General features: G+C 38.0%; 4 protein-coding genes across 4 annotated transcripts; all 4 read left to right on the forward strand.

Moving 5' to 3' along the window:
• The first annotated feature begins 21,348 nt into the window (after positions 1 to 21,348).
• On the forward strand, positions 21,349 to 22,267 carry OR8S1 (olfactory receptor family 8 subfamily S member 1). The gene is given in 2 exon segments (XM_030835001.1): positions 21,349 to 21,576; positions 21,578 to 22,267. Coding segments are annotated over 2 exon segments (918 nt in total).
• A 10,723-nt stretch (positions 22,268 to 32,990) lies between these two features.
• On the forward strand, positions 32,991 to 33,926 carry LOC115841276 (olfactory receptor 8S1-like). Its single transcript, XM_030835013.2, is given in 1 exon segment — positions 32,991 to 33,926. A coding segment is annotated over 1 exon segment (936 nt).
• Positions 33,927 to 34,983: 1,057 nt separating this feature from the next.
• On the forward strand, positions 34,984 to 49,513 carry LOC115841278 (olfactory receptor 8S1-like). The gene is given in 3 exon segments (XM_030835014.2): positions 34,984 to 35,045; positions 48,567 to 48,641; positions 48,643 to 49,513. Coding segments are annotated over 3 exon segments (1,008 nt in total).
• A 15,770-nt stretch (positions 49,514 to 65,283) lies between these two features.
• LOC115841279 (olfactory receptor 8S1-like) lies at positions 65,284 to 67,455 on the forward strand. The gene is made up of 2 exons (XM_030835015.2): positions 65,284 to 65,352; positions 66,649 to 67,455. The coding sequence occupies exons 1-2, from the start codon at positions 65,284 to 65,286 to the stop codon at positions 67,453 to 67,455; spliced, it is 876 nt and encodes a 291-aa protein (XP_030690875.2).
• Positions 67,456 to 72,089: the final 4,634 nt, after the last annotated feature.

The following is a 72,089-nucleotide window of genomic DNA, read 5'->3' on the forward strand; positions in this document are numbered from 1 at the left end:
GCTGATCTCCCTGTGCTATGCGGCTGCTTCCCAGTAGCTATCTGTTTTACATTTGGTAGTGTATATATGTCCATGCCACTCTCTCACTTTGTCTCAGCTTACCCTTCCCCCTCCCCATATCCTCAAGTCCATTCTCTACATCTGCGTCTTTATTCCTGTCATGCCCCTAGGTTCTTCAGAACCATTTTATTTTTTTAGATTCCATATATATACGGTATTTGTTTTTCTCTTTCTGAATTACTTCACTCTGTATAACAGACTCAAGGTCCATCCACCTCACTACAAATAACTCAGTTTCGTTTCTTTTTATGGTTGAGTAATATTCCATTGTATATATGTGCCACATCTTTTTTTTTTTTAACATCTTTATTGGAGTATAATTGCTTTACAATGGTGTGTTAGTTTCTGCTTTATAACAAAGTGAATCAGTTATACATATACATATGTTCCCATATCTCTTCCCACTTGCGTCTCCCTCCCTCCCACCCTCCCTATCCCACCCCTCTAGGTGGTCACAAAGCACCGAGCTGATCTCCCTGTGCCATGCGGCTGCTTCCCACTAGCTATCTATTTTACGTTTGGTAGTGTATATATGTCCATGCCACTCTCTCACTTTGTCACAGCTTACCCTTCCCCCTCCCCATATCCTCAAGTCCATTCTCTAGTAGGTCCGTGTCTTTATTCCCGTCTTACCCCTAGGTTCTTCATGACCTTTTTTCCCCTTAGATTCCATATATATGTGTTAGCATACGGTATTTGTTTTTCTCTTTCTGACTTACTTCACTCTGTATGACAGACTCTAGGTCCATCCACCTCACTACAAATATCTCAATTTCATTTCTTTTTATGGCTGAGTAATATTGCATTGTATATATGTGCCACATCTTCTTTATCCATTCATCCGATGATGGACACTTAGGTTGCTTCCATGTCCTGGTTATTGTAAATAGAGCTGCAATGAACATTTTGGTACATGACTCTTTTTGAATTATGGTTTTCTCAGGGTATATGCCCAGCAGTGGGATTGCTGGGTCGTATGGTAGTTCTATTTGTAGTTTTTTAAGGAACCTCCATACTGTTCTCCATAGTGGCTGTATCAATTTATATTCCCACCAACAGTGCAAGAGTGTTCCCTTTTCTCCACACCCTCTCCAGCATTTATTGTTTCTAGATTTTTTTGATGATGGCCATTCTGACCGGTGTAAGATGATATCTCATTGTAGTTTTGATTTGCATTTCTCTAATGATTAATGATGTTGAGCATTCTTTCGTGTGTTTGTTGGCAGTCTGTATATCTTCTTTGGAGAAATGTCTATTTAGGATTTCTGCCCATTTGTGGATTGGGTTGTTTGTTTTTTTGTTGTTGAGCTGCATGAGCTGCTTATAAATTTTGGAGATTAATCCTTTGTCAGTTACTTCATTTGCAAATATTTTCTCCCATTCTGAGGATTGTCTTTTGGTCTTGTTTATGGTTTCCTTTGCTGTGCAAAAGCTTTTACGTTTCATTAGGTCCCATTTGTTTATTTTTGTTTTTATTTCCATTTCCTTTTCTCTAGGAGGTGGGTCAAAAAGGATCTAAGGATCTAAGAGTTTGATAGTATCTGGCCTTACATTTAGGTCTTTAATCCATTTTGAGTTTATTTTTGTGTATGGTGTTAGGGAGTGTTCTAATTTCATACTTTTAAATATACCTGTCCAGTTTTCCCAGCACCACTTATTGAAGAGGCTGTGTTTTCTCCACTGTATATTCTTGCCTCCTTTATCAAAGATAAGGTGACCATATGTGCGTGGGTTTATCTTTGGGCTTTCTATCCTGTTCCATTGATGTATATTTCTGTTTTTGTGCCAGTAGCATACTGTCTTGATTACTGTAGCTTTGTAGTATAGTCTGCAGTCAGGGAGCCTGATTCCTCCAGCTCCATTTTTCATTCTCAAGATTGCTTTGGCTATTCGGGGTCTTTTGTGTTTCCATACAAATTGTGAAATTTTTTGTTCTAGTTCTGTGAAATATGCCAGTGGTAGTTTGATAGGGATTGCATTGAATCTGTAGATTGCTTTGGGTAGTAGAGTCATTTTCACAATGTTCATTCTTCCAATCCAAGAACATGGTATATCTCTCCATCTGTTTGTATCATCTTTAATTTCTTTCATCAGTGTCTTATAATTTTCTGCATACAGGTCTTTTGTCTCCTTAGGTAGGTTTATTCCTAGATATTTTATTCTTTTTGTTGCAATGGTAAATGGGAGTGTTTTCTTAATTTCACTTTCAGATTTTTCATCATTAGTGTATAGGAATGCAAGAGATTTCTGTGCATTAATTTTGTATTCTGCTACTTTACCAAATTCATAGATTAGCTCTAGTAGTTTCCTGGTAGCATCTTTAGGATTCTCTATGTAGAGTATCATGTCATCTGCAAACAGTGACAGCTTTACTTCTTCTTTTCTGATTTGGATTCCTTTTATTTCTTTTTCTTCTCTGAATGCTGTGGCTAAAACTTCCAAAACTATGTTGAATAATAGTTGTGAGAGTGGGCAACCTTGTCTCGTTCCTGATCTTAGTTGAAATGGTTTCAGTTTTTCATCATTGAGGACGATGTTGGCTGTGGGTTTGTCATATATGGCCTTTATTATGTTGAGGAAAGTTGCCTCTATGCCTACTTTCTGCAGGGTTTTTATCATAAATAGGTGTTAAATTTTGTCGAAAGCTTTCTCTGCATCTATTGAGATGATCATATGGTTTTTCTCCTTCAGTTTGTTAATATGGTGTATCACGTTGATTGATTTGTATATATTGAAGAATACTTGCATTCCTGGAATAAACCCCACTTGATCATGGTGTATGATCCTTTTAATGTGTTTCTGGATTCTGTTTGCTAGTATTTTGTTGAGGATTTTTGCATCCATATTCATCAGTGATATCGGCCTGTAGTTTTCTTTCTTTGTGACACCTTTGTCTGGTTTTGGTATCAGGGTGATGGTGTCCTCGTAGAATGAGTTTGGGAGTGTTCCTCTCTCTGCTATATTTTGGAAGAGTTTGAGAAGGATAGGTGTTAGCTCTTCTCTAAATGTTTGATAGAATTCGCCTGTGAAGCCATCTGGTCCTGGGCTTTGTTTGTTGGAAGATTTTTTTTTTTTTTTTTTTTTTTTTTTTTGCGTTACGCGGGCCTCTCACTGTTGTGGCCTCTCCCGCTGCAGAGCACAGGCTCCGGACGCGCAGGCCCAGCGGCCATGGCTCACGGGCCCAGCCGCTCTGCGGCACGTGGAATCCTCCTGGACCGGGGCACGAACCCGCGTCCCCTGCATTGGCAGGCGGACTCCCAACCACTGCGCCACCAGGGAAGACCTGTTGGAAGATTTTTAATCACAGTTTCAATTTCAGTGCTTGTGATTGGTCTGTTCATATTTTGTATTTCTTCCTGTTTCAGTCTTGGCACGTTGTGCTTTTCTAAGAATTTGTCCATTTCTTCCAGGTTGTCCATTTTATTGGCATAGAGTTGCTTGTAGTAATCTCTCATGATCCTTTGTATTTCTGCATTGTCAGTTGTTACTTCTCCTTTTTCATTTCTAATTCAATTGATTTGAGTCTTCTCCCTTTTTTTCTTGATGAGTCTGGCTAATGGTGTATCAATTTTGTTTATCTTCTCAAAGAAACAGCTTTTAGTTTTTTTTTTTCCTGCGGTACGCGGGCCTCTCACTGTCGTGGCCTTTCACTTTGTGGAGCACAGGCTCCGGACGCGCAGGCTCAGCAGCCATGGCTCACGGGCCCAGCCGCTCTGCGGCATGTGGGATCTTTCTGGACCGGGGCACGAACCCGTGTCCCCTGCATCGGCAGGCGGACACTCAACCACTGCGCCACCAGGGAAGCCCTCAGCTTTTAGTTTTATTGATCTTTGCTATCATTTCCTTCATTTCTTTTTCATTTCTTTCTGATCTGATCTTTATGATTTCTTTCTTTCTGCTAACTTTGGGATTTTTTTGTTCTTCTTTCTCTAATTGCTTTAGGTGCAAGGTTAGGTTGTTTATTTGAGATGTTTCCTGTTTCTTAAGGTAGGATTGTATTGCTATCAACTTCCCTCTTAGAACTGCTTTTGTTGCATCCCATAGGTTTTGGGTCGTCATGTCTCCATTGTCATTTGTTTCTGGGTATTTTTTGATTTCCTCTTTGATTTCTTTAGTGATCACTTGATTATTAAGTAGTGTACTGTTTAACCTCCATGTGTTTGTATTTTTTACAGATCTTTTCCTGTAATTGATATCTAGTCTTATAGCGTTGTGGTCAGAAAAGATACTTGATATGATTTCAATTTTCTTAAATTTACCAAGGCTTGATTTGTGACCCAGGATATGATCTATCCTGGAGAGTGTTCCATGAGCACTTGAGAAAAATGTGTATTCTGTTGTTTTTGGATGGAATGTCCTGTAATATTAATTAAGTCCATCTTGTTTAATGTATCATTTAAGCAAGATGTGTTGTGTTTCCTTATTTATTTTCATTTTGGATGATCTGTCCATTGGTGAAAGTGGGATGTTAAAGTTCCCTACTATGATTGTGTTACTGTCAGTTTCCCCTTTTATGGCTGTTAGTATTTGCCTTATGTATTGATGTGCTCCTATGTTGGGTGCATAAAAATTTACAATTGTTATATCTTCTTCTTGGATCGATCCCTTGATCATTATGTAGTGTCCTTCTTTGTCTCTTCTAATAGTCTTTATTTTAAAGTCTATTTTGACTGATATGAGAATTGCTACTCCAGCTTTCTTTTGATTTCCATTTGTATGGAATATCTTTTTCCATCCCCTCACTTTCAGTCTGTATGTGTCCATAGGTCTGAATTGGGTCTCTTGTAGACACCATATATATGGGTCTTGTTTTTGTATCCATTCAGCCAGTCTGTGTCTTTTGGTGGGGGTATTTAATCCATTTACATTTAAGGTAATTATCGGTATGTATGTTCCTATTCCCATTTTCTTAATTGTTTTGGGTTCGTTATTGTAGGTCTTTTCCTTCTCTTGTGTTTCTTGCCTAGAGAAGTTCCTTTAGCATTTGTTGTAAAGCTGGTTTGGTGGTGCTGAACTCTCTCAGCTTTTGCTTGTCTGTAAAGGTTTCAGTTTCTCCATCAAATCTGAATGAGATCCTTGCTGGGTAGAGTAATCTTGGTTGTAGGTTTTTCTCCTTCATCACTTTAAATATGTCCTGCTACTGCCTTCTGGCTTGCAGAGTTTCTGCTGAAATATTAGCTGGTAGCCTAATGGGGATTCCCTTGTGTGTTATTTGTTGTTTTTCCCTTGCTGCTTTTAATATGTGTTCTTTATATTTAATTTTTGATAGTTTGATTAATATGTGTCTTGGCGTGTTTCTCCTTGTATTTATCCTGTATGGGACTCTCTGTGCTTCCTAGACTTGATTAACTATTTCCTTTCCCATATTAGGGAAGTTTTCAACTATAATCTCTTCAAATATTTTCTCAGTCCCTTTCTTTTTCTCTTCTTCTTCTGGAACCCCTATAATTCGAATGTTGGTGTGTTTAATGTTGTCCCAGAGGTCTCTGAGACTGTCCTCAGTTCTTTTCATTCTTTTTTCTTTATTCTGCTCTGTAGTAGTGATTTCCACTATTTTACCTTCGAGGTCACTTATCCGTTCTTCTGCCTCAGTTATTCTGCTATTGATCCCTTCTAGAGTATTTTTAATTTCATTTATTGTGTTGTTGATCGTTGCTTGTTTCCTCTTTAGTTCTTCTAAGTCCTTGTTAAATGTTTCTTGCATTTTCTCTATTCTATTTCCAAGATTTTGGATCTTTACTATCATTATTCTGAATTCTTTTTCAGGTAGACTGCCTATTTCCTCTTCATTTGTTAGGTCTGGTGGGTTTTTATCTTTCTCCTTCATCTTCTGTGTGTTTTTCTCTCTTCTCATTTTGCTTATCTTACTGTGTTTGGGGTCTCCTTTTTGCAGGCTGCAGGTTCGTAGTTCCCATTGTTTTTGGTGTCTGTCCCCAGTGGCTAAGGTTGGTTCAATGGGTTGTGTAGGCTTCCTGGTGGAGGGGACTAGTGCCTGTGTTCTGGTGGATGAGGCTGGATCTTGTCTTTCTGGTGGGCAGGTCCACATCTGGTGGTGTGTTTTGAGGTGTCTGTGGACTTATTATGATTTTAGGCAGCCTCTCTGCTAATGGGTGGGGTTGTGTTCCTGTCTTGCTATTTGGCATAGGGTGTCCAGCACTGTAGCTTGTTGGTCGTTGAGTGAAGCTGGGTCTTGGTGTTGAGATGGAGATCTCTGGGAGATTTTCACCGTTTGATATTATGTGGAGCTGGGAGGTCTCTTGTGGACCAGTGTCCTGAAGTTGGCTCTCCCACCTCAGAGGCACAGCACTGACTCCTGGCTGGAGCACCAAGAGCCTCTCATCCACACGGCTCAGAATAAAAGGGAGAAAACATAGAAAGAAGAAAGAAAGAAAGAGGATAAAATAAAATAAAGATAAAGATAAAATAAAATAAAGTTATTAAAATAAAAAATAAATAATAATTATTAAGAAAAATAATTTTTAAAAGTAAAAAAAGAACCAAAAACAAAACGGACGGATAGAACCCTAGGACAAATGGTAAAAGCAAAGCTATACAGACAAAATCTCACACAGAAGCATACACATACACACTCACAAAAAGAGGAAAAGGGGAAAAAATAATAAATCTTGCTCTCAAAGTCCACCTCCTGAATTTGGGATGATTCGTTGTCTATTCATGTATTCCACAGATGCAGGGTACATCAAGTTGATTGTGGAGATTTAATCCGCTGCTCCTGAGGCTGCTGGGAAAGATTTCCCTTTCTCTTTGTTCGCACAGCTCCCGGGGTTCAGCTTTGGATTTGGCCCCGCCTCTGTGTGTAGGTCTTCGGAGGGCATCTGTTCTTCTCTCAGACAGGACGGGGTTAAAGGAGCCGCTGATTCGGGGGCTCCGGCTCACTCAGGCCGTGGGGAGGGAGGGGTTCAGAGTGTGGGGCAAACCTGTGGCGGCAGAGGCCAGTGGGACGTTGCACCAGCCTGAGGCGTGCCGTGCGTTCTCCCGGGGAAGTTGTCCCTGGGTCACGGGACCCTGGCAGTGGCAGGCTGCACAGGCTCCCCAGAAGGGAGATGTGGAGAGTGACCTGTGCTTGCACACAGGCTTCTTGGTGGCGGTAGCAGCAGCCTTAGTGTCTCATGCCTGTCTCTGGGGTCTGCGCTGTTAGCCGCGGGTCGCGCCCATCTCTGGAGCTCCTTTAAGCAGCGCTCTTAAACCCCTCTCCTCGCGCACCAGGAAACAAAGAGGGAAGAAAAAGTCTCTTGCCTCTTCGGCAGGTCCAGACTTTTTCCCGGACTCCCTCCCGGCTAGCCGTCGTGCACTAACCCCTTCAGGCTATGTTCACGCCGCCAGTCCTCTCCCTGCGCTCCAACCGAAGCCCGATCCTCAGCTCCCAGTCCCGCCCGCTCCCGCGGGTGAGCAGAGAAGCCTCTCGGGCTGGTAAGTGCTGGTTGGCACGGATCCTCTGTGCGGAAATCTCTCCGCTTTGCCCTCTGCACCCCTGTTGCTGTGCTCTCCTCCACGGCCTCGAAGCTCCCCCTCTCCGCCACCCGCTGTCTCTGCCCGCGAAGGGGCTTCTGGTGTGTGGAAACCTTTCCTCCTTCACGGCTCCCTCCCACTGGTGCAGGTCCCGTCCCTATTCTTTTGTCTCTTTTTATTCTTTTTTCTTTTGCCCTACCCAGGTACGTGGGGAGCTTCTTGCCTTTTGGGAGGTCTGAGGTCTTCTGCCAGCATTCAGTAGGTGTTCTGTAGGAGTTGTTCCACGTGTAGATGTATTTCTGATGTATCTGTGTGGAGGAAGGTGATCTCTGCGTCTTACTCTTCCGCCATCTTCCCCCTCTCCCCCCGGAAGCTCAGTATAATCCTTTTTATATATTGTTGAATTTGGTTTGGTGATATTTTGTTGAGGATTTTTGCATATATATTCATTAGGAATATTGGCTTGTAATTTTCTTTTTATATAGTGTCTTTGTCTACTTTTGGTATCAGAGTTATGGTGACCTCATAGAATGAAATTGGAAGTGTTCCCTCCTCTTTAATTTTTTGGAATAGTTTGAAAAGTATAGGTATTAACTCTTCTTTATATGTTAGGTACAGTCCCCCTGTGAAGTCATGTGGGCTTGGTCTTTCGTTTGTTGGAATATTTTGGTTAGTGATTCAATTTCAGTACTAGTGATTGTTCTGTTCTCATTATCTATTAATTCAGTCTTGGAAGATTGTATGTTTCTAGTAGTTTGGCCATTTCTTCTAGGTTGTCCAATTTGTTGGCATATAGTTCATAGTTTCTCTTATGATTGTTTGTGTCTCTGTGATATCAGTTGTTATTTCTCCTCTTTCATGTTCTGTTTTGTTTATTTTGATTCTCTCTCTTTATTTCTTAATGAGCCTGGGTAAAGACTTATCAATTCTGTTTATCTTTTCAAAAAACCAGCTCTTGGTTTCATTGATCTTTTCTGTTGATTTGGGGGTCTCTATTTTATTTATTGCCTCTAATCTTTATAATTTCCCTCCTTCTTCTGACTTTGTTATTCTTTTCTAATTCCTTGAGATGATAAATTAGGTTGTTTGAGAATTTTCTTGTTTCTTGAGGTACACCTGTGTCACTATAAACTTCCCTCTTAAACCTGCTTTTGCAACATCCGATAGATTTGGGAAAGTTGTGTTTTTATTTTCATTTGTCTCAAAGTATTTTACGATATTTTATTTGATTTCTTCATTGACCAAAATTTTTTTTTTTTTTACTAGTATGTTGTTTAGTCTCCACGTGTTTGTGTTTTTCCCATTTTTCTTCCTGTATTTGACTGTATTATAGTATCATACCTTGTGGTCGGAAAAGATGCTTGATATAATTTCTGTCCTCTTAAATTTGTTGAGACTTGTTTTGTGGCCTAGCATGTGCTCTCTTCTGGAGAACATTCAATGTGTAATTGAAGAGAATGTGTATTCTGCTGTTTTTGGATGTAATGTTGAATAGATATATTAAGTGCACCTGGTCTACTGTGTCATTTAATTCCAGCGTTTCCTTATTGATTTTCTGTCTGAATGATATGTCCATTGATGTAAGTGGGGTGTTAAGTCTCCTAGTATTATTATATTAATGTTAATTTCTCTTAAAACTTCTCCATGTTGGAGACCACCATCACAGGAACACATGTCCCTGTGCACCCCATCCCTTTACGTCTGTTAATATTTGCTTTATATATTTAGGTGCTCTGATATTAGGTGCATATATGTTTACAAGTGTTATATCCTGTTTTTGGATTGACCTGTTTATTATTATGTAATGCCTTCTTTGTATTCAATTATAGACTGTTTTAAAGTCCAATTTGTCTGATATAAGTATTGCTACCCCAGTTTTCTTGTTGTTTCCATTTGCATGAAATATCTTTTTCCATCCCCTCACTTTCAGTCTGTGTCTTTAGCTCTAAAGTGAGTCTCTTGTAAGAAGTATATAGATGGATCTTTTTTTTTAATCCAATTAGCCACCCTGTGTCTTTCAATTGGAGTATTTTAGCCACCCTGTGTCTTTCAATTGGAGTATTTAGTCCATTCACGTTTAAAGTGATTATTAATTGATATGTACTTCTTACAATTTTGTTACTTGTTTTCTGTTTGTTTTTGTAGTTCTCCTCTGTTCCTATTTTCTTCTTTTAATTTTTTCTCTTATGCTTTGATGATTTTCTTTAGTGATATTCTTATACTCCTTTCTCTCTGTTTTTTGTGTAACTGTTGTAGGTTTTTGATTTGTGGTTACTATGGGGTTCATATATGTTGACCTATAACTATATGTGCTTGTTTTAAACTGATTATCATTTAAGTTCAAACACATTCTAACAACTCTACATTTTTTACTCTCCCTATCACATTTTGTGTTTTTGATGTCATGTTTTATATCTTCATATCTACCCCTCAACTATGTATTGTAGCTATAGCTGATTTTACAATTTTTGTCTTTGAACCCTTGTACTAGCTTATTTAAGTAGTTGATCCACAGCCTTTACTATATAGTTGCCTTTACCTGTGGAATTTTTCCCTTCCTATAATTTCTTATTTCTTATTGTAACCTTTTATTTTTCACTTAAAGAAGACCCTTTAACACTTCTTGTAAGGTCCATTTAGAATTGATGAACTCTTTTAGTTTTTTCATGTCTAAGAAGCTCTTTATCTGTCCTTCAGTTTTGAATGTTAACCTTGTGGCGGAGTATCCTACGTTCCAGGTTTTTACCTTTCAACACTTTAAATATATCATGCCACTCCCTTCTGTTCTTCAAAGTTTCTGGAAAAAATCAGCTGATAGCCTTATGAGGGTTCCCTTGTACGTGATTCTTTCTTTTTCTCCTCCTGCCTTTAGAATTCTCTCTTTATCTTTTAACTTTTGCCATTTTAATTATGATATGTCTTGGTGTGGGTCTGTTTGGGTTCATCTTGTTTGAGACCCTCTGTAATTCCCGTACCTGGATATTTGTTTCCTTCTTCAGGTTCAGTAAGTGTTCAGTCATAATTTCATCAAATACATTTTCTACCTTTTTATCTCTTCTCCTTTGGGACCCCTATAACTTGAATATTAGTATACTTGATGTTGTCCCAGAGATCCCTTCAACTATTCTTATTTTTAAAAATTTTTCTTTTTGCTCTTCTGATCCAGTGATTTTCATTATTCCGTCTTTCAGATTGCTATGTGTTCTTCTGTATCACCTAATCTGCTAATTCCCGCTAGTGTATTTTTTATTTCAGGTATTGAGTTCTTCAGCTCTAACTGGGTCTTTTTTTTATATTTTCCAGTTCTTTATTAAAATTCTCACTGTGTTCACCTGTTCTTTTACCCAGTTCAGTTAGCATTCTTTTTACTATTGCTCTGAACTGTTTATCAGGTAAATTATCTGTTTCATTAGGTTTTTTTCTGGAGTTTTTTCTTGTTCATTTGAAACATATTCCTCTTTTTTCTCATTTTGTCTAACTTTCTCTGTCTCTATGAAGTTAGGTGAAACGGTTACTTATCCTGGTCTTGAGGGTGTGTCCTTGTGTTAGACCGTCCTTATACAGTCTGCATGTGCCCGGTAGCTTTGGTGGGAGTGCTGGATCTGAAATCAGCACATTTCATATCTTCCCGTGGGTGGCTGAGAGCCACCTGCTTAGTGGGAGGTAGGGCTTGAGTTGGAGGGACCAGAGCCAGGTGCAAGATAGGGCTTCTCCTGTGTTCAGTGACTGTCACCGCCCTATCAGGGGTAAAGGCAGGGCCCAAGGGGCTGGAGCAGACACTCTGAGGTAGTTGGGTTTTTCCTGGGTGTAATGGCAGTCTCTAAATATGTTTGGGGCATGGCCAGTGCCTGAGAGCTTGGGGCTGGTTTCTGTACTGGTTTCACTACCTACCCCCTTGCCCCAGTGTGCACACATTAGTTAGAGGCTGGATAGGAGCTGGAGGGGGTGATGCCACAACACTGAGCTGGGCCTGACCTCTCCCAAGTATGCACAGGGACATGTGTTCCTGTGATGGTGGTCTCCAACATGGAGCTAGCTTCACTCCTTCCATATTGTGTGCAAGGATGCACGAGCTGGTGATGGTTGCCTCTGTCCTGGTCAGACGCAGGGCCATGGTCTGGGCTGGCTCTGTTCCCTCCCAGTGTGCACAGCCTTGTTGGCAATAGCAGGCTCCCCTTGAGTGGGGAGTAGTGCCGGAGCAAGAGTGGCTGGAGTAGTAGCCCAGTGTGGGCTGGGGTGCATGCTGGGTGGTCTTGGCAAGCTGGCCAGAGCCCCAGGCAGTTTTCAATTTGCTGCCTCCATGCTGTGACCAGAAATAAACACTCTTAAAGAGTGTGTGCACTCTTTAAGAGCAGAGTCTTGGTTTCTTACAGCCCTCTGGTAAACCCCATTGGTTTTCAAAACAGCTAAGGGGGCTTGTCTTCCTGGTCAGACCCCAGGGCTGGGGTGTCTGATATGTGGCTCAAACCCCTCTCTTCCCAGGGAGGATCTCCTAGCCTGTGATATCCCCCTTCTCTTTTTGTCCCCCATGGTGGTTGTGGTTCCTGACCAGATCACTTCTCTTTTCTTCTTACTAGACTCCATGTGGAAATTTCTTTACAGCCCTTGTTTTAGAAGAGCTGTTTTGCTAGTTCCCAAGTTTATTTTAGTGAGAGTTGCTCTATATGGAGTTGTAGTTTTGGTTTGTTCATGAGGGGAGGTGAGCCCAGTCCTTATATGCCACCATCTTGATCCCCTCCCAACTCCACATTTTCATGTTACTCAAGTCTTTTCTTCAACCTCTGCCCCTATACCTGGGAGTCCTGAAAGAAAAATCTGGTTATTTCTCTGTTTGTGTGCCTGTCCCAAATTTCTATTCTTCTCATGTCTCTCTGAGATCTGTAACAACTCTCTTTTTATCCCAGGCCATGGCTTCTGTGACATTTATTGTCAAACCTGTGACTTGAAAAATAAACTTCCAATAATCAGAACTTGTCATTTTGGAATTTTACCACAAGGAGGCAGTGGTGTCCTAGCCATTAGGTCTGAACCAGCTGGCATATTTACTGTTATGCCGCCCCAGATTTATAACCTTGAGTTTTGTATATTTCATTTATATATATAAAAAAGTAAATCTCTGTTACAATGGTTACTCAAACACTATTTTAAAAATATGATATTTAGAATCAATGTTAAAAAGCAGTAATTTAAATGATTAAAAAGGCAGTATTTTTCTCTTAACTTATTCTAGCATCATATGTTATCTCAATAGTGCCGAAAGGCACTCGATAAAATTCAGCACTTGTTCATTATAAAGGTCTTTGCAAACGGGGAATAGTAGGGATCTTTCTTAATGTGATACAGTAATTACAAAGCCTACAGTAAACTTTTGCTTAAACAATACATTTTAGAAATTTGTCTTCAATTAAGATAAGACAAGGATGGCCACTATCACTTATAAAATTTAATATTGTATTGAAATTCCCAATATAAGGAAATGAAAGAAATTAAAATTTAAGAATTGGAAAGAAAAAAAAAGGTTAGTTATTTGAAGATGATGTGCTTTTCTACATAGAAAATACTATAGAATCTACAGATAAACCCAAACATATCCAGATTCATCACATGTGCTCTAATCTTCTGAAAAATAAATAGAATGTGGTATACCTATACATTAGAACACTATCTAGCAATTAAATGAATGAACTATCTCTACATATCAACCTGGATGAATTTCTAAAACATGCTGACAAAATAAAAACTAATTTCAAAATGTTTCATGTAGTAGGAGACATTTATGTAGAGTTTAAAAAACGGACACGTGTAATAAAAAAATATAAAAGCATGCATGAAGAAGTGTATTAGTTTCCTATTGCTGTTGTGAAAAATTACCAAAAATTTAGCAAGTTAAAGCAATGCCTATTTATTATCTCAAGGTTCTGTAGCTCAGAAGTCCAAGTACAGCATGCTCAACTGGGTCCTCTGCTTAGAGTCTCAGCAGGTGGAAATCAAGGTGTCAGCAGGGCTACATTCTGGAGCCCTGGAGATTCCGGTGATGAATCCACTTCCAGGCTCAGATTGATGGCTGAATTCAGTTTCTTGACATTGTAGGACTAATAAGGTCCCTGTTTCTTTGCTGGCTCTCAGCTGGGGGCTTGGCTCTTCTTCTAGAGGCTGGTTGCATTACTTCTCATGCTTTCTATGTATCCCTCCCCAAGAGGTGATGAGCCAGGTCTTCTCATGCTTCCACTCCTCTTTGACTTCCATTTCTACCTCAGCTTTCTCATGCCAGTGAGAGAAAGTTCTCTGCTTTTAAGGGCTCGTATTATTAGATTGGGCTCACCTGGATAATCCAAGATAATCTCCTTATTTTAAAGTCTGTACAAAGTCCCTTTTGCCATGTAAGGTAACACATTCACAGGTTCCAGAGATTAGAGAATGAACATCCTTGGGGGGCTGTCCTGTCTACCACAGGAGGCTACTTTCTGACTTTAGGATGGTGGTTATCTATGGGTAGGGAGGAAGGGATTGGGAAATGGTATACAAAGAAGACTTCAGATCTATAGTGTCCTATTTTTGAAAAATAATCTGAAGTAAATATGGTAAAAGTTAAGATTTGTTAAGTATGCGTGGTGTGTACTGGATGTTATTTATGTTTCTCTAGTCATTATGTATATTTGAAATGTTACCTGATAAAAACACTTTTTAAAATAAATGAAAACAAAAAACATTAAAAATATTGAAAATGGTGTTTTATGCATCTCGGTGTTTTAGAACAAATTCATTCTTGTGTCGGAGATCATAAATAAACCATAGAGAAGCTTTAGAAGAGTGGTTGGTGCAGAAATGGTTGCCAGGTAATATCGTTATTACTTCAGTACATTTGGGTGTGAGAAAATGCAAGAATTAAGTCAGATGCTGTAAGGGTATGTGGGACTAGGAAAGTAGTTTTAGAAAATAATATGTGCTATGAAAACACACACAAATAGAGAAGATCGTTTGAATGTGCTAACTGCTAAATGTAAAAGACAAATGGAGAGGAAAAGTTGAATACCAACTAGAAAAATAGCAAGTTTGAGGGAGCTTGGTCCCAGAGGAAGCAGAATGGAAAAATATCTAAAGCATAGGTGGAGGCATTTGTCTTGGATTGAGAAGGACATCTCCTCTGCTGTATTAACTCAGTACATATTTTTCATAGCAAAATGCCATAGTCTGAGTGGTGGAGATTGAGAGAGAGCAAGCTCTCCTGTGTCTTTTCTTGTAAGGACACTAATTCCATGATGAGGGTCCCACCCTAATGACCTCATCTAAACCTAATTATCTCCTGAAGGCCACATCTCCAAATATCATCACATTGGGGCTAAGGACTGCACCATGTGAATTTTGTGGGACACCATTCAGACCATAGCATCTATCAAATTGAAGGAGGGAGTAAAAATAGTTCTATACAGAAGTATGTAGTCACAGATAGGAAGATAGGTAAACATGTTCTTACATATTGGATAGCAAAAAATGCATTCAATGAAGTATCCAAGCTCTTAATCTATAACAAAAAAGGAAAGACAAATAGAAAGGTAAGGGTATCAGTGAGAATTCTAGCATACTACAGTAAAGATGTTCAGAATTAGGAAGGAAAGAAACATGCCATTTGGGAGGGGACACCATGGCTTGCCTATTTTATTATTTTGCTTTTTTACTTACTATCATCTCTCATTTTATTTAGATACCCAATAGTAGGGGGTACTTTGTTATTGTCTAAACCATTCATGAAATTCCACTCTCCTTTCCCAGATAATCAGCTTCCCAGTCTTCCTTGCAGCTAAGGGTATTCATGTGACACAGTATTAGCCAATGAGTCTGAGGGGCACCCTCTAGAGGAATAATCTTTGCACTCCTCTCTGACTTGAGGACACGGGGAGGGAGAAGGGTAAGCTGGGATGAAGTGAGAGAGTGGCGTGGACATATGTGCACTACCCAACATAAAACAGATAGTTAGTGGGAAGCAGCCACATAGCACAGGGAGATCAGCTCGGTGCTTTGTGACCACCTAGAAGGGTGGGATAGGGAGGGTGGGAGGGAGACGCAAGAGGGAGGGGATATGGGGATATATGTATATGTATAGCTGATTCACTTTGTTATAAAGCAGAAACTAACACACTATTGTAAAGGAATTGTACTCCAATAAAGATGTTAAAAAAAAAAACTTATACCGTTAAAAAAAAAAAAAAGAATGTGATGCTAGGAGCTACAGAACCTGTAGTGAGACTATGAGAGAAAGGGAAAAATATCATAGTCACATTGAAGCAATAACTTTACTTATCATGGAAATGCTGAATAAAACCCCAAATCTCATTACCGCCCCCCCATTCCCAGATTTCTCAAGTAAAAATAAACATCTTATGGATTAGACTATGGCTATTTAAGTTTTCTCTTATTTTCATCCAAATGCATCCTAACTGATATGCAATGCTAAGATAGAGGAAGAAACCCATCTTGGGAAAAAAATAAACTAAGAAGCTTCAAATTCTTTGCATATACTTCTTTTGATAGAAATATGTAATAAGAACCTCCATTGCTTTTAAAAAGGTAGGGGAGCAAAGAAAGAATGATAAAAATTGAGACTAGAGAAAAAGCCGACAGAAGAGTAAAGTATTATAAAATATGTAAATTAGCAATAGCAAATAATAATAATAGAATAGGAATGGACTAAAATGATCAGGGACTTCCACTTCGGGTAACTACTCACTAGATCACTTGGACCAACACACATTTAAAAAATTTTTAAAAAGCTGAACAGCATGTTTTTAAGATCTGCTCTAAAGATATTTGAAAGCTAAGGAGGCAGTGAGTAATTATGGAGCTGTCATCCCAAAGAAGAAGAAAACCCAGAGAAGCAAGCTTTGCACTTAGGGGTCTCTTTTTCCTGTAAGGGCATCTTGAAGAGGTGGTTGAAAATGTGAAAAGTTATTTTGACAGTTTCCTAAAGTTAGTGGGGAAAATGGAATTCAGGGACCACAAGGGTGGGTTGGAACCTTAAAGGGCGATACCCTGAAGTAAAGGTGGATTGGAAGCAGAGAAGCTTTGTGTGGGTTGGAGCCCAGCTTCATTTCAGTCCCCAAATTACATGAGGGTCATCCAGTATTGCTGATGCCCATGGTTGTCTGACAGAAGCAAGTAAAAATTTTCTCTGGAGGAAGAGAATATAATTCAGAGCCTTAAGTTATCTCCATAATTTTTCATAATAATACCCTATTCTCAATAGAAAAAATTTAACAAGAATATGGGGAGACAAACTAGAGACAGTGGAAGCAGATCCAGATGCTTAACTTTAAAATAAATATTTATAGAGATTAAAGAAAAGGTTGAGAATTTTGGCATAATATTTCTGGAAACTATAAATAATCTTAGTGAAAATCTTGAGAAAGAAAAACTCAATGGCTGAATAAGATCTTAATGGATAAGTTTAAAGGAACTTAGTGTTGAGGAGTATACTAATAACTTATAGGATAGGCAAGAAGAAAATATATACAGTAAGGCACAGAAAGAATAAAGAAAAGAGTATGAGATACATAATGCATAGATACAGAAGGATAACATACATTTACATGGAGTTCTAAAGAAGAGGGAGAATTAGGCGATACCTAAGAAAATAGGGCAATATGTAAGACAACGAACGAAAATACTCCAAACTGAAAAATTATATCAACTATAAATGCTAGGAATTCTATAAATATACCCCAAGTATGATAAATTAAAAGAAAGTCACACTTTGTCCCATCATAATAAAATTACTGAAAATCAAAACAAAATATTAAGAGTGGCAAGAGGGAAAGGAAAGACAAATTAACTCCAAAGAAGTACAATTAGACCAACAACTGACTTCTCAAGAGAAACATTAGACTAACAAGAAGACAGAAGACAATGAGGTAGTATCCTAAAAGTACTGGATTAAAAAAAAAACAGCCCTCCCCCATTAGGATTCTGTGCCCAGTAAAACATCCTTTAAGAATGAAGGTGAAATAAATACATCACCTAGAAGACTTGCACTAAAGGGAAAATTAAAAGGAGTTCTTCAAGGAGAAGGAAAATGCCCACAGATGGAAGTTCTTATTTTCTTCTGGCTTATCTTCTGAGTCACCTCTTCAGCTTTGTCTAATTTGTGTTAAACTTATCCATTGAAATCTATTTTCAGGTATTGAACTTTCAATTCTAGGTATAGAAAAAATTGAGCAAAAAAAAAAGGTCAAACATGTAGGTAAATTTAAATGACCATTGATCATATAGTAGTGATAATGTCATGTATAATGATTATGTCTTTAATGTGTATCATGATAAAACACTTGACAACATTAGCAAAACTATCTAAAGGTAAGCTATGAGTCACTTAGCTTCAATGGTAATTCCCAGAGGGATCATCCAGTAACTGTTTTTAGCTAATAAGTCCAAAGTGTACTTCAGGCTGAGCTTTCCAGCAATCAGGAAGGACCTAGATGCCGCCTGGGCTTTCAGGTTACACCTTGCCATCCCATTGGCCACCTTAACACACAGGGCCTTCTGGTAGACCTGAGCCTCCTTTGTTAGGATGCTGCTCGTAGCAGTGTATCAACGGTAATAGAGATATGTAAAGAAATGATTGTGCAGTTATGCTAGGGGAAGTATGAAAGAGGTTGCTTTATTCCTTGTTAGGAATTTGAAGTTCTCAGTTTTCCTTTTCTTTGTCATTTTATGGAGTCATAAAGGATAAGACCAAAATGCTACCAAAGTTCAGAAGAGTTTTCTGAAGTCTGTATTTGCAGGGGCTTTTAAGGACTGAGCTTATACATTTGTCTTTATGCGCAAAATGTCTAATAGAAAAATCAATGTCAGTTTACACGATGGGACAGTTGTGGTGCATTTTCTATCTTGTGAATTTCTCCTGCACTCAGAGGCATGCCCACCAGTTAGAAAACCAGGATGTATTCTGCACCAGGAACAGAGAAACTTGGTAATGTTTTCCTTCTGTTTTCTGATGTTGTTTTCCTGTTCTTGTGCTCCCCATTTCCCCTCAGTTCCCGCCACTTCTTACCCTTCCCTCATCAGGCCCCTCCTTTCTCCTGCAGTTCTATCATCTTACCTTTGTTCCCCTGGGCTGAGGTAGTGCCCCCCTCAAGTCTCTCTGACATGGTATTCATTTCTGTTACCTAGACTGTTGGTCTGTTCCTCAAAATTACTTCTTGTCCTCCTTTTGGGAAAATTAAACACTTGGGTTAGAGGTGAAGAAAAGAGAATCTAATGATTCTTCAGCACCTCAATTGTCTTCAGCACCACTCTTCAGTTAGTAAGTTAAGTCCTCACAACATTCCAAGCTAATTATTTTTAGCTTTCATTTCACATATGGGACAATTAAGACAGGAGTTTCCCTATGTCTTACTATACTCCTTGTTTCTAATGGTGAAAGCCCACATTATACCAGAAACCTGGAAGCTTGGGGAGGCTAATACCTGAGAACTGTCTATAAGAGGGGGGAGGAGATCAGGAAAATGATAGACTTTGGGCAACTCATGACTCAAAAATAACCCTCTCCAAGCCCTCCAAACATATAGGGTCCAGAAACTAATTGTACCTTTAATTATAGGTATTCCCTATAATTAGATACTCATAGGTATGTGGAAGTTGAGGGCACGAGACACTGCATTGGGGCAAACCTCTCCTGTTGGCAGAATTTTTCTCCTGTGCCCTTCCCACAACTGGTTTCATGAAAGCTCAGGATGTCTAAATCCGTTACTGGTTCCTAATCAGATCTGTTCTCTACTAGTAGTAAAGCTCTAGACTATTCTCTTTCTGAGTTTTCTCCATTCACTTACTCATTCACTCATTTGTGCATTTATTTTAATTGTTAAGTAACATTTTGGAGCAACTCCTTGGGCCAGTCACAATGCTAGGTACTTTTGTATGTCCCATTCTAAAATGGACTCCTCTCAGGCCGTCTTTCTTTGGAAGTGATCTAGTCGGCTAACTCCACCTAATTATGATAACAACTGAAAACTTATAGTGGTAGCATTCTCAGAGCTGTTTCCATTCTCAATTTGGAATCTGAAGCATCGATTCTGAATAAATGAAGTATCAAGGACAGTGAAATTGCAGCACCAGGCAAAAAAAAATAAGTGATTTTATTTATTTCTTTGACTGCTTCAAGTAACTCCAACACAGTACACCTCTACCTGTGAGGAAGTATGGTTCCTGATAGTGTACAGTTTCTAGGTTTGTCCTTCATGAAAATGCCCTGTGCAAGATTTTCACTCTTTGGCTTTTATTTATAGGAGAATAAGTTTCCCCAAAGTTTAAGGAATTTCTAGTGCTAGTTAGTAGGGCTCCATTTAGAGATGAGTAAAATGGAGGGGACCTTTCTTTTTGTTGCCCTCCAAAATTACAATGGGTGCTTCTCTGTATTTCATGACTTGATTTTCCCGTGTCTTCTGCCAATGATGTGATATTCTCAGGATGAATCCAGGTTGCTGTAGCTAGAGCTACAGTGGTGAGTAAAAGAAAAAAAAGTAATAATAATAAAAAATTATTATAATCCCCACATGAGAGGAAGAATTGAGGTTTTTAGAAATAATATACACAACTTACCCTTTTATTTTCCTCCTTTAGAAATCAAGGAAGAGGTCTATATCCAACAGGAATTTTCAAACTCCATCTTAACTCTGAATTCTCACACTGACGTTCAAATTTAGTCATCTTCTGGATCACTGGATTTGAAAAAGTTTTTGTTTAATTCTGTGCTAGATATTGTTCAACTAGGTGAGAAATACAGGTAGTGTGAACTTGATTTCTAAGACAGCTCTAATTCTGGGTGTCGTTTGGATATACATGGGAGAGAAAGCATATTGGGTGGTGGGTCTCGCAGTGTGAGCACAAAAGATAGAGCAGGTCAGGAAGGGTCGAGATGGTGGAGTCAGTAGTGTTGAAGCGTTATCCTGAATCTTTGGATGTAATTTGGATTGTCAGTTTAGAGTAGAGAAAAAGAAGGCCAAACTTTAGAAAGTTAGTGGGTAGTCTATCCTTAAATGGCATGAAGGCACAGACAAGAGCTGAATCTGAATAGATTACCCAAGCTGGGCATGGAGAGTATGAGCAGAGTGTGTTCTCATATGGGTCAGCAGTTTCTTGTGATCAATTATATAACATCTAGGATATCTCTTCTACTTTCTCTCTAATTAATTCCCTTTCTCCTCACTCTGCAAATCTCCAGCCACTACCCCTCTTCACTTTCCATTAATGACCCTATTTAAATATTTAGTGAAAAAATAGAAGCCATTAGCTGAGAAATGCTTCCTTCCTAACATCAGATCTATGGACTTCATGCATGTTTGATGAAGTAAACCCTCTCCTGCCTTTGGCCATGCTCTGCTTCTACTCTGAGACCCAACTGCTCTCAGAGACACCATTTCTGCAATTTTCTCTTAAATTTCCTCCTGCAATTTCTCCCTCTCTACTAGTTTATTATCAACAGTTTATAAATATCCTCCAGTCACTTTAATAATAAAACAACAAAAAATAAACTCTAAGACATCAAAGAAAGAACAGTAAAGGTGGAGAGGGAGTTGATCTAGTGTTGGGATCCCACAGAAAAGATTATTGCAGGTTTCGGTAAATCTAGAGACTTAGGGAAGTTTATCATTTCAGAACGTACATTTTTTTTAACAACTTTATTGGAGTATAATTGCTGAACGTACATTTTTGAGTAGGCATGAAACTTCGTGAATGGAGCGGGTTAAAACACTTGGGTATTTGTCAGGCATCAGAAGAGACTTCACCTGATTTTTTTCTTGCATTCCAAAGAAAGTACTGAAGGCAATGAGAAACCACAGTGTTGTCTCTGAGTTCATCCTCCTCGGGCTGTCTGCTGACCCCCAAATCCAGGCTCTGCTCTTTGTGCTGTTCTTTGTTATTTATATCCTGACCCTTATGGGGAACCTGATGCTGCTGCTGGTGATAAGGGTGGATTCCCAGCTCCACAACCCCATGTACTTTTTCCTGGGACAATTGTCCTTCCTGGATCTCTGCCACTCTTCTGTCACTGTGCCCCAAGCTGTTGGAGAACCTCCTGTCTGAGAAGAAAACCATCTCATTCGAGGGCTGCATGGCTCAGGTCTTCTTTGTGTTTGCCACTGGAGGCACTGAATCCTGCCTACTTGCTGTCATGGCCTATGACCGCTATGTTGCCATCAGTTCTCCTCTGCTGTACGGCCAGATGATGAACAGAAAGCTGTGTATGGGGCTGGTGTGGGGCTCATGGGGCTTGGCTTTCACGGATGCTCTCATCAATATCCTTGTAGCTCTCAATTTAGACTTCTGTGAGGCTCAAAATATTCACCACTTCAGCTGTGAGCTGCCCTCTCTCTACCCTTTGTCTTGTTCCGATGTGTCTGCAAGCTTTACTGCCTTGCTCTGCTCCAGCCTCCTGCATTTCTTTGGAAATTTCCTCTTGATATTTTTCTCCTATGTTTGCATTTTGTTCACCATCCTGAGCATCAGCTCAACTGAAGGCAGAAGCAAGGCCTTCTCCACCTGTTCCTCCCACCTCACTGCAGTGAGCTTCTTTTATGGCTCAGGTTTACTCCGCTATCTCATGCCAAATTCAGGATCCACTCAAGAGTTCATCTGCTCCTTGCAGTATAGTGTGATCACCCCCCTGCTGAATCCTCTCTTCTACAGCCTGAAGAACAAGGAGGTGAAGGCAGCTGTGAGAAAAATGTTGAGGAAATGTTCCTAGTGTTTCAAATCATAGATTAAAAAATCAGAATGATGAGGAAATTGGGTAGAATTGCAATAAATAGTGCCTGCATATTAAGGAGAATTCTCTGATATAAGGATCTGCACGATGCTGTACCTCTTTTCTTGAAAATACTTAAGAAAAGTTGAAGTTAGTTTCTGGAATGATACCAGTTCAGTCCTAATCAGAGGAAGGTGGATAGATAAACATTTTGTCTAGCAATTTTTCTTGCAAAAATATTTAATTTATTACACACAATATGGTAGACATTGTCTGCTTAGGCTATCTTTACCATTCTTCCAGTAACTAAACTCCGTGTGTTCAATGTGGTCCCAGAGAGACTGTTAATCACAGTGTCCCCAAATCCTCCCCCCTCCCCTTCTCATTATTCACTCATTCTTCCTGGCACAGTGGCTGATACAGGAGTGAGCACAGGGTCAATGCTGGACCATTCACTCTCTTAGGATATTTGAAATTGTTTATTTGACCTACACGTGTCCAATAGAGACTACAGATAAAACATTTGTTTATCATGCTTCAAACCATTTACATAGTGACCCACCATCTCCAGCTGTGAGGGGCCCCCATAACAAGAGAAGATTCCTTGGCTTGTACACACTGCTGGACAAATAGCTCTGCCACTGAGCTCTAGTGGTGCTGCAGAAAAGGCAGAATGTGAGCAAATCAACAACAGAGCAAGTACTGTACAGGGCCTTTGATAAACACCAGGAAGAAACCAAAGGACTTTTCAACAAAGGCCCTTTAGATCATGAAACACAATTAGAGCACTAGTGAGAAGGAGACTTAGGTGAGGTATATGGATTAAAATGATCATGGTCAAAAGTTAATTATTATTTCTTTCTGAACTTACCTTTTAGTTTTTACTTACTTACCAACTGTCAACTGTCCTCCTCCCCTTCACTTTGCACTCCGCAGGAGCAGAGAATATAAACTCAAAGAGAGCAACGACATTTTCTGGCATCTTCACTACTTTTTCAAGAATATTAAAATAGTTTCAAACATGCTTGTTGCACAATGAATGTATTTTGAATGTATGAATCATGAGCAAGACACAGAGAATATATGTAGGATGAATTCTCACCAGAGGGCCACCAAAGCAGTTTGAAATAATTCTGTGAGTAGAATAGCCTATTATGTGAGTGCCAGTCTTTTCCTTCCTGGTGAGCCTAGTTCTGGTCCATGGATTCACAAAGAGTGTGGCCATGGCTGGGCAAGGTGGTGGTTATGCAAAGGTTCAACAACATTTTCATTCACCAAGGCCGATCTGCTGTTGCCACTGGTGAAAATTATTTTGCTAAAGGTCACACACAAATTTTGTTAGATATATTGTTAGATATATCAGATACCTTCCACTGTTTGTTTCTATTGTGAATTAACAATCCAATTACATTTACTACTTGGTTATTTCTAGGAATGCTGTGGTATTTTGTATACAGATCTTGTATCTTGTTGAACTTGTATCTTGTCGAACTATCTTCCTAGTTCTAATGGCTTGTTTATATATACTGTTGGATTTTTAAAATTACATTTAAATTATTTTATCTTACATAAAGGAAAACAATTTATTTCTTTTTCTATGCAGTTTTTGTATATCTCATTTTTATGCACTATGCATAATTAGTGCAGTGGCCAGGGCCTCTACTACAAGCATCTTTCTATTGGGATCAGTAAGAACGCTTCTGATATTTCAGCATTAAGGATGATTGTTCTGTTTCTGATCAATACCTTTAACTTATTATAAGAGTTCTCTTCTAACAATATTTTCCTAAGAATTGGTGTGAAATTTTGTCAAGTGCTTTTACTATTTCTATTGAGGATCCGGACTTTTTCTCTTTTGTTTACTAATGTGTAGTGTCCATCACATAATACGCATGCAATAAATACATGTCGAATAAAAAATAAATTTATTGAAATAATCATATGGCTTTTATTGTTTAGATTTTTAATAATAAATTATATAAACAGGTGTTCTGGTGTTGAGGAATTGTTACATTCCTGAAATCACCCTACTTAGGTAGAGGGGTAAAAACTGAATTAACTTTTGCCAATATTCAACTTAGGAATTTCCTGTTGATGTTCATAAGTGAGATAGTATAATTTTTTTCTTGCTTTTGTCTGGCATATTCTTTTTTTTTTAACATCTTTATTAGAGGATAATTGCTTTACAATGGTGTGTCAGTTTCTGCTTTATAACAAAGTGAATCAGTTATACATATACATATGTCCCCATATCTCTTCCCTCTTGCGTCTCCCTCCCTCACACCCTCCCTCTCCCACCCCTCTAGGTGGTCACAAAGCACTGAGCTGATCTCCTTGTGCTATGTGGCTGCTTCCCACTAGCTATCTATTTTACGTTTGGTAGTGTGTATATGTCCATGCCACTCTCTCACTTTGGCCCAGCTTACCCTTCCCCCTCCCCGTATCCTCAAGTCCATTCTCTGGTAGGTCTGCATCTTTATTCCCATCTTGGCATATTCTTTTTAACAGCTTTATTGAGATGTTTCACACATCACAAAGTTCATCTATTCAAAGTGTACAATTCAGTGGTTTCTAGCATATTCACAGAGTTGTGCAACCATTACTATGGTAACCCAATTTCAAAACATTTTCATCACCCTCAAAGAAAGAAACCCCATGCCCATGGCAGTCACTCTCCACTCCTAACCCCTAACCCTGGCCCTAGGCAATCACTAATCTACTTTTTGCCTATATAGATTTGCATATTCTGGACATCTGATCTTGGCATCAATAGTATGTTTTCTTTCATCTTTTTTAAAAATTTTTTTTATAGTTTATTTATTTATTTTTGCTGTGTTGGGTCTTCGTTTCTGTGCGAGGGCTTTCTCTAGTTGTGGCAAGCGGGGCCCACTCTTCATCGCGGTGTGTGGGCCTCTCACTATCGCGGCCTCTCTTGTTGCCGAGCACAGGCTCCAGATGCACAGCCTCAGTAGTTGTGGCTCACGGGCCTAGTTGCTCCGCGGCATGTGGGATCCTCCCAGACCAGGGCTCGAATCCATGTCCCCTGAATTGGCAGGTGGATTCTTAACCACTGCGCCACCAGGGAAGCCCTTTTTTTTTTTTTTTTTTTGCGGTACGCAGTCCTCTCACTGTTGTGGCCTCTCCCGTTGTGGAGCACAGGCTCTGGACGCGCAGGCTCAGTGGCCATGGCTCACGGGCCCAGCCGCTCCGCGGCATGTGGCATCTTCCCAGACCGGGGCACGAACCCGTGTCCCCTGCATCGGCAGGCGGACTCTCAACCACTGCGCCACCAGGGAAGCCCTGGTCCTGGGATTTTTTTAGGTGAGACTTTTGAGTACTGATATAATCTTTTTGCTTGTTACAGGTCTGTTCAGTTTTTCTCTTTCTTTTTGAGTAAGTTTTGGTATTTTGTGTGCTTTCAGGCAATTCTCTATTTTATGCAAACTATCTAGTTTGTTGGTAAACAGTTTTTCATAGTGTTGTCTTACAATTTTTTTAATTTCCGTAATATGTTAGAAATGTCTCCACTTTAATATCTGATTTTGTTGAGTTTTTTTCTCTTGCTCATTGCAGCTCAAGGTTTGTCAATTTTGTGTCATTTATTGCTCTTCCTGGAGAGCTGGAACTGGAAACTCCATAAGGTAATCTCAGTTTCTGTGTGACGTATACAGCTCGGTCTCATGTGGAGAACTGTTCAAAATCTTGTCAACTGATTGCACAGTGGAAATCATTATGATTTGTATATAAATCCTAGGTAATTTTTTTTTAAGATGTTGGGGGTAGGAGTTTATTAATTAATTAATTTATTTTTGCTGTGTTGGGTCTTCGTTTCTGTGCAAGGGCTTTCTCTAGTTGTGGCAAGCGGGGGCCACTCTTCATCGCGGTGCGCGGGCCTCTCACTATCGCGGCCTCTCTTGTTTCAGAGCACAGGCTCCAGACGCGCAGGCTCAGTAGTTGTGGCACACGGGCCTAGTTGCTCCGTGGCATGTGGGATCCTCCCAGACCAGGGCTCGAACCCGTGTCCCCTGCATTAGCAGGCAGACTCTCAACCACTGCGCCACCAGGGAAGCCCAATCCTAGGTAATTTTTACTGCAGTCTAACTTATGTAATAATATTATGGATTTCCAGGTTTGTTTAGTAAAGCTTTGCAAAATAAAACCTAACAAAGCACTTCCCTTATCCCACCACAGAGCATATGAGGTATCTACCTGAGCAAGGAGCAGCACATAAACCAAAATCAGGACACATTTAAAAAAAATAGGTGATGGTTGTCTTTGGCACCTCTCACTTTATACTTTCCCCCTAATGCCAAGTGCCCCTCATAAAGTAAGGGACTTCAAGCTAATACAGACCATTTAAAAACCTGTGTCTTGGTTACATAGATTGGCTTGTCTTCCAAAAGCAGTGTCATTCATTCAATCATGTTTTTCACTATTACATTCTGAGCAACACATGGATTATATATTATGCTTGGTACCCTTTGTCTAATTCTGAAATGAACTCTTCTCAGGGAATTTTTCTTTAGGCAGGAGCCAACTAATTTTCTCCACGTAATGGCTGTTAATATCTAGAAACAAAAGTATTATGTTATGTTCCCAAAGCTGTTTATTTTAAAATTTGAAATAGATTTTGAAGAAATAAATCAATAATGGTGATATTTCTGCCACAGTAGAAATGGAAATTTTAAAAGCACTTTATTGAGGTGTGATTGACAAAGAAAAAGCTATACATATTTAATTTATATGACTTGATGAATTTGAAGATGAGTGGACATCTGTGAAACCATCAAAACAATCAATGCATAAACATATCCAGCACCACCAAAACTTTCCTCTGCCCTCTTTATTATTATTGCGATTGTTTGTTTGTGATAATAACACTTAAGGGCTAACCTCTTAACCAGTTTTTAAGTATACAATACAGCATTGTTAACTGTAGTCCCTGTGCTGTACAGGAGATCTCAAGAACTTACTAATGTTGTATAATTAACTTCATACTCTTTGACTAATACCTCCCTCTTACCCCTTCCTCCCAGACTCTGACAACCCCATTCTACTCTCTGCTTTTATGAGTTTGGCTATTTTAGATTCCTCATATAAGTGGTATCATGTAGTATTTTTCCTTCTTTGCCTGGCTGATTTCACTAAGTATATAGTCCTCCAGGTTTGTCCATGTTGTTGCAAATGGCAGGATTTCCTTTTTTTAAGGCTGAATAATATTTTATGTATTTATGGCATTTTCTTTATCCATTAATCTGTTGATTGACACTTAGATTGTTACCATGTCTTGGCTACTGTGAATAATGTTGCAATGCGGAAGTACAGATATCTGTACAGATATCTCTTCAAGATCTAGATTTCAGTTCCTTTGGAAATATACCCAAATGATTGCTGGATTATGTGGTAGCTGTATTTTTAATATTTTGAGGAACTTCCATACTACTTTCCTAAGTGACTACCAATTTACATTCCTACCAACAGCATGCCAGGTTTCCCCTTTTCTCCACATCTTCACCAACAAGTACTTATTTTTTTTTTGATAATAGCCATCCTAACTGGTATGAGGTGATATCTCTTTGTGATTTAGATTTGTATTTCACTGATGAGTAGTGATGTTGAACACCTTTTCATGTACCTATTGGCCATTTGTATGTCTTCTTTAGAAAAATGTCAATTCAGATCCTTTGTTCATTTTTTAATCAGATGATGATGATGATAATGATTTGCTAATGAGTTGTAAGAGTTCCCTATATATGTTGGATATCAACCCTTTAACAGATCTATGGTTTGCAAATATTTTCTCCCATTCCTTAGGTTGCCTTTTCATTTTGTTGATTGTTTCCTTTGCTTTGCAGAGCGTTTTGGTTTGATATTGTCTCGCTTAGTTTATTTTTGTTGTTATTTCCTGTGCCTTTGATGTCATATTCAAGAAAACATTGACAAGACCAATAATAAGAAGCTTTCCCCAGTGTTTTCTTCTACTAGTATTATAGTTTCAGGTCTTACATTTAAACTTTTAATGCATTTTGAGTTAATTTTTGTGTACGGTGTAAGATAAGGATCCAATTTCATTGTTTTTCATGTGGATATATAGTTTTACCAATACCACTTATTGAAGAGACTGTCCTTTCTTCATTGCATACTCTTGGCACTCTTGTTGGAGATTGACTTTGCATGCATGAGTTTATTTCTGGGCTCTCCATTCTGTCCTATTTGTGTGTACGTTTGTTTTTTCTGCCAGTACCTAACTGTTTTTATTATTCTAACTTTGTAATAAATTTTGAAACGGGGGAGTGTGATGCATGCAGCTTTCTTCTTGCTCAAAATTGCTTCAGCTATTTAGGGTATTTCTGTGGTTTCATATGGATTTTAGAATTGTTTGTTCTGTTTCTGTGAAAAATGCCATTGGTATTTTGAAAGGGATTGTGTTGACTCTGTAGATCACTTTGGTTAGCATGGACATTTAAAAAATATTATTTCTTCCAATCCGTGAAGACAGAATATCTTTCCATTTATGTGTGTCTTCTTAAGTTTCCTTCATCAAAGTCAGAGTTTTTACTATAAAGATCTTTAATCTCCTTGGTTAAATTTATTCCTAGGTATTTTATTCCTTTTGGTGCTATTGTAAATGGAATTGTTTTCTTAATTGCTTTTTCAGCTAGTTAGTTGTTAGTGTATAGAAATATAATGTTTTTCTATATTGATTTCATATCCTACAACTTTACTGAATTCATTTATTAATTCTAACAGTTTTTTGTTGTACTTAGGGTTTTCTATATATAACATTGTATTATATAACAATAGAGACAATTTAAATCCTTCCTTTCCAATTTAGATGTCTTTTTTTTTTAACATCTTTATCGGCATATAATTGCTTTACAATGGTGTGTTAGTTTCTGCTTTATAACAAAGTGAATCAGTTATACATATACATATGTTCCCATATCTCTTCCCTCTTGCATCTCCCTCCCTCCCACCCTCCCTATCCCACCCCTCCAGGAGGTCACAAAGCATCGAGCCGATATCCCTGTGCCATGCGGCTGCTTCCCACTAGCTATCTACCTTACGTTTGTTAGTGTATATATGTCCATGCCTCTCTTTCGCCCTGTCACAGCTCACCCTTCCCCCTCCCCATATCCTCAAGTCCATTCTCCAGTAGGTCTGTGTCTTTATTCCTGTCTTACCCCTAGGTTCTTCATGACGTTTTTTCCCTTAAATTCCATATATATATGTGTTAGCATACGGTATTTGTCTTTCTCTTTCTGACTTACTTCACTCTGTATGACAGACTCTAGGTCTATCCACCTCATTACAAATAGCTCAATTTCATTTCTTTTTATGGCTGAGTAATATTCCATTGTATATATGTGCCACATCTTCTTTATCCATTCATCCAATGATGGGCACTTAGGTTGTTTCTATCTCTGGGCTATTGTAAATAGAGCTGCAATGAACATTTTGGTACATGACTCTTTTTGAATTTTGGTTTTCTCAGGGTATATGCCCAGTAGTGGGATTGCTGGGTCGTATGGTAGTTCTATTTGTAGTTTTTTAAGGAACCTCCATACTGTTCTCCATAGTGGCTGAACCAACTTACATTCCCACCAGCAGTGCAAGAGTGTTCCCTTTTCTCCACACCCTCTCCAGCATTTATTGTTTCTAGATTTTTTTGATGATGGCCATTCTGACCGGTGTAAGATGATATCTCATTGTAGTTTTGATTTGCATTTCTCTAATGATTAATGATGTTGAGCATTCTTTCATGTGTTTGTTGGCAGTCTGTATATCTTCTTTGGAGAAATGTCTATTTAGGTCTTCTGCCCATTTGTGGATTGGGTTGTTTGTTTTTTTGTTATTGAGCTGCATGAGCTGCTTGTAAATTTTGGAAATTAATCCTTTGTCAGTTGCTTCATTTGCAAATATTTTCTCCCATTCTGAGGGTTGTCTTTTGGTCTTGTTTATGGTTTCCTTTGCTGTGCAAAAGCGTTTACGTTTCATTAGGTCCCATTTGTTTATTTTTGTTTTTATTTGCATTTTTCTAGGAGGTGGGTCAAAAAGGATCTTGCTGTGATTTATGTCATAGAGTGTTCTGCCTATGTTTTCCTCTAAGAGTTTGATAGTTTCTGGCCTTACATTTAGGTCTTTAATCCATTTTGAGCTTATTTTTGTGTATGGTGTTAGGGAGTGATCTAATCTCATACTTTTACATGTACCTGTCCAGTTTTCCCAGCACCACTTATTGAAGAGGCTGTCCTTTCTCCACTGTACATTCCTGCCACCTTTATCAAAGATAAGGTGTCCATATGTGTGTGGGTTTATCTCTGGGCTTTCTATCCTGTTCCATTGATCTATCTTTCTGTTTTTGTGCCAATACCATACTGTCTGGATGGATGCCTTTCTATTTCTTTTTCTTGCCTAACTGCTCTGGCTAGGACTTCTAATACTATATTGAGTAAGATTGGCAAGAGTGGGCATCCTTGTCTTGTTCTGATCTTAGAGGGATAGTTTTCAGTTTTTCACCACTGAGTGCGATGTTAGCTGTGGGTTTGTCATATATGGTCTTTATTATGTTGAGGTATGTTCCCTCAACACTTTGCCGAGAATTTTTATCATAAATGATGTTGAATTTTGTCAAATGCTTTTTCTGCAGCCATTGAAATTATCATGTGTTTTTCATCCTTCATTCTGTTAATGTGGTGTATCAGATTAATTGATTTGTGTGTGTTGAGCCATCCATGCATCCCAGGAATAAATCCACTTGACCATGGTGAATAATCCTTTTAGTGTACTGTTGAATTCAATTTGCTAATATTTTGTTGAGGATATTTACGTCTATGTTCATCAGGGATCTTGGCCTATAATTTTCTTTTCTTGTGGTGCCTCTGTTTGGCTTTGGAATCAGGGTAATGCTGGACTCATAAAATGAACTTGAAAGTGTTCCTTCTTCTATTATTTGGAAGTGTTTAAGAAGGATTGGTATTAATTCTTCTTTAAATATTTGGTAGCATTTACCAGTGTGTGTTGGCTCTGAAATCATACAAAAACAAGCCTCATCCCTGGCTACAGTGAACCCTTACTTGAGTTCCCTTCCAAGTTGCTTTGTTCTGGGGTGATCTCAGGATGAGCCCTGGGAGCCCCCATGAACAATGTTGCTATACACAAGAGTGAAAGAGGAAGAATTTAAGAAAGTATCTCCTTTATCCTGATGCCAAATTACTGTAAATAAATGTCCAGATATTGTCCACAGTTTATCACTTTACATTATTAGTATTGAATCCATCATAAATATTAACTTTCAATATGATTTTCTATTTCTTCCTTACAGTGGTATTCTCAATGTTGACTTCACAAGCTAAACAGTTTTATCACTTACTGGATCTGAAAGTGCTACAAACCAGTGTACCACTGAGAATTCAAGTAATTGGGTTTTATTCCTCACCTGGGCTTGGAAACTCAGCTATTTAGTCAATGACTGGACAAAAGGATAGGTTTCTGAGTCTTCAATGATGAATTAAATGAACTAGTGTTGAATTAGAACATCAAAGGCCAGGATGGGCCTCTAGATTGAGGCCAGAGTATTGAATAGTTATATTGAGACTCAGGTGAAGTCTAGAATATCAAGATAGTGTGGGAATATATACACAAGTCTTAAAGTGTGAGGATAGAGTTTAGATGACCACGTGGGACCTTAAAACCTGCCAGAATGGCTAAGACATCACATGCGGTGACTACATATATTATTGGATATATTGGTTTTAGAGTGAGCATGGTGTATCTACCCAGAGCATTGTTCTATTACTGGGAACAGCTTCTTATGACTCATTGTAATCATAGCATTGCCTACAAAAGCCCACCTAAAATATCACTGGGCATGATAGTCTAGGCTACCAGTTTTTTAAAAATTTATTATAATTGTATTAATGTATTTTAAAATTAAATGATAACATGATGCCACTAAATAAAACGAGAGAAATTTAAAACAAGAAAACTCCAAAGCAATTTAATTCCACATTCAGTCTCTAAATTCCTTCATGTCATATTGTCCTCCTACCCCCTAATGGTTTCTTACACTTCACCTTGGCCTCTATTCCCATGACTGAACACTTAATTTTATCATTATCATGCTTTTATAATTTCTTGTGTGCACGTGGGCATGCTCACAGACATACACATACATAACCAATGAATTCGTTTACACTTTATTGAAAACAAATGGAAGCAATCAAGATGTAAATTTGCTTAACTTCCTTTCCAAATGTAAATTTCCTTAACTTCTTGCTTCCAAATGTAAATTTCCTTAACTTCTTGCACTCTTGACCTTCCCTCCTTGACATAGAATAGACAAAGTGCCTCTGCTCCTACCTAAGTCCTTTTCATCTAGATTTAATGCTCTATTTCTCAAGTAATTCACTCCTGATTTTTTTTCTCCATATTTCTCTAATATCAGCAAACTTTCCTTTTCAAATTTATCACTCTGAACCACATAAAAATACTCTAGCTCAAAAACAGATTATAATAAAAAATAGTAATATAGTTGATTTAAAACATCAATGGTACGATGATGACCAGGAAGTGAGCTTTTAAATATCTGAATGTGGATTGTGAGACAGTAATGAAAAAACATTTATGCAGAGTAAGATCTAGGTGCTGGGGTAACTGAGAGGCATTAAGGGACTTTTGATGGATCTTCTTTGTTTGTTTTCCAGAGAGAACACTTCTCTATATGGCAATGAAAAACCACAGTGCTGTCAGTGAGTTCATTCCCCTTGTACTATCTATTGACCCCCGTACTCAGGCTGTACTGTTTGTGCTGTTCCTTCTGATTTACCTCCTCACTCTGATGGGAAATGTCTTAATGCTGCTGATGATTAGGGCTGATTTTCACCTCCACATACCCATGTACTTCTTTTTGAGATGACTCTCCTTTCTGGACCTTTGCCACTCATCTGTCACAGTCCCCAAGATGCTGGAAAATGTACTTTCTGAAAGTAAAACCATCTTTGTAGAGAGCTGCCTGGCTCAGGCCTTCTTTGTGTTTGCCACCAGGGGCACTGAGGCATGTCTGCTGGCTGTGATGGCCTATGACCACTATGTAGCCATCAGCTCCCCTCTGCTCTGTGGCCAGGTGATGAACAACCAGCTCTGTACTGGGCTGATGTGGGGCTCCTGGGGCCTGGCCTTTGTTGATGCTCTCATCAACATCCTCCTGGCTGTCAATTCAGACTATTGTGAGGACCAAACTATTCCCCACTTCAGCTGCAAGCTGTCTTCTCTCTTCCATCTTTCTTGCTTTGATACCTCCACCAGTTTCACACTCCTGCTCTGCTCTTCTGTCTTGCATCTCTTTGGAACCTTCATTATGATTGTTTCTGCCTATGACCACATTGTCTGCACTATCCTAAGCATCAGCTCCACCTCAGGCAGAAGCAAGGCCTTCTCTACCTGCTCTTCTCACCTCACTACTATTATTTTGTTCTATGGCTCAGGTTTCCTCAGCTATTTCTTGCCAACCTCAGGCTCCACTCTGGAGATGATCTTCTCCTTGCAGTACAGTGTGATTACTCCCATGCTGAATTCCCTCTTCTATAGCCTACAGAACAAAGAGGTGAAGGAAGTTATGGGAAGAATGTTTAGAAAATATTTTCATTCTCTCTTGTAGTGTACACAAAATGATAATGAAAGAGGAGCTGAACTATTGCGCTACCTGATCAAACAATGGACTTTAAGGAGAGTTGTTTGGTTGTCCGTGCTGCCAGATGTTACAGGGAACATAGTGGCATTTATTTCCTTGGAAATACTTCTGAAAAGGACAGGAAACTCTTATCTTAGGATGATTCAGGTTCAGTCTTATTTGGGTTATCAGATAACCCTCTTTTTCAAGGGATCATTTTGTTAAAATGTTAATTTATTATTCATATTATGTGGACATCTGTTGCTATCGTTGCTTATTACTTCTTCATGCTTCTTCATATAATTACACTTCAAGTCCACAGGAAGACTGATTTTCTCAAATTTACATGTCCATAAAGTGAGGTGATCCTATAACCCACGATAGACTAACCATTCTACCCTTTCTCCCAGCAGTGAATTGAGGCAAGGTGTGAAACGAAGACCCAGGTGAGGTTATTTAGAATCCTTCTCTAGGAAATTCAGATATTGAGCAGGAAGAAACAACAACAACGGCAACAAAAAACCCATCATTCAGAATAAAGTCAATCTGACCATAGTGCCTAAAGAGACCATGAAACCCTGTTCCCCTGGCAATTGTCCTTTCTGAGGTCGTATTTTTAATAGATATGGTAATAATAGCTAATTTGTTACATTTCTTAACTCATGTCACAAAGTGCGTTAAGTTCCTGGGATAGACAGGATGGCCTCCTGAAGGTGATCTCCTAATCCCTGGAACTTGTGAATATGTTATGTGACGAAAGGGGCTGGGCAGATGAATAAGGTTATAGACCTTAAAAGGGGTCGAGTAGTATAGATTATCCAGGTGGGCTCGATCTAATCACATGAATCCTTAAAAGCAGGGAAACTTCTCCAGCTGTAGGCAGTTATGATGAGGCGGAAAGGGAAGGTCAGAGATAATATAAGCATGAGAAAGACTCAACCCACCATTGCTGGTGTGGGTCCATGAGCCAGAGGTTGTGAGTGGCCTCTAGAAGCTGAAAACAACCCCCAGCCAAGAGCTAGCAAAGAAATAGGAACTTTAGTCCATGGAATTCATGGAACTGAATTCTGCCAACAACCTGAATGGTGTCTCTCCTAGATCCTCCAGGTAAGACCTACTGACTTGACTTTGGCCTTGTGTGACCCAGGGCAAAAAATCAGTTGAGTGCACCCATATTTCTGACCTAAAGAACTATCAGAAAATGTATTTGTGTCATTTGAAGCCACTAAGTTTGTGGTAATTTGTTATGGCAGCAACAGAAAACTAATATAGTACCTTTTATTTATCCTACTTAGTTATCTCAACAGATACATGAGATAGGTTTATTGTGAGCTTTCCTTTACGGATGAGGAAATGAGACTCAGGATGTTTGTATGCTGTTCAGCGATTCATAGCAAGGAAATGGTGGAGCTGGAATTTTAACCCATGCAGTTTGAATCAAGTCCACACTCTCAATCACTGTAGTGCTGCTTCCATTAAGTCTATGAGGCTCGCAAATACTTTCTATAATTATATTTGCTATTGGATTCAGCTGCTTACAAAGAATGGTAATTAATACCACTAATACCAAAGGTGAGGTTCAAGCAACAGAACTTTGGTGAAATGCAAAGTATTTAGATATTTAGTTAAGATTTGGGAAAAGACAGTAATCACTATGCTGCCCTTCCTCTTCTATCTTGTGAACTATCCTTTTTTCCAAAAATGTGTTTTCTCTCTTTAATCAGGTTATTTGCGGTCAGTTTCTGTTTTTTTCAAAGAAAAATGATTGGTTTTGAAATTGGAACTGGGAGATTGATTTGTAGGCAACAAATATCAGGGAAGTGAGGATATGTAGAATTCGTGATTGTGCTAAGACACGCACAACGAAGTGAGCCGTCTGTCCGTCGTTACTGCTTATCATATGTAATTGCCACTCTTAAGATCCATTGCCTGAGACCATGGACACTGTGCTAATAAGCCTTTCAGTAAGGGAAAGTTGCTAAAATTAAGCAAGTACAAGAGAAAGAGGAATGCCAACACCACAGTGTCTTCTGTTGTCAAGACAATTATTTCTTGATTTTTTAATTTTTATACAATTTTTAAAGGTTACTTACCATTTACAGTTATTACAAAATATTGGTTATATTCCCTGTGTTGTACAGTATATCCTTGAGCCTATCATACACCTAATAGTTGCATCTCCCACTCCCCCGCCTTTATGTTACCCCTCCCCCCCACTGGTAACCACTAGTTTGTTATCTGTGAGTCTGCTTTTTTGTTGTTATATTTTTTAGATTCCACATATAAATGATATCGTACAGTATTTGTCTTTCTCTGTCTCAGTTATTTCACTTAGCATAATGCCCTCCAAGTCCATCCATGTTGCTACAAATGGCAAAATTTTCTTTTTTATGGCTTAGTATTCCATATTTTGTGTGTGTGTGTGTGTGTGTGTGTAACACATCTTTATCCATTCATCTATTGATGGACACAAGTTATTTTCATGTCTTGGCAATTGTAAATAATGCTGCTATGAACATTAGGGTGCATGTATCTTTTCAAATTAGTGTTTTTGTTTTTTTGGGCTGTATACTCAGGAGTGGAATTACTGGGTCATATGGTAGTTCTATTTTTAGTTTTTTTGAGAAACCCCCATACTGGTTTCCACAGTAATTGGTTGTGCCAATTTACATTTCCACAGACAGTGTTACAAGGCTTCCCTTTTCTACACATCCTCGCCAGCGTTTGTTATCTGTAGACTTTTTGATGATAGCCATTCTGACAGGTGTGAGGTGATACCTCCTTGTGGTTTTGATTTGCACTTCCCTGATGATTAGTGATGTCGAGCATCTTTTCATGTGCCTGTTGGCCAGCTGCATGTCTTCTTTGAAAAAATGTCTATTTAGTTCTTCTGCACATTTTTAAATAGGGTTGTTGGGGAAAAAGTTTGCAAATGGTATGACTGACAAGGGATTAATATTCAACATATATAAACAGCTCATACAACACAACATCTAAAAAACATCTCCTGATTTTTGACCTTAAGGTTCAGAATGAAGTTCAGGGACTTTCTTTCACTGTGCTGAAAGAATACCTTTCCTTTTATAGATGTAGAGCAGAGACTATTCAAAAATAACCCAGAGGCTGACTCAGTGACTTCACTACGGCAGCAGGTTGCTTATCAGAGAAATGGATGTTGACCAGGGAATTACATCATCTCAGCATCATGGAATATCAGAATAGTGACATCATGGACTTGGAGGACCTGGAGAACCAAGAACCTCCAACCTCTCTAAAACCACCATGTTTCCCTTGCCTCAGCATACTGTGACTCCCTAATGGAATAAAGCTAGTTACTCCTCATAGCCTAAATTCTTCCCTGTCGCTTTGTTGAGGTCCAGGAGCCAAAACCAACATGGCCTGAAAGATGAAATCAGAATGAGAAAAGGAAAGAATTACATGTTGGAAAGAATATAGTACTAGATGAATTTTTATCTCCAATAATCTAGAGAATATTTCTGGGGATAAATTTTATTTTTTTCTTAACAAATAAGAGTAAATTTAATTTCTATGTAGTGTTGTTTTTTGAACCATTTTTATTTATTTATTTTTATTCAGACATCATTTTACATAAACACCTGAATGGGATCACATCATACAATATGTTTCCTGTTTTTTTTGGCTTGCCATCCTTTCCACATTTTCTCCTACTTATTCTCCACTCAAGGTAACCCATGTTAATCACAGAGTATATATCTTTCTTAGCTTTCTCTGGGTTTATATAGTCACATTCAAACTTCCATACACATATACATATATGTATACATATAGAAGTTTTCCATCTCTGTTTAAAGACTGTATAAATACACACTTTTTATTCTGGTTGCTCTTCATTCTTTAATAATTTATAAAACGTACTACACTTCAAATGCCATAGCTCTAATTCATTTTTCTGTGTGTCAGCATAAAATTCTACTAGTGAATGTGCCACAGTTTCTAAACCATTCCCCTATGTTTAGGCTCACTCTGCTTCCATTTTTTAACCACTGCAAAAATGCTACAGTAAACATTTTTGAGTACATAACATGAAATTTATTTATTTTATTTCAATTTGCATTCCTCTGCCACTAGGCAATATTAACATCTTTTCACATATTAGTTGGTCCTTTGCATTTGATCTTTTGTGAAGATTATATCCACAGCTCATTTTTTTTCAGCTTGTTTGCTGTTTATTTTTATTTATTTATATTTTTTGCCGTACGTGGGCCTCTCACTGCTGTGGCCTCTCCCATTGCGGAGCACAGGCTCTGGACGCGCAGGCCCAGAGGCCATGGCTCACGGGCTCAGCCGCTCCGCGGCATGTGGGATCTTCCCGGACTGGGGCACGAACCCATGTCCCCTGCATCGGCAGACGGACTCTCAACCACTGCGCCACCAGGGAAGCCCTGTTTGCTGTTTTTAATCAAAGTTTTAGAGCATTTCACATTTCATGTATATTTACATTTGTATTCTATGCAGCAGGTGGTTTTTTTCTGTTCTGCTACTTGTTCTTGTTGTGGTTTATGGTATCTTTTGCCATGCAGAAGCTTAGTTTTTATATATTCATACATAATTTATATTCTTCAAACAATAAATCTCTTTACCCTCTGAGATAAAGGTCTACTTCACTTTGAATTTAAAAATAGTTCCCTAGATATACTTTCTTAGACTTAGTTTTAAAAATTTGTTACATTTACATCTATAATCATTTGGAATTCATGTTTGTACTTACTTGGTGTGAAATAGATGTCTAACTATATTAGGTTATGATGGATAACAACGATGACAGCAACATTTAATAAATAAGCTATTCTTTTCTAACGGAACTAAAATAGCACTTGAGTCACACATTAAAATCTGAGATAAATTTATAGTTTTTAATTTTTTGATCAATGTTCTATTCATCTTTTAGTTAAAATATTATATTGATATTTGGCAAGATAAGTCTCCTTCAACAACATCCCCCCACAACCACTATTTTTCTTTCTCATTATTTTATATGAGCTCCATTATTTTATATTTATATGAGCTCCATTATTCTTATTCAGTTTCAAAAGAGTACTATTTTGGGATTACGATTTAAATGGCCTTAAATTTAAAAACTAGTTTGGGGATAGTAGACATTTTAATGATGTTGAGTCATGCCAGTAAGAATACTTTCACAACAAGAATATTTCTTTCAATTTGTTAGACATCGTTTATATCCCTAAATAAAATTTCATAGATTATCAGGCCATTCTTATTAAATGTACCCATACATCTTTAACGTTTCTGTCACTATTGTAAATGAGATGTTTTCCCATTTTTGTTTTTTACTGTTCTTACTGTTAGTACAGTGATAAGCCGGCACATTTTATATATTTACTACTGTATCCAACGTGGTAGATACTGTGGAATGCATTTGCACCCTTTCAATCCTATTCTAGTGTGTAGAAACTAGAAGGTAAAAATTGTATTTGCAAACTCCACTGGATCAGGTGTCAAGAAGGTTTTTTTGAGGTTTCAGTCAGACACATTCATTGAGATGATAATTTGAACCTGAATCCTGGGAGGAGCGAAGCAAGATGTGGGGCATTCATTTTGCTGACCTAGATCATGGCAGAGGTGGCATGGCTCTACAGCCGATAACTGTGAAGTCTCACTGATTTAGCAGCTTCTACAATAGTAGAGACAGCTTTTGGCTAGGTTGAAAGTAGTATGACTCTACACTCGACTGCAGCAGCAGAACTTTCCTGATTCCCTGGCTGTCTGCAACAGTGGCAGCAGCTTTTTCTGTTACAGCAAAGGAGCGATTCTAGGTGCTGGGTACTTTATTAACTAAGAGATCATCCTGGTGCTGCCTCCTCCAGCCAGCCCTTCTTGATGATTTTTTTAAGTGCTGATTCCTGTATCAAATTTCTTTCTGTGATTGCAGCTGAACCCAATGGATGCAATAAGCCAGAGTACCAAAATCTTATTAACTCTTTGGTTTTTCTTTTACTATAATTGCTTAAGTTTCCTAGACATGCAACTATACAACCAGGAGAAAAAAAAAAGAAATACCTTATAGTCTTCTTTTTCAATATTCATATAGTAATTTCATTTCTATTTTTTTTGTGAAAACTTCTAAAATAATATTTAATAATGGTATCAATGGGAATCCCTGGCCTATTCTTGAACTTAACTGATATTGTTTTAGTGTTTCATATTTAAAATAATATTTCCTGTAATTGTTGATATCTTTATTTTATTTTAGTTTCTTTCTATTCCTGTTTATTATCAATAGATGCTGAATTTTACAAATTACTTTTCAGCGCCTATTACTATTGGCGTACAGTTTTACTCCTTTGATGTACTGATGTTGTCAAAGAAAAATTGCAAAAAAGCAAAGAAAGGTATGTTGAAAGCTATTGCAATAGCGGAAGAGAGGCCAGAACTGAGTCTGAACTCAACTCCACTGAAACAAAAGGCAGTAGGGTTTTAAGAATTGGGGTGACTGGGAGATCGTAGGCCATCTGTATTTGCTAATTGGCTTTACCCAAAAGAAAAGTAAACTTTCTTGTGTCTTCATGACAGGAGGTCGATTTACGACTTAGACCAAGGTGCCCTAGTAGTCAGGCTCCTGCCCTCCCACAGAAATGGAGAGGTAGCTGCTTATCTTTCTTGATGATTACATTTCAAAGAGATGGTTCCCAGACATTCCTGGGTTGTAAAATTGGCAAGAGGCCTTTTAAAATATTCACATCACAAAAGGGCAGAGAAATGATTTATAATGACAAGTTTTCAAAAGTAAAAACTCTAAGAAAAAGGAGGCCAGGGGCCTAGAGGCAGGAAAAAGCTCATCTAAAGATTAGTCAAGCTGAAGGAAATATTAAGGCCATCTTGGTCAATGCCATGTTTTTGGTATCAAGCTTCCTGATATTGAACCATCCTTACATTTTGACGTTAACCATTGTTCGGTTTTATTGAATTTTAGTTTGATACATTGCTATGTTCCATTTGCTAATAGTTTACTCAGAATTTTTGTATCATTCATAATAGATATTATTCTATAGTTTTCTTTTCTGGTTATCTTTTTGCATTTTATATTAATAGAATTCCCTGTTTGTGGTAGAAATTGCTTGTTGTCACCAAATATCTGTTATCCTTTTTTGTCTCATCACAGAATTATTACAGTTCTTTATCCAGGCACATGTATATACAGAATAATTCTTTAGCCAGTCTTTCTTAGAGGTATATGTGACAATGTGATTAAAATCAGACCAATGAGGTATACAGTGAAAGTTTCACGGAATCATTCTTGAAAGAGTGCTGTCTCTTGCCGTTCTGCACGTCTTTCTTATACCTTCTCCTTGTTGCTAGACTGCATGTATAATGCAGAAGCTAGCATACCCCTGTTGTCCACTACATGACTTTGGGAATGGAGGTCACTCATACATGTACAAATATAAATTGCTGAGATGCTGAAGATTTGGGGCAATAGAGCTATCATACCCACCCTGAATTGCCACCTTCAGACTTTCACATAACAAAAATAAAATTCTGTATTGTTTAAGCTATTATCATTTTGGTCTCATACTTGTAAATAAATTTTATCCTAAGGCGTATAGAATTTGACTTCAGGAAGTGGAGTGCTCCATGTAACCAAACCTATAATATGTGTCATAGGTTTGGCACAAGCAGTTAAGCAACAGGCAGCAAAGATTTAGAGACGGCTGACTAGAAAGTGCAACACACTGGTTAAGCTAGAGTAAATTATGTGACCAAAGTTTTATCTGTGGCAGCTTGAAAGACAGAGCCCACCTGCTGACCGATGACATAACATTAGAGGAAATGATAGTAAAAACATAAGATATTGGTGGGTGTTGACCGCCTTCTGCCAATTTTGGCAAAGTACTATGAGAAATAAATTCTGGCTAGGACTCCTGCCTGCAAACAGAAATGGAAGGAAATACAGTTTACCAAGTTAATTTCTGCCTATAGTTAATCTATATTAACTGAGAGTTCTGTAATTTAGTGTCTTGCAGGAGTGAAATATTGGTTACTTCTCTATCTGAAACTGATACAGTGGTAAGCATTGGTTTTGGTGCAATGGCCATAATAGGAGATAAGACTAAATTCCTTCCACACAAAAGGACGAAAACATGTATCAATTTACATTCCCACCAACAGTGCAAGAGGGTTCCCTTTTCTCCACACCATCTCCAGCATTTGTTGTTTGTAGATTTTTTGGTGATGCCCATTCTAACTGGTGTGAGGTGATACCTCATTGTAGTTTTGATTTGCATTTCTCTAATGATTAGTGATGTTGAGCAGCTTTTCATGTGCTTCTTGGCCATCTGTATGTCTTCTTTGAAAAAACGTCTATTTAGGTCTTCTGCCCATTTTTTCATTGGGTTGTTTGTTTTTTTGATATTGAGCTGCATGAGCTATAGCTGATTCACTTCATTATACAGCAGAAACTAACACAACATTATAAGGCAACTATACGCCAATGGGGAAAAAAAAGACAAAAACCTACTGGCAAAACAAGGTTTGAGTGTTACTTTCTCACTTAAGCCTGTTGAAACAGATAGGCTCAAGGTAGCCCAACTCATAAGAGTGCGGGGAGGTGATGCAGATCATGCTTGCTAAGTAAAATTAAGATAATAGGGTCCTCAGACTTAAAAATCAAGTCTATTCAAGATTTAGAGCTATGATCACCTACACAGGGACTAGAAGCTTGCCTTACAAAAACCAGTGTTAGATCAATCCCTAAAGAAAATTCTAGGTGTTGAAGCACCAGGTGTCAATAAAAAGCAAGCAGTGAAAGCTCTGCAGCTGCTAAGCAGGACATTCTCTCCAGTGCTCATCTCAGATGTGGCTGTGCAGGATAATGGACAAGGAATATTCCTGAGAGCAGAGCCAGATACTAGAGAAGGTGATGGATTCAGGAGATCCTGCTAAAGAGGAGAACCAGGGCTGTAATGCATGCTACAAGCTTACTTCACTAAGGCAGGAGTCTTCACAGTTTCTGAGCAGATTTGAAAACTGACTGCTACTATTTGTTGCAGAAATCCATACAGTTTTCCTGTGGAATATGTACATTCTGTATTTAGCCGATTTGATTTATTGTTGTGTTATTTACCTTGTCCTGTCCCACACTTTGTCTTAAGACTTGAGCCCTTTCTTAAGCATCTTCATAAGTGGAGTTGTGTACTTCATGTTGCATTACGGCAAGAGAAATATGATATTGGTTATTCTACTTATTTTGATGACAGAATTGATCCGTGGGTTCAGGTGATGATAATCACATCTCTTAATTGTAAAGTTCCCCAATTAGATATTTACTTATATATTTATAAACCATTTATGACCATTGCCTGTAGCAGTTATTTCATTAGAAGTTTCAAAATGGTAATTTTCTAATTTTATTATTTCTTCTGCATTTATTGGCTGGAATTCATCTGAATAAAAGTAAGTTTTCATATCCATTAGGGTTTCTTTGATTACTCTGAAATATGATTCATACCAGAAGTCATGACAGCTGCTTTATTTCATTTTTTTAACATCTTTATTAGAGTATAATTGCTTTACAATGGTGTGTTAGTTTCTGCTTTATAACAAAGTGAATCAGTTATACATACACATATGTTCCCATATCTCTTCCCCCTTGCGTCTCCCTCCCTCCCACCCTCCCTATCCCACCCCTCCAGGCGGTCACAAAGCACTGAGCTGATCTCCCTGTGCTATGCGGCTGCTTCCCACTAGCTATCTATTTTACGGTAGGTAGTGTATATATGTCCATGCCACTCTCTCACTTTGTCACAGCTTACCCTTCCCCCTCCCCGTATCCTCAAGTCCATTCTCTAGTAGGTCTGTGTCTTTATTCCCATCTTACACCTAGGCTCTTCATGACCTTTTTTCTTTTCTTAGATTCCATATATATGTGTTAGCATACGGTATTTATTTTTCTCTTTCTGACTTACTTCACTCTGTATGACAGACTCTAGGTCCATCCACCTCACTACAAATATCTCAATTTCGTTTCTTTTTATGGCTGAGTAATATTCCATTGTATATATGTGCCACATCTTTTTTATCCATTCATCTGATGATGGACACTTAGGTTGTCCTAAGTGTCCTAAGTGACACTTATTTCATTTTTTTTAATTGTAACTTTCAGTGCAGCCTCCATTGATGTCCAATGAGTTTTCTCTTTCTGTTCTTTTATCAATTGATTAATTGAATGATTGATTTTACATTGTCATTAAATCATGTCTTTTTACATATTCATGTGTTTTAATCAATTTCAGTCATTAATTTTCATTAGAATACTCCATTTTTGGCCTGTGGGCTGGTTGCTGTGACCTTCTGATGACGATAATAGGCTTTGATGCCTTTCTTACTTTCTGGCACACACACACAAAAAATCCCAGATTTATTATGTGCACTTCCTGTCCTAAACCTGTAATCAGCCACTTTTCTAAAGAATCCTAGTTCCTTTAATAGTATTTGGAAACTAAACTCAGGGTACCATAGGTGATCACTACTACTGTATCATAACTTCTAGGCTTTTTCAACGGACAGAGCCTTTTAAAGCAGAAAACAATGTAACAAGTTCATAAATATTTCAAACTCATATTTAAGATTACAAAGACTCTATTTGATTTTATATCGTCTCACGTTGTTCTTGTGCTGAAATATATATTCCTAACAATATTAGCATAATATTTGTTTTATCTTTCAAATGTACATCTAATAGTTTCAAAAACAATACCAATATTATTACTAATAATAATGCTACTGAATGAAATAATCTCTCACTGAGTCAGCCCAGTCAAAATTCTACAATCTAAGGTCACCTGAAATAATTCTTTTCCATTGTGGTTATGTCACTACTTTGATATACAGCTAAGCTCATTTGTTTAGTTTTTAATTTTAGGATTTTTAAATTTAATCTTTTTTATTTTATAAAATTCAGAAGTTTTACTCAGAAGTCAATACTATAAAACAAAGTACATTCAAACTGGTGTCACTTTCATCCTTGTTTCCCCCACGCTGTTAGTTTTCTCCATCCTCCTACATGTAATCATTTTTGTTTTTATTTTATACTTCCAGTGTTTCTTTTTTGAAAATTAAACTGTGTGTATTGTATGCACATGGGTGTGTGCTTGCTACTCAGAAGTTAGCATACTATTTAGACCACCCTGCATTTTGCTTTCTTTACTTAACAATATATCCTGGATATCGCTCCATAGCAATACATAGAGATCTTTCCTATTCCTTTCTACAGCTTAAAAGTACTCCATCGTGTGAGTGTCCAGTCTCCACTTATGGGTATCTGTGGTGTTTCCAACTTTTTGCTATTATAAATGGTGTCCCAATGAATACTTTTACACAGATGTACACATGAACCTTTCTTCCAGCCTTACTAAAGTGACATGGGGCCATTTACCCAGGTAACCGCATACAGTAAATTATGAAAACCTCTTGACATCTACTTAATATTAGCCCTTGAGATAACAGTAATTCCTTGGCATCAAAAAACGTCATTGCTGTTCCTGTACTTCATAGAGCCAGCACCATTCTGATTCCTACGGATATTTTCTGGGTGTAGTTAGACCAGATATCTTTAACAACTGGATACTTCTCCCCTACTGGCTCCCTGACCTATGAGAAATAAGAATAGGGGAAATCACAGGAAAGCTATTGAAGCTATGTCCAGCTTGTACACTTTACCATCATCATCTATTCCTTGCATAATACAATAATTTTTAAAAGTTACCTCACTTGATTAATATTAATACTGATTAACATTAAATCCAGTTGAATTTCTCATACACATGAGAAGCTAACCTGGAGGTTAGCTGTGAGTCTAGTTTCAGATCCCAAGTGAATTCTCTGAGGGTCCACATGGCCTGTATGTCCCTAAAGGAAAATTCTGGCTTTCTTCGCAGGTTCAAAATTCCCTTCTCCTACCCTTCCTCTTTTCGGTTCCCAGCAGACTAGCAGGAAGGCTCATCTAGGAGTTCAAGTTGATTGTTTCAGTTCACAAGTTGCAAAGCTCACAAATGAGAAAATCCCTTATGTCTTTTTAAAAGTTCAAGCTTCTTAGCAAATGAGTCTAGACTTTAGCTTCAAGCTGTAACTTCTAGGGATATAGATTATTGAACCAGTCCTCTGGGTTCCTTAGTTCAGCCTAAACCAACTGCTCTTTTAATTGTCTAGACATCAGAATCCTTTGTTCAGATAACACCATCAGCAACATATTTAGCGTCACTGAGGAAAATGTGTGAACTCATGATCTTGTACTCACTGACTCACATAAGCTTGAGACACTATGAGAGAAATTAGTACAACCTGTCAAGAACTTGAAATTTTCAAGATATTTCTCCTGTCTCTTCTTCAAAGCCATGACAGGGTAAGAGTTCAAATAAGATTCTGAACACTTTCTCTACAAATGACATGCTTTTTGGAGCCTGAGCTAATGTATTTCTTTTTTTCTCCCCTCTCAGCTGCCTAGAAAGAAAACTATGTCTATTCCCAGAGTTAGGAAGTTATGCTACATCTTTTTCTAATGAATATCACTTGATCTCTAATCTCTTCACCTACTGACTCAAAGCTCCAGGATACTGTTTCCACCAAGAGAAGCCAAGAGTATGAAAATGTTCTACTGAATCCTCTGATGCTTTGTCCTCTTCTAACCTACTCCTTGAGGTACTTCTTTCTTCCCTATACTCGCTTCCTCTCTTCTTGCTTCCTAAGAGACTTAGCTTCCCTTTGAAGACTCTCATCTCTTCACTGTTCTCCAGCTAAACACTGCTTCCAGGTCTAGGGACAGCTCTTCTGCAATATGGCTTCATATCATCTCTTCCCTAACATGCTTTGATCTACTCCTCTGAAATACCCTTCTTCTTCTTCCTCTTTCTGGTATGCATTAATAATTACAATATGTCAGAAATCTTGTTTCCAGCTCTTTATGTGTAAGCTAATTCAGTCCTTCCAAATGTAAGATATATATTACTTCCCCCAAGTTTACTCAATTTACATGTGGAAAAATGATGATTTAAAAGAACAAACAATATCACAAAAGTTAAACAGATAGTAAATGACACAATTGGGTTATACAACACATGTCTGTTTCTAAATTGCAAGATGTTGGCAGCATGCCACTGCACTTACTGAACTTCAGGCATAAAGCCTGTGTTTTATCTTGGAGCAGCTGAGAGCAGCCCAGATAGGGATATGGTAGGACATTAGGAACACATTTCCCACTCTTCATGCCTTAAACTCTCTCCTCATCAACCACAGTCTTAAATCTGCAATTCAAATAATTAATCACTAAAGAAAATGGAGTAAAATTAAAAAACAAAAAACAGGAAAAAAGTCCTCACCACACTAACTCAGCAACCTAGCCTTTGTCCTCTATGGGGCCAGAGACTGAATCTTCTACCTCATCTTAGCCACCTACTCCCACAATAATGCCCATCACTTTGTCATCAGGAGTACTTATACCTACAAAGTCTGAATTTCAAGCATCCCTCTATCTAACGACTATCTCCAAATCTTAAAATTTGCTTAACCTAGTGTTCCTACATAAGCAATTCTTCAAACCCGAACCAATGACTGTATGACTTTTGCCCTAGCCGTACTCCTCTGCTTGGCCCCCCATTTAATTCCTTGCACAGCCTTGTTTCTATGATGCATTCACTTTGTAAGCATGCTTTGCTTCCCTACCTCTTTTTTTTTTCTTTATCACTGCATGTGCCTGGAAAAAAACAAACCCCATTTAAAGCCAAATATCTGTCTGCTCCACACATGTGCTTAAGCATCTAAATACTACTGTGACAACCACACACTTGTCCAGATTGGTTCCAGAATCTCAAATAGGCAAATGTATCACCAGTTAATCCTACTGTATTTCCTTAGTAAATAGTTTTCCACTTGGTATACCTGAGTTTTGTATTCTTGGTTCATCAAAATCCCTTACGGCCACTTCGCTAAAACCACACAACATACGTACACACACAGATACATAGATAGATAGATAGATAGGTAGGTAGATAGATAGATAGGCAAACTCTGTTCATGGTCTCATCTCACAGTTCTTCAAAAACTTTGCAGCAATCAGAAAGTCTGTCTATTTCAGCCATAAAATCCTCCAAGCTAGCTGCCTCAGTCCCCACTCTCTATAACTTCCCTCCTATTTACAAAAGATAAAGAGCCTCTCCTCCTATGTATGGACAAAACTCCACCTGTGCTCTCTGGATCTCATTCCTTTTCCCTTTCTCAAGGACTACACTTCTGCTGTTTACCTCTTACTCTGCTGCATCAATAAATTCTCTCTCTATTTCCACTGACTATACAAAATGTTTTCTGTATTAGTACCCATCTTAAAAATAAAAGAAAGAAACCTCTAGAGACATAAGACGAGGGTCTACAGATTTACATAGGGAGTTGATAGAGGGGTGGTAGAATGCCATCCAGCAATATCAAAGTTATCATGATGATTAGGAAGTTAGCTTAAGAATATGTGAACATGGTTTTCAGTATGTTGTGAAATGATGTATATGAACAAGAGGGCTAAGTCAGTGGGGTAACTGGGAGGTGCAGAAGGAGTTTTAATGTCTTTCTCTCTTGGATTCCTAGGGTAAATCTTTTTATCACTATGGGAAACCACAGCATGTTCAGTGAGTTTATCCTCCTTGGGTTTTCTGTTGACCCTCAACCAGATTCTGCTCTTCATGTTGTTTCTGATGATTTACCTCCTGACTCTGTTGGGGAACCTGGTAATGTTGCTGGTTATCAGAGTTGATCCCCACCTCCACACACCCATGTACTTCTTTTTGGGACAGCTCTCCTTTCTGGACCTCTGCCATTCATCTGTCACAGTCCCCAAGATGCTGGAGAATCTACTTTCTGAAAGTAAAACCGTCTTTGTAGAGAGCTGCCTGGCTCAGGCCTTCTTTGTGTTTGCCACCAGGGGCACTGAGGCATGTCTGCTGGCTGTGATGGCCTATGACCGCTATGTAGCCATAAGCTCCCCTCTGCTCTATGGCCAGGCGATGAACAACCAGCTCTGTATTGGGCTGGTGTGGGGCTCCTGGGGCCTGGCCTTTGTTGATGCTCTCATCAACATCCTTCTGGCTGTCAATTTAGACTACTGTGAGGACCAAACTCTTCCCCACTTCAGCTGTGAGCTGTCTTCTCTCTTCCATCTTGCTTGCTCTGATACCTCCACCAATTTCACACTCTTGCTCTGCTCTTCTGTCTTCCGTTTCTTTGGAACCTTCATTTTAATCTTCTTCTCTTATATCTGCATTGTCTCCACCATCCTGAGCATCAGCTCCACCTCAGGCAGAAGCAAGGCCTTCTCTACCTGCTCTTCCCACCTCACTGCAGTGATCCTGTTCTATGGCTCAGGTTTCCTCAGTTATCTCTTTGCCAACCTCAGGTTCCCCCTGGAGATGATCTTCCCTTTACAATACAGTGTGATCACTCCCATGCTGAATCCCCTCATGTATAGCCTTCAGAACAAGGAGGTGAAGGCAGCTATGGGAAGAATGTTAAGAAGATATGTTAACTTTTTCACATAGAGGACCAGAGGAACAGGACCATGGAGAAGCTAAACTACTCTGTAACAAAATACATAAATGGAAATAAAGATTTTTTTAGCGTTCTTAGAAACATCTTTATTAGAAGTGTTCTTAAATCCTTCAGTACGTGAGGACTGTATTGAAGGATGACTTCCATTCACTGATATAATACTGGTCTGATCACAGCTTGCAAGTAGTGTTCTTAGAAACAAGGGATTATTTCTTGATTGACCATCATGCCAGATGTTAAAAGATATGTATGTGTCAGAATCTTAATAATGCTTAAGAAGGCAGCAAGCTCTATTCATGGGATGATTAGTGGTCAGCCCTCTTCAGAGGATGAGAAGTAGGTCAGGTAATTTTACAACATATTGTTTATATATTTGTGTTGTAGAGAACACCTGTTACTTTTGCCGGCCCAGCATGATTTTGTCCTTCCTACTTTAACTGCATACCACTCTTGCTTAGGGAAATTAACACTTCCCCTTCTGTGTAGACCAGTGGGATTCCCCATGGTGCCTCGTGTCCCCACACTCACCACAAGGAGATCATGTGACCCACGAAACGCCAATCATTCTACACCTGCCTCCTAACAAGAGACTGCCCAGGCTCTCCTGCTACTGAGATCTCCAGTGATTCCATGCCCAGTGGGCTTCCTCCCAGGAAGTTTTTCAATAAGCAAAATAACAATAGCAAACTTTTAATAAAGACCCTTATCTTAAGTGTTTTACACATATAATCCTCTTTATCTCAACAACCTTGTATGAACTAAGTACTATTACTCTTGTTTTACAAATAAATAACTGAGAACCAGAAAAGTTGACTACAGGTGAAGGGAACTGGAATTTCAAACCAGTAGGTCTGAATCTAGAGTCCATTTTCACAAACCCTTTCTTGCGTCTGGTACTTTGCAGAACATCCTTTTCTTTATTAGTGAGAACCAAATTCAAATTATGTTGGTTGGAAACAAAAGTCAAACTGGTACTCAAATTGGCACTAAAAATTGAATTATGTCCTTCACTTGACCCCCAGTGAGATTATTTTTGATTAATTAATATACAAGGAGGTACAAAAGATAGCAAATCTTCTATTTATATTCTCTGATGGGAACATATACACCACGCTATTCAACGGCAGATACTTACCACCTGTGATTACCTAAAATCATGCACCCACCGAGAATGAAACTATAGTGATTAAGCTGCTGCTGTCATTCGATAGGGTGGGGATAAAAATATTAAGAACGAAGGATAATTTCAAGCAAGACAAGTTCAAATCTGGAAATTTTGACCTTACTGCTTGCGGCTTAGAGATGACCTAAAGCCAAAGTCAGAGGTTGATTCTCTGGCTTGCTGAATTACAACCCTGTGAGAATGAACTATCATATTGGGCTGCACATAGAACCGATCAAGAGTTGAGCACATACCTGGGAGGATTTGAGGACAGCATACCAAACCTCCAAACCACTCAAAACTACCTCCACAGTGCTCTCCTCACCCAAGCTCTTCCTTTCCTGATGGAAAAAACACATGATTCTTCTCATGCTCATCCCTTCCTGTTACTCTATTAGTTTCCAGCACTCAAAATTAACATGACTTGGGCTGAAATGGAGAATCAGAAAAGATAATTAGGAGATTTGAATTTTAAATAACAATAATAACCCACTAATTTCTATTTCAAAAATACGGAGATAATTTGTGAAAAATTATTTTAAGTATGTTCAGCTAAGGAGTGTGGACTTGACATTTTAAAATTAATTTGTATATCTTTATATACATAAAGACACATACATAATTTTATGAGATCATTTCATGTATAGTGCTTCATGGTGGTCCAGTCTTACTTATTTTTTTTACTTACCTCCCTTTTCCCTAATTTCTATTCTCCCTCCAACTACATCACCTCCTTTTCCATGAACCCATGTTAACTAAAAGTATTTTCTTTCATAATTTTCTCCATGCTCATATAATCATATATAAGTGCTCACATATACATATACAGATATATTCATTTTTACATACACATTCATTTTTACATATACATGGCTGCTCTGTTTTTTAAACTCCCTTTAAACATGTAGGTTTTATCTTGTTTTTCTCATTGAGCAATACCAGGGGCATATTAATGTAGGTCAAATGGTTTGATTCTAATTTAGTCTTTCAAATCATAGCCTAATATTCCATGGTAAGGATATGCCATAATCGATACAACTGTCTTTTAGTTGGGCATTACCTTTGCTTTCAGATTTTTGTCATAATGAGTAATAGTTCAATAAACATATTTGTATATAAATCCTTAAACTTTGGATGCTTTTATTTATATGGGGGTGATTCTCAGGAATGAGATTCTAAAATCAATGTGGATATGTATTTTAATTTGAATATATGTTGCTAGATTGCCTTCTGGAATGTTCACACATCCTAAGTAGTGAATAGGTGTAGTTTTCCCCTACATACTCTCCAAATATAGTTGTTACAGATCATTTAAAACGTATGAAATAGAACGTTTATATATATATATATATATATATATATAAAAATAACTGAGTCACTTTGCTGTACAGTAGTAATTAACACAATGTTTTAAATCAACTATACTTCAATTAAAAAAAATGAAAAAAACATTAAAAAAAACACTTTCTGCCTTCTGGTGGGTACAAAGTGGTGTCTTTGTTTAGCTTATTCTACATTTCCCTTACTATCAGTGAGTGTTACTGATTTTTCCTGTGTTTGTTAACCATTTGGATTTACTCTCCTGTAAGTTGTGTTTTAATTTCATTTGTCTCAAGATATTTTCTGATTTCCTCTTTGGTTTTTTCTTTGACCCATTTTTTTTTTTTTAATCTCCACTTGTTTGTGTTTTTTACATTTTTCTTCCTGTAATTGATTTCTAGTTTCATACCCTTTTGGTTGGAAAAGATGCTTGCATTCTTTCTACTCTCTTAACTTGTTGAGACTTGTTTTTTTTCCTATCATGTGATCTATGCTTCAGGGTGTTCCATGTGCACTTGGAAAGAATGTGTATTCTGGTGTTTTGTATGGAATGTCCTGTAGATACCTATTAAGTCCAACTGGACTAATGTGTCATTTAAGATCATTGTTTCCATATTGATTTTCTGTCTGGGTGATATGTCCATTGATGTAAGTGGGGTTTTAAAGTCCCCTACTGTTAATGTATTGTTGTCAATTTATCCCCGTCTGTTAATATTTGCTTTATATTTTAGGTACTCCTATATTAGGTACATATATGTTTACAAACGTTACAGAATCTTCCTGTATTGATCCCTATATCATTATATAATTCCCTTATTTGTATCTTATTATAGACTTTAAGTCTAATTTTTTTCTGATGTGAGTATTGCTACCCCAGCTTTCTTTTCATTTCCATTTACACTGAATATCTTTTTCTATCCCCTCACTCCCAGTCCATGTGTGTGTTTAGCTCTGAACTGAGTCTCTGTAGGCAGCATGTAGATGGGTCTCGTTTTGTTTTTTTTTATGATTGAAGCATTAGACCTTTGACATTTAAAGTGATTATTGATAGGTATATAGTTATTGCCAATTTGTTACTTTTTTCTGGTGGTTTTTGTAGTTCTTCTCTTTTCAGCTTTTAGTCTCTTTGTGGCTTGATGGTTTTCTTTTTTTATTTTAATTTTATTGGAGTATAGTTGATTTACAATGTTTTGTTAGTTTCAGGTGTACAGCAAAGTGATTCAGTTATACATATACATATATTCATTCCTTTTTAGTTTCTTTTCTCATATAGGTTATCACAGAATATTGAGTGGAGTTCCCTGTGCTATACAGTAGGTCCTTGTTGGTTATCTTCTTATATATGTTAGTGTTTGTGTGTTCATCCCAGGCTCCTAATTTATCCCTCCCCCCACACACTTACCCTTTGGTAATCATAAGTTTGTTTTTCATATCTGTAAATCTGTTCCTCTTTTGTAAATAAGTTCATTTGTATCATTTTTTTTTTTTTTTTGTGGTATGCGGGCCTCTCACTGCTGTGGCCTCTCCCGTTGAGGAGCACAGGCTCCGGATGCGCAGGCTCAGTGGCCATGGCTCACGGGCCCAGCCGCTCTGCGGCATGTGGGATCTTCCCAGACCGGGACACGAACCCCCGTCCCCTGCATTGGCAGGCGGACTCTCAACCACTGTGCCACCAGGGAAGCCCCATTTGTATCATTTTTAATGTAGATTTCACATATGAGTGATATCATATGATATTTGTCTTTGTCTGATTTACTTCACTTAGTATGATAATCTTTAGGTCCATCCATGTTGCTGCAAATGGCATTACTTCATTCTTTTTTATGGTTGAGTAATATTCTATTGTATATATGTATCACATCTTCTTTATCCATTCCTCTGTCGATGGATATTTAGGTTACTTCCATGTCTTGGTCATTGTAAATAGTGCTGCAATGAAAACTGGGGTATGTGTGTCTTTTCAGATTATGGTTTTCTCTGGATATGTGCAGGAGTGGGATTGCTGAATCATATGGTAGTTCTATTTTTGGTTTTTTAAGGAAGTTCCATACTGTTCTCCATAGTGGTTGTACCAATTTACATTCTCACCAACACTGTAGGAGGATTCCCTTTTCTCCACACCCTCTCCAGCATGTGTTGTTTGTAGATGTTTTGCTGACAGCCATTCTGACCAATGTGAGGTGATACCTTGTTGTAGTTTCGATTTGCACTTCTTGATAAGTAGTGGTGTTGAGCATCTTTCCATGTGCTTTTTGGCCATCTTTATGTCTTCTTTGGAGAAATGTCTATTTATATCTTCTGCCCATTTTTTGATTGGGTTCTCTGTTTTTGACATAGAGGTGCATGTGCTGTTTTTATATTTTGGAGATTAACCTCTTGTCAGTCTCTGTTTGCAAATATTTTCTCGCATACCATGTGTTGTCTTTCTGTTTTGCCAATGGTTTCCTTTGCTGTGCAGAAGCTTTTAAGTTTAATTAGGTCCCATTTGTTTATTTTTGTTTTTATTTTCATTACACTAGGAGGTGAGTCAAAAAAGACTGCAGCAATTTATGTCACAGCAATTTATGTCAAAGAGTGTTCTGCCTATGTTTTCCTCTAAGAGGTTTATAGTGTCTGGCCTTACATTTAGGTCTTTGATCTATTTTGAGTTTATTTTTGTTTATGGTGTTAGAGAATGATCCAATTTCATTCTTTTACATGTAGCTGTCCAGTTTTCCCATCACCACTTATTGAAGAGATTGTCTCTTCTCCATTCTTTTTTCTTGCCTCCTTTGTCATAGATTAATTGACCATAGGTTTGTGGGTTTATTTCTGGGCTTTCTATCCTGTTCCATTGGTCTGTACGTCTGTTTTTGTGCCAGTACAATACTGTTTTAATTACTGTAGCTTTGTTGTATAGTCTGAAGTCAGGGAGTCTGATTCCTCCAGCTCCGTTTTTCTTTCTCAGGATTGCTTTGGCTATTTGTGGTATTTGTGTTTCCATATAAATTAAAAAATTTTTTGTTCTAGTTATGTGAAAAATGCCTTTGGTAATTTGGAAGGAATTACATTGAATCTGTAGATTGCCTTGGGTAGTATAGTCATTTTGACAATATTGATTCTTCTAATCCAAAAACATGGTATATCTTTATCCGTTTGTGTCATCTTTGCTTTCTTTCGACAGCGTCTTATCGTTTTCAGAGTACAGGTCTTTTGTCTCCTTGGGTGGTTTATTCCTAGGTATTTTATTCTTTTTTATGTGACGGTAAATAAGATTGTTTCCTTAATTTCTCTTTCTAATCTTTTGTTGTTAGTGTATAGGAATGCAAGAGATTTCTGTGTATTAATTTTGTATCCTGCAACTTTGCTGAATTCATTGATGAGCTCTAGTAGTTATCCGGTAGCAGCTTTAGGATTTTCTATGTATAGTATCATGTCATTTGCAAACAGTGACAGTTTTACTTCTTTTCCACTTTGGATTCCTTTTATTTCTTTTTCTTCTCTGATTTCTATGGCTAGGGCTTCCAAAAATATGTTGAATAAGAGTGGCAACAATGGATATCCTTGCCTTGTTCCTGATCTTAGAGGGAATGCTTTCAGCTTTTCACTGTTGAGAATGATGATAGCTGTGGATTTGTCATATATGGCTTTTATTATGTTGAGGTAGATTCCCTCTATGCTCACTTTCTGGAGAGTTTTTATCATAAATGGGTGTTGATTTTTGTCAAAAGCTTTTTCTGCATCTGTTGAGATGATCACATGGTTTTTATTCCTCAGTTTGTTAATGTGGTGTATCACACTGATTTATTTGTGGATATTGAAGAATCCTTGCATCCCTGGGATAAATCCCGCTTGATCATGATGTATGATCCTTTTAATGTATTGTTAGATTCTGTTTGCTAGTATTTTGTGGAAGAATTGTGCGTCTATGTTCATCAGTAATATTGGTCAGTAATCTTTTTTTGTGGTATCTTTGTCTGGTTTTGGCATCAGGGCGATGCTGGCATCATAAAACGAGTTCAGAAGTGTTCCTTCCTCTGCAGTGTTTTGGAAGAGTTTCAGAAGGGTAGGTCTTAACTCTTCTCTAAATGTTTGATAGAATTCACCTGTGAAGCCATCTGGTCCTGGACTTTTGTTTGTTGGAAGTTTTTTAATCACTATCTCAATTTCAGTACTTGTGATTTGTCTGTTCATATTTTCTATTTCTTCCTTGTTCAGTTTTGGAAGGTTGTACCTTTTGAAGAATTTGTCCATTTCTTCTAGGTTGTCCATTTTATTGGCATATAGTTGCATTTAGTAGTCTGTTATGATCCTTTTACTTCTGTGGTGTCCATTGTAATTTCTTCTTCTTCCTTTATAATTTTATTGATTTGAATCCTCTCCCTTTTTTTCTTGATGTTTCTGGCTCAAGGTTTATCAATTTTGTTTATCTTTTCAGAGAACCAGCTTTTAGTTTCATTGATCTTTGCTATTGTTTTCTTCATCTTTATTTCATTTATCTGCTCTGATCCTTATGATTTCTTTCCTTCTACTTACTTTGGGTTTTTTTGTTTCTCTTTCTCTAGTTGTGTTAGGTGTAAGGTTAGGTTGCTTATTTGTGATTTTTCTTGTTTCCTGAGGTAAGATTGTATTGCTATAAACTTCCCTCTTAGAACTGCTTTTGATGGATCCCTTAGATTTTGGATTGGTGTGTTTTCATCTTCATTTGCCTCTAGATATTTTTTGCTTTCCTCTTTGATTTCTTCAGTGATCCACTGGTTGTTTAGTAGCATATTGTTTACCCTCTATGAATTTGTGTTTTTTACAGTTTTTTTTCTTGTAATTGATTTCTATTATCATAGTGTTGTGGTTGGAAAATATGCTTGGTATTATTTCAATTTTCTTAAATTTTCCAAGGCTTGATTTGTGGCCCAAGATATGATCTATCCTGGAGAATGTTCCATATACACTTGAGAATGATTATTTTTGTTAGTGTTGTGTTTGTGTTTTTTTTCTCTCTAGTTTTTGTATATCTGTTGTAGGTTTTTGATTTGTGGTTACCATGGAGTTCATACATGTTGACCTATAATTATATCTACTTGATTTAAGCTGACAGTCATTTAAGTTCAAATACATTCAAAAAGCTATAGATTTTTTATTCCCCTCACCATGTTTTGTGTTTTTTATGTCCTATTTTAAATCTTCATGTCTATATCTACATGTTTATTTTAGCTATTAGCTGTTCATTTTATATTTTTTGTATTTGAATCTCCATACTAGCTTATTTAAGTGGTTGATCCACAGCCTTACTATATATTTGCCCTTACCAGTGGGATTTTCCTCTGCCTATAATTTCTTATTTCTTATTGCAGGCTTTTCTTTTTCACTTAAGACTATTTAACACTTCTTGTAAGGTCAGTTTCATATTGATGAACTCTTAGTTTTTTCATGTCTAAGAAGCTCTTTATCTCTCCTTCAATTTTGAATGTTAACCTTGTGGGTAGAGTATCCTAGGTTGTAGGTTTTTTCCTTTCAGCACTTTAATATACCATATACCATGCCAGGACTTCCCTGGTGGCGCAGTGGTTAAGAATCTGCCTGCCAATGCAGGGGACGCAGGTTTGAGCCCTGGTCTGGGAAGATCCCACATGCCATGGAGCAACTAAGCCTGTGCGCCACAACTACTGAGACTGCGTGCCACAACTACTGAGGCCCGCACACCTAGGGTCTTGCTCCACAACAAGAGAAGCCACCGCAATGAGAAGCCCGTGCACCACAATGAAGAGTAGCCCCCACTTCCCTCAACTAGAGAAAGCCTGTGTGCAGCAATAAAGACCCAACGCAGCCATAAATCAATCAATCAATCAATCATGCCACTTGCTTCTGGCCTGCAAAGTTTCTCCTGAAAAATCAACTGATAGCATTATGGGGGTTCCTTTATATGTGACTTTTTTCTCTCCTGCTGCCTTTAAAATTATCTTTATCTGTAACTTTTGCCATTTTAATCATGATATTATTTGGCATAGGTTCTTCGGGTTCATCTTATTTGGGATTCTGTGTGTTTCCTGTACCTGGATATCTGTTTCCTTCTTCAGGTTCAAAAAGTTTTCATCCATATGTTGATCAAATATATCTTCTACCACTTTCTCTCTTCTCCTTCTGGGACCCCTATAATGCAGACCTTTAGCGTGCTTGATATTGTCCTGGAGGTCCCTTCAACTGTTCTCTTTTTTTTTTTTTTGCTATTCTGATTGGGTAATTTCCATTAGCATATGTTTTGAGTTTCATCTATGCAATAGCATGTATCAGTACTTCTAGTCCTCATATCGTTACTGTTTGTAGGTATACCTTAACTCACCTTTTAATTTTCAATCTGTTTGTGTCTTTTAATCTAACATGTTTCTCTTTTAGACAGCATATAGCTAGACCTAAATTTTATTTTATTTATTTTATTTTTTTTGCGGTACGCGGGACTCTCACTGTTGTGGCCTCTCCCGTTGTGGAGCACAGGCTCCAGATGCGCAGGCTCAGCGGCCATGGCTCATGGTCTCAGCCACTCCATGGCATGTGGGATCTTCCTGGACCGGGGCACGAACCCGTGTCCCCTGCATCAGCAGGTGGACTCTCAACGACTGCAACACCAGGGAAGCCCTAGACCTAATTTTTAAAATCCAGTCTGGCCATATCAGACTTTGGCTTGCACTGTTTAATCAATTTACTCTTAATATAATTATCAATATGGTTAGACTTAAATCTGCCATTTTGTCATTTGTTGCTATATCACATGTCTTTTTTGTTCCTCTTTTCATCCTTTTCTACCTTCTTTTGTATTAGGTAGAAAATTTTCTAGTGCTCTACTTTGTTTCTTTTGTTGATTTTTCTGACATGTTGTTTGAACTATTTTCTTAGTTCTACCTTAGTTCTAGCAAGGAGTTTCTCAAAAGGGGATAATTCTTCCCCTAAGGGGACACTTGATAATGTCTTAAGATGAAATAAAGGGTTTTTCAAACAAAAGAAAGCTGAAAAACTTCATTGTCAGTAGAATTTACTACAAGGATGTTAAAGTAAGTTCTTCAAGCAGGAGACAAATGATACCAGATGGAAATTTAGATATACACAAAAGTTCCCAAAATGGAAAATATGTAAGTAAGTATAAAAGGCATTTATCTCATTTATTAATCTTCTTAAAACATAGTTGGCTGCTTAAAGCAAATATAGTAATAGTGTATTGGGGGGCATATAATATGTGTAGAATTAAAATGTATGACAAAAATAGCACATGAGACAGAAAGGGGGAAATGGAAGTGTAGTGTACTATATATGAAGTTGTATAATATTATTTATAGATAGCCTCTGATGAGTTACAGACACAGATAGTATCATAATGCTGAAAAACTCAGTTTTCCCACTAAGATGAGGTACAAGGCAAGAATGTCCCCTCTCACCACTGCTTTTCCACATCATACTGGAAGTTATAACTAATACAATAAGACAAGAAAAAGAAATAAAAGATATACAGATTAGGGAGGAAGAAATAAAACTGTCTTTACTCACAGATGACATGATCATCTGTGTGGAAAATCCAAAAAGTTGACCATAATACTCCTGGAACTAATGGGAATTTACATCAAATTTGCAGGATACAAGGTTAATATGCAAAAAATTGCTTTTCTAAAAACCAGCTATGAACAGTTAGAATTTGATTGTTCATATCAACAGTTGTAAAAATACAATACCATTTACATTGACACCAAAAAATGAAATGTTTCAGTATAAATCTAACAAAATGTGTACAAGATCTTTATAATAAAAATGACAAATCTCTGATGAACACACTCAAAGAAGAAGTAAATAAATGTAGTGATATTCCATGTTCAAGGATAGGAAGACTCAATATTGCCAAAATGTCAGTACTTTCCAACTTGATAAATAGATTCAGTGCAATCCCAATCAAAATTCCAGAAAGTTACTTTGTAGATATTGACAAACTGATTCTAAAGTTGACATGGAAAGGCAAAAGACCCAGAATAACAGAAACAATACTGAAGGAGAAAAACAAAGTTAGAGAACCAAAACTGACACTACCTGACTTCAAGACTTATTATAAAGCTACAGCAATCAAGACATTGGTGAAAGAACAGACAAATCAATCAATGGAATAGAATAAAGAGCCCAGAAATAGACCTACATATATATAGTAGCTGATGTTTGCAAAGGAGCAAAGGTAATAGAATGGAGCAAAGATAGCCTTTTCAACAAATGGCACTGAAACAACTGGACATCCACGTGCAAAAAAAAAAAAAAAAAGAATCTGAACACAGAACTTACACCCTTCACAAAAATTAACTCAAAACAGATCACAGAACAAAATGTAAAGCGCAAAATATATAAATCCTGGAAGTTAACATAGGAGAAAATCTAGAAGACCTTAGATATTGCTATGACTTTTTAGATACAACATCAAAGGCAGGATTAATGAGAGAAATAATTGATAAACCAGACTTCATTGAAATTAAAAACTTCTCTGTGAACAATGTCAAGAGAATGAGAAGATAGATCACAGATTGGGAGAAAATATTTGCAAAATGCACATCAGAAAGAGTACTGTTATCCAAAATATACAAAGAAATCCCTATAACTCAACAATAAAAAAATAATTAACAAATGGGCCAAATACTTTGACACCTTGCAAAGAAGATATACAGATAGAAAATAAGCACATGATGAGGTGTTCTTCCTCGTATGTCATCAGGGAAATGCAAATTAAAACAAAAATAAGAAACCACTGGACACCCTTTAGAGTTGGCAAAATCTAAAATACTGACAATACCAAATACTGGTAGGGATGTGGGGCAACAGGAATTCTCATTCACTACTGGTGGGAATGTAAAATGGGATTGTCACTTTGGAAGACGGTTCGATATTTCTTACAAAACTAAAAATACTCTCACCATAATCTAGCAATCATGCTCCTTGGTATTTACTCAAAGGAGCTAAATACTTATGTCCATACAAAAACCTGCTCATGGATGTTTATAGTAGCTTTATTAACAATTCCCCAAATATGGAAGTAATCAAGATGTCCTTCAGTAGGGAAATGAATAAATTGTGGTACATCCAAACAATGGAATATTACTCAGTGCTAAAAAAAAAAAATAGCAAGTCATGAGAAGACATGAAGAAACCTTAAATGCATATTACTAAGTGAACAAAACCAAACTGAAAAAGCTACATACTTTGATTACAAATGTATGACATTCTGGAAAAGGCAAAACTGTGGAGACAGTATAAAGGTCAGTGATTGCCAGGGGCTAGGGTAGGGGAGGGATGAATAGGTAGAATACAGAGGATTTTTAGGGCAGTGAAACTACTTTGTATAATACAGATGGATACATGTCATTATACATTTGTCCAAATCCATAGAATGTACAACACCAAGAGTAAACCTTAAGGTATACTGTGTACTTTGGTTGTTCATGATGTGTCATTGTAGGTTCATCAGTTGTAACATCTGTATAACTTTGGTGGGTGATATTGATAGTGGAGGAGGCTATGCATGAGTGGGGGTGGGGATAAATGGAAAATCTCTGTATCTTCCTCTCAATTTTGCTGTGAACCTGAAAATACGCTAAAATATAAAGTCACAAAAATTATTGAAATAAAGAATAAATAAGTTAAAAAATAGTCTATGTTCAAGTGTTGGAAGTCTCAATATTGTGAAGATATTAATAGTCCCCAAAGTAATAAACTGAATCTCCACCCTAAGAATGTTTTATTAATAAACAAAAGAAGAAAACAAGGATACTTTATTGTGAAATAATTATGCTATCTTCTCAATTTTGATATAAAATAGTTAAAACCTTAAAATTGTAACTAAAAAGCAATAACAACAACAACGTGCTTGGAACATGCTGTCTTTTGAAATATTTTCCCCTAAAATCGAAAAGAAAAATTCAATTTATTTTAAAAAAATATGCTCATGTCTTATCATCAAAACATGAGGGAAATATAATTTAAAAGATAAAGGAAGATGATATAATTAATCAGGAGTAAGAGATAAAGCAGGGGTTTTTGGTGCTTCACTCACAACTCCTCAGATTTTACCTTCTGAACATTGAGGTACAGGTTGTCCTGACAGAGCCCACATTTGATCTAACATGTGGTGTCAGAAACAAATGCTAGAACAAAATAGAAATTAAAATATTTTGAATACTGAGAGGCAAAGAAAGTACCTTACTTCAGTAACTATCCCAGGGACTGGGACTACCACTATTGCAAATGTTTACTCTTTCTAAGACAGCAATATTTTAAATATCACTTTCTGAGAGATGCATCCATGTGTATATATGGCTTTGGCCCAACAAATATGGCAAAACATAGGGCCAAAATTACTTCTTGACAGATTATTTTTCTCATTTGTGTCTTAGTAAACAAGTCATGTCTTTCAGGCAACAAGCAAAGAGTGACTGGTATCCTGGTTACCATAAAAGCAAAATTTGCTCCATCTGCTTACCTTCCCCCAGGCCCCTGTATGTCTCTGTTATGGTCTTTGACAATGGTAATGTAGTTCTAATCGAACAATGAATTGAGTTTATTCAGTTTGCTTGAAATAACTTACCTGGTGCTAGCACAATTGTTTCTTCTAATAATATTTTAGGTGTTTGGCTGATGCTCTGATAATCTTATGGGTTTTATTAATTCTTTACAGTATTCAACAGTGGAGCCTATGAGAGATTAAATCAGCTTCTAAAGTTCAGAAATTCCACTGGATTTCATCTCAGGATACAGCTGCTAGACTTTACCTGAAACCACAGTCTTGTACAAATCCTACCCTATTCTGGATATAATGGATTCCCCTCACTTCCTTACTGATTTCTCCTAAGAGTTTTCTCCTTTAAATTATATACATATGAACACCCCTCTCAGTTTCTGTTTCTCAGGATCCCAACCTAAGACACCATCTAACCCTCAGTCAATCTTTCCAACCCCACCAGAGGGCAAGTTGTTACCCAATTGGTGAGTTAGGGAGAAGAAGCACTGCTCAACTCCACCTTTCTCCTCTTTCCCATTTGTCCATAGAGAAGGTACACGCTAGTTTATTCCTTTGGCCATGTGATAAAATTAGTGGAGCAAGTTCACCCTGTTGAGACATGTATGTTAACCTGTGCTATCTATGGTGGGATGCATAAATAAGCCTAATTCAGGGGGAGTGGTAGCTATACTTACAACTCAGTAGAGCATGTATGTGTGTGTGTGTTCCTTATGGTCAGTCAATGGGATGTCAAGCTCACTGAGTTATTCCTGAGTTTGCAAATGTTTTTCTCTGTGATTAGGCCATCCATATTTACTAATTGTTGTTTATGTAAATTAGTCTCCTGTCCTTCTACATAGACTGAGAGCTAGGAGTACTATCTTCTTCAGTGTTTACATTTCAAAGAGATAGTTCTCAGGACCTCGAGAAAGACAGGCAAGAAGCTGAGAGAAGATTTACATTCATTTTAAAGAGGCAGAGAAAGAATTTACAATTTCAAGTTTTTAAAGCAAATGTTCTCAGAAAAGGGAGATCAGGGCCAGCAAATGCTCTAAGAAAAGGGAGGTCAGGGACCTATATTCAGGAAAAACCTATTTAAGGTTTAGTCAAGCTGACTAAGGTTTAGTCAAAAACCTATTTAAGGTTTAGTCATTAAGATTATATTTGTCAACACACACATACTTGCATATAAGGAAACTTCTAAGATAATGAGGTCAAAAATTTGCTTCTGGCTGAACTCCAAGGAATTCAAGGAATCAACTCAGCTGTATCCTGGGCTTGCATGATCAGGTACCCACCCAAATTGTATTTCTATGTACTTTTCTTAGGATTCAGAGCAGCCCAAGTTTATAAGAATCTAAAAAAGGATTTTGAAATCTTAGCCAGGGAGACTCCTGGCACATACACTAATATACTTTTTTTTTTCCCCCCTAATACTGTCATGTAGATAGACAAGAGCTTTTCTTCAGAGAAAAGAGTTGTTGCTCTTTTCCACCTGCATGGTTTATTGAGACATTCTGTTAACAGGTCAGAGCACCTAGAGGGTTCTCTCCACTGGGGAAGAGGAGAGCTAGGTCTGCCTTGATATCTCCTGAGCCACTTATCTCTACTCTTTATCTCTTCCTCTCTGTGTCTCCTTTGCTCTGTACTTTGAGCTTTCCTGCAACTCTGCTCTTACAGTGAGATCATCCTTCCCCCATCCATCTACGTCTCTCCCTCTTTGATCTGGTTTTTCTCTATTTACTAACATGCTCTGATCTGCCCTCAAAATTAACTCTTGTCCTCTCCTTGAGAATATTGAGGGATTAAAACTAAGGCAACGAATAACAAATAAGTCTGTCATAACCAATGTACACTGAGCACCGCACATAAGTTATATAAATAACTTCTTAAAACCATATAAGAGAGGTATTACTATATGCCATTTTATGGATCAGAAAATTGAGACAGGGAAGCCTTAAAGACTTTCCAAAGATCATACAACTAGTAAGAAACAGAACTAGGACTTGATGACTTGACCCCAGGTATGTCTCAGGCCATAGGAAGAGACACAGGAGAGGTTCAGGAAAACAAAATCTATTGTACTCAGAGGTACTAGAAACAGTAGGCATGGCACACCACACAGGGCCATGTGGGGAAGCACCAGCACTGGTGAGGAGGCAGAAGGGGAGAGAGAGAGAGAGCGTGGCCTAGAGCCTTTACTGGGCTTTTCACTAGAAGGCAAGGCAGGGCAGGAACAGTTTGGAACTGGCTAGGTTGAATAATTTTGGGAGGCTCCGTGCTATAGGGGTGGTCCCTGGTTGCCTGGTACCTGGCCCTGGGATGTTTAAGGCAGACGAATATTGTTTCCTGGCTTGTAAGGGCTACATAGAGGAGATATGGCTGTGAATTGGTTAGTGTGTATATTAAAGGCATTCTCCATGCTAATTCCTTTGCTATCTCTCTAAGAATTAGCTATCCCTGGTGAGAGGCAGACTCTCCACAGCCAGAAAGTTTAATGTCAAAATATCACATTATACAAAAAATTAAAAATATAAACAATACACTGAGCCAGCTCCTTACTGGCAGTTCTCAAAGCATATTTTACAAGCCAATTAAACATCTTTGTCACTGAATCTGAATGAATTCTGCCAACGTGTCTACTGATTGGCTCATTGGATTATGTTCACAGGTTAATTGGGACTTGGTAGCTAACAAGGGCTTGATTGCTGGGTGAAGAAACAATTGGAGAAAAGTCTCAGTCTCCCTTAAGTAATTAATTGCATCAGCCATAAGACAGGAAGGCCAGAATGAACCAGCTGACTGAGCCAACAAGTTTGAATAGTGATCTTGAGGCTGAGTTTGTGTCTCAGTGTCAGGTCAGAGCAAGTGAACCTGGGCAAGTTCTGGGTTAGCATAAGTTAGCTAAATCTGGTATGAGAACACAGAATGTAGCAAGGTCTGAATATAACACTCTTAAATAGAACTTAATTATGGATCTGTAGAGGGGAATAAGTAATCATGACCAATTGAGACAGGTGCCTTTCCACAGTAGAACATCTGGGGTATCTCTGGACTAACTTCCTTGTGCTCTAATTTCTAAATTTTAAAACTTTAACATATTTTTAAATGTTTTAACATCATGTGACTTTTCTAGGAGAAGAAGAAAAAATAACCAAAAAAATTCTCATCTTAATTAAAATAGTACCAAGTCTCTGTCCCTCCATCCAAGGATGTTTTCCTTCACACGTTCAGCCAGCACCTCCAAAAACCTCAATTTCAAACACTCTCCTACCACAGTCACGTCTCTGTCTGATTCATTTAATTTAGTGTTCCTACACCAACCATTTTTCATATGCATTGAGAACACTAATCCTTTATGTCGACCACATTTTCATTTCATACCACTCATATCCTTACTTCTCTCATTACACAGGCAAGATTCATTCATTTAATCACCAAGGAAATTTCTTAACTCCATAACCCATCTCTCCTTTTATTACATCACATGTCTGACATAAATGCAATGACTGACTTACTCTCCACATATACCAAACACGAGAAAAATCACATAAGAGTGACCACTGGACTCAAATTTATAACCAAAAATCTGGACTATACTTCACCACTGCAACTAATCCAAAGTAGTTATTTCAAACACCAGTCTCCCCCTGCATACCCCCACTGATGACTTTACCTTTCACCTAATTGACAATATAGAGGCTATAAATAGGAAACTCCCTACCCTTCCAGATACAAAAACTTGCCTGTATCTTTCTCCACACTCTTTGCTTTCCTTCCTCTAACAGTGGATCAAGCATCCCTATTCCCAAGGTAAACTCCTCCACTTATTCTCTGGCTCCTATTGACATTCCCCTTTCAATAAATTCAGCCCTTCCACCTACATTAGCAAGTTCTCTCTGCATCTGCAAATGCTGTAATCTATCATCTATCTAAATATTTTATTAAAGACTGAGCAGCACCAGCTTGATCTAGAGTTGAGGGTGTAGAATATAAGAAAATCAAAGATACTGTTGAGTCTAGAGAGTTAGTGAAGGTGGTTCAAAACTTGAACTTGGATCCCAGAGTCAAGAAATAATGTGTATAGAGAAAGGATTTAAGGCCCAGAGGAAATAGGCAAAAAATGAGGTTCGAAATGCTAATTTCATTCCAAGGGAAAGTTTCTTCTTTTTGAGAAACACAGCACCATCACCAAGTTCACCATCCTCAGGCTATCTGCTGACCCCCACATCCAGGCTCTGCGTTTTGTGCTATTCCTTGGGGTTTACTTCCTAACCCTGATGAAGAATCTGGTGATGCTGCTGGTGATCAGTGCTGATTCCCGTTTCCATGTACCTATGTACTTCTTCCTAGGACAACTCTCCTTCCTTGATATCTGCTACTTCTCAGTCTCAGTGCCCAAGTTGCTGGAAAATCTCTTGTCTAAAAAGAAAGCAATCTCAGTAGCAGGTTGCATGGCCCACATCTCCTTCGTTTCTGCCTCTGAGGGCGTTGAATCCTTCCTGTTCCTAGCAATGGCCCATGACCACTATGTTGACATTTGTCATTCTCTGGTATTCAGTCAGGTGATGAGAAACCACCTGTGTGTGGGACTGCTGTTGGCCCAGTGGGGCCTGGGCTTTCTGGATGATCACATCAATATCTTTGGAGCTGGCTCTTTAGAGTTCTGTGAGACCCACACTGTCTCCTATTTCAGTTGTGAGCTGCCCTCCCTCTTCCCTCTAGCCTGCTCCACCAATCTCACTGTGCTGGCCTGGTCTTATGTCACACACAGCCTTGGAACCGTCCTCCTTGTTTTCTTCTCCTATTCTCACATTGTGTCTACCATTCTGAGCATCAACTCCACCACAAGCAAACACAAGGATTTCTCCGCCTGTTCCTCCTACCTCACTGTAGTATCTTGTCTAAGTCTTAGATTTTCACTTGAGCAACTGGGTAAAAATGGTGGCATCACTTACTAAAATCAGCATGATTGGGGGAAATGCACAATAGAAGGGTGAAAATTAAGGATTTGATTTTTTGTTAGTTTGGCTAGTTGCATTTTGGCTAAGCTGCTTAAGATGCTTATTAGACATTAAAGTGGAATGTCAAGTTGTACGTATTATTTTGACATTCTGGGGAGAGGTCTGGGCTAATATTTGGCATATATGTGGTATTTAGAGTTATAAGAGTAACATAGAACATCTAAGGAAAATGAAGTGAAGAGGAGGTCCTGGGAATGAGATCTGGAGCAGTCCAGCATTTCTAGTTCAAGTTGAGAATGACCCAGCAAGAGAAACAGGAGCAGCAGCCATTAAATAAGAAGGAAAATCAGGAAATTTTTGTGTCACAAAATCCAAGGAAAGAGAATGCTACAAGGAGGATAGAGAGGTCAGCTGTGTTGGATGCCACTGAAAATTCAAATAAGAAGAAAGCAGAAAAATTACCATTGGGTTTTGCAACGTTGGTTTTAAAGTGGTTGACAGTATTGACAAGAGAAGTTTCAGCTAGCTGGAATAAGATGAGGAGAGAATGGCAAGTGAAAAAGTACAAAGAGCCCAAAAGGACATTTTCGATACCCCTTTCTTCCTACTACACAAGAGCACAGCTCCTCTAGTCTTCACTTCAAGACATTCTCTTCCCTTATAAAGCTTCTTTCTTGGGCTTCCCTGGTGGCGTAGTGGTTGAGAGTCTGCCTGCTGATGCAGGGGACACGGGTTTGTACCCCGGTCCAGGAAGATCCCACATGCCGCGGAGTGGCTGGGCCCGTGAGCTGAGCCTGCGCCTCTGGAGCCTGTGCTCCGCAACGGGAGAGGCCACAACAGTGAGAGACCCGCGTACCGCAAAAAAAAAAAAAAAGTTTCTTTCTTTCCTTTTCTACCAGGAGCCTTTCAATAGCCTTCAACCTTCCCGGTGGCCTCAAGAGCGTATCCTCCAGCCACATTTCCTAGACCACAAATTTAGGATTAAAGAGCTAGTAGACAGGGGACAGAAATAAGAATAAAGCAGAATAACTAAGAGAAAAATCAAACTACTTGAGCCAGTTCCATTCTCCAGCTGAGCATTTAAGACTCCTTGAAGAAATGGCTTCTCAGACCAAGTTCAATCTTGTTAGAGAATATACAGGGTAGAAATAGAATGAGAAATAGAAGAGGAAGAGGTGCATATATTTTGTTGGAATTGAGCTTAATTAATTGCCGAATTTGAAGCAAAAGGGTAGAACTTGGATTGCATATTACCCCCCATAAAGGTATTTTTCATTGAAAATATAAAAAACATATTTAAAAAAATGTAAAATCAAGACAACTGACCATTCTGTTACTACCCAAACAACTCAGCTGTTTATTTTTCCATTGTTAATTCCACATAAGCCCCTATTGTGTGCATATTTTTACATAATTTAATGAATTTATACTAATCATGTATTCTGATTTTTTATTAGATATCATGAATATATTCTTTCTGTCTCTCCTCTATAATTATCATTTTAATCATTAGATAATATTCTGTCATTTGTTTCTACAAAAATAAAGTAGCTATTCTCCAGTTATTAGATCTTTTAGGTTGATCCTTGTGTCACTGTCTTGAAAATAACCCTGGAATATATATTTTCATACACAGTTTTTTCTCTTCTTTGAATCATCTGTTTAAGATAAATTTCCAAAAGAGAGAACTCAGATTTCATGTTGCCAAAATTATTGTACCAAATATAATGCTACCAATAATGTATAAGGTCATATAAGACTCACCAAATCTTGCCAGCACTGGTTATTACAATTTAAAATAGTTTATTTCCATATAAATAGATGTAGAACAGTATCATCATCTGGCTTTAATCTGCAAATAGAGTGGAGGATTCCCATATATATTTCTAGTATATGCATAGGATTTTAGGCTACTCATGCATTCACCACTTTAATTTTGTCCGAGGAATTGCAGCGGCTCCAAAGCATGGCAGAGAGAACCTGCATACAGACAGGATACAGAAAGCTTCTAGAGTCGTTCAGTGCCAGATGATGAATCCCAAAGGGTAAATACTGTAGAAGGATATGGAAAGAGGGAAATTTTTAAATATTGAGAAGACAATTAAAATAACAAAATATGTTAGGTAGAAACTGGGGAGACTACCCTGTACCCAGCAGCATGTTTAGACTAAACGAAGAAGAATCAATTGCCTTGTTAAAGATCATGAACTACGTAAGTTAGTTCTCATCAGAAATAGAGTTCATACATTAGCAAATTACTTTTGTTTTCCAATCAGTTTTACTCCATTATGGACATGTTGTTATCCCTATTTTTTCCAACGATGTAACCAATCCTCTCTGAAGTGAAGTGACAAATCCAAGGTTCCCAAACTAAACCACCTGGTGTTGGAATTAGGACCAGAAACTCGACTTTAAGGCCTATTTCTACATAGTTTGTCATGTAGACCTTGGGAGATAACTCAAATGAGAAAACAGAGATTCAGATTCAGATTTTCCTCCTTGCCCGAAGTCTGACTGCCTGCACAGTAGCTGAGGTTCACGTCAAGGTCCTCTGACTCTGTACAGCCCCATTACCATCCATTCAGGAAAGCCACAGAGACCTCAAACTAGCCCCTTCCTTCAAAGAGGACACAGGCCATAGAGTGTATGTAACATCTCACTGCCAGTGCAACTTATGGTCTTACCAGTGGGGTTGCCTACGGATCATATGATTATTTATTTCATTAATTCTTTTACTTATTCAATAACCAAAAATATTTTTATGATCTCCTATGTGTGGTGCATTAAAAATAGAACAAGCTTATGTAAAATCTAGCTTTGTGGTGTTTTCATACGTTTATTCTATAAACCTTTACTAAGTGCCAGGCACTGTGCTAAGCTCTGACGAGATGATGAAAAATACTGACATTGTCTCTGTCTTCACAGAACTTACTCAAAAATCAGACAGATGTGAAACAAATGCATTCGGTCACTTAGTAAATATATACTGAGCCCTTTTCACATGTTAGGCACTCTTTTATGTGCTAGAGATAGAGTAATGACCAAAACAGACAAAATCTTTGAGTTTACATTTCAGTAGAAGAGAAAATTGATAATAAATGTATTTTAAAATAGCAGGTGCTGGTAAGCGCTGTGAAGACAAAGAAGGGTAATAAGACAGAGGTAGTCTGCAGGGAGTGGGGACAGGTTGAGGGAGGATGGGAAAAACTTTCTTACATACTCTAAAAAGGTTTTTTTTTTTTTTTTTTTTACAATTATAACTAGAATAATAAAAGAGAAACAAGTATACCAAAAGAAAATTACTGTGTCGGGATGGACAGTGAGGGCTTCCCTGAGGAAATGACCCTTGAACTGAGACATGATGGTTCTTAGCAGGTTAGGAAGAAAAAGAGAAATAGGGATGATGGGTTGGTTAGTGAGTGATGGAGCTAGAGGAAGGAGTTATAGGTCACTTCCCCCTCCTTGGGACCCAGTCTCCTCACCTATAGAGGGCATTGGGCCTCATGACCTCTAGTGGACCCTTCAGATCAGAGAGGCATAGGTGCATGATTGACCATGCTGAATGAGTGCAGGGACCCTTTGTGAGTTTTTCTTTCTCTCTTTTCATTAAATTTTTCTGGTATATGAAACTCTGTCCTAGAGCATCTTCTCTTATGAGTGGGCTGTCTCTGTGTAAGCTTGGTGATGGTTCTTTAACTCATATATTCAGCCCAAATAATCTTCCTGAACTTCAGGACTCTAGCTTCAAGTGCCTCCTGGATGTCTCATCACTGTCTCATAGGCTCATCAAACACAACATATTCAAAACTGAGTTTATCATCTTTCCCTCAAAAATACTTCTTTTCCCGGGTCACCTTTTTAATCAATGGGACCCCTCAGTCATCAAGGACAGAAACCTGAGAATCATTTTTTATTCACTTCCTTTTACCCTATCATCTAATGGATGATGAAATTCTTTTGGTTTTTTGTATGTTTGGTTGGTGTTGGGGGTTTTTGTTTTGAGAAGTATCAATGTAAGTTCTTCTTTTTATGGTTGGTAGAATTCCCCAGCGAAGCCATCTGGTCCTGGACTTTGTTTGCAGGGGATTTTTTAAATTAGAGAGTCTACTTCACTTCTAGTGATAAGCTGTTCAAATTATCTATTTCTTCTTGATTCAGTTTTGGTGGACTGTATGTTTCTAGAAACTTGTCCATTTCTTCTGGGTTGCCCAATTTGTTGGCATGTAATTGCTCAGAGTATTCTCTTATGGTTTTTTGTATTTTGAGTATCAGTTCTCATTTTTCCTCTTTCATTTCTTATTTTGTTTATTTTGGTCCTCTCTCTTTTCTTCTTGGTGAGCCCTGCCAGAGGTTTGTCAATTTTGTTTACCCTTTCAAAGAACCAGCTCTTGGTTTTATTGATTATTTTTCTAGTTTTTTAATCTCTATTTTATTTATTTCCTCTCTGATCTTTATTATTCCTTCCTTGTGCTGAATTTAGGTTTTGTTTTTTCTTCCTTTTCTGATTCTTTTAGGTGGTAGATTGTTTATTTGATATTTTTTTCTTGTTTTTTGAGGAAGGCCTGTATAGCTGTGAACTTCCCTCTTAGGACTGCTTTTGCTGCATCCCATAGACTATGATTATCCCACAG

This window comes from Globicephala melas, chromosome 10 (genome assembly GCF_963455315.2).
Source record: "Globicephala melas chromosome 10, mGloMel1.2, whole genome shotgun sequence".
In the NCBI taxonomy this organism is placed as follows: domain Eukaryota; kingdom Metazoa; phylum Chordata; class Mammalia; order Artiodactyla; family Delphinidae; genus Globicephala; species Globicephala melas.

What these genes read in the sequence shown, in the direction of transcription:
- LOC115841279 (XM_030835015.2), top strand. Translation starts at nt 65,284, where the DNA reads ATGAACCAGCTGACTGAGCCAACAAGTTTGAATAGTGATCTTGAGGCT. An exon ending in AGTTTGTGTCTCAGTGTCAG is followed by an intron (nt 65,353 to 66,648) that starts GTCAGAGCAAGT and finishes TTTCATTCCAAG; the next exon opens with GGAAAGTTTCTTCTTTTTGA.